Source organism: Pinus tabuliformis, chromosome X (genome assembly GCF_031772625.1).
Source record: "Pinus tabuliformis cultivar Carrire ecotype Pingquan chromosome X, CPIR1, whole genome shotgun sequence".
Taxonomy (NCBI): domain Eukaryota; kingdom Viridiplantae; phylum Streptophyta; class Pinopsida; order Pinales; family Pinaceae; genus Pinus; species Pinus tabuliformis.
In genome coordinates, this window is record NC_142308.1 from 1,419,391,823 (window position 1) to 1,419,463,911 (window position 72,089).

General features: G+C 38.8%; 1 protein-coding gene across 6 annotated transcripts; it reads left to right on the top strand.

The window, feature by feature from the left end:
- Window positions 1-7,527: 7,527 nt before the first annotated feature.
- Window positions 7,528-43,920, top strand: LOC149145359 (uncharacterized). 6 transcript variants are annotated; one of them, XM_089446909.1, is made up of 7 exons: window positions 7,529-7,681; window positions 7,791-7,872; window positions 7,989-8,015; window positions 8,210-8,272; window positions 42,905-42,983; window positions 43,235-43,280; window positions 43,485-43,920. In XM_089446909.1, the coding sequence occupies exons 2-7, from the start codon at window positions 7,831-7,833 to the stop codon at window positions 43,492-43,494; spliced, it is 267 nt and encodes an 88-aa protein (XP_089303035.1). In that variant the 5' UTR covers window positions 7,529-7,681; window positions 7,791-7,830; the 3' UTR covers window positions 43,495-43,920. The 6 variants fall into 6 exon arrangements, with proteins under 6 accessions (XP_089303037.1, XP_089303035.1, XP_089303038.1 ...); XM_089446908.1 differs by having other exon boundaries at window positions 7,541-7,681; window positions 7,781-7,872; XM_089446911.1 differs by lacking the exon at window positions 7,989-8,015 and having other exon boundaries at window positions 7,528-7,681.
- Window positions 43,921-72,089: the final 28,169 nt, after the last annotated feature.

Genomic DNA, 72,089 nt, shown 5'->3' on the forward strand with positions numbered 1-72,089 from the left:
TGATCACGCATAGGTGGGAGACCTTTGGGAGTCTCAAATACCTTGGAATGATTGTCCAAGACTTTTTGGAGATCTGGAGAAATAGATGATTCCAATGTGGAAACATCTAGCGAACATAATTGTGCAATTACACCTCTTTGCTCCTTTTTTAGAAGCTTTGTCATACCATTAGAGCTGATTATCTTTCCTGGTTTCCCTGCAATACCCCTTAATTCAACTTCCTTTCCTTCCGAAGAAAATTTGATGAAAAGTTCTTGAAAATTAAAAGCTATTGTACCCAAGGATTGTAGCCATTGGACTCCTAGTACAACATCAGCACCTCCCATTGGAATGGAAAGCATTGGGCTAGTCAATACATATTCTCCCATGGATAGCTTGATATTATGGCACTTTCCAGAGAAATTTATTGTTCCTCCATTTGCAATCATCACTTGACACTCTGGTGCTGGATATAGGAAGCAATTCAATTCTTTTGCTACCCTACAATGAATAAAATTGTGGGTGCTTCCTGAATCAATCAACACTATTACCTTTTTCTTCTTGATTTGTCCTTCTATCTTGATGGTTTGAGGAGTGGTAATTCCTGCCAATGCATTACAAGATATGGTTGGATTTATTTTTTCTTCATCTAGGCTTTGTTCCTGGAATATATCCTCTTCTTTTGACCTTTCTTGCTCCTTTTCTTCTTCCTCTTCACAATCTATGTAGAATAATTTCTTCTCAGCACACTTATGACCTTTTGTGTATTTGCTATCACAATTGTAACAAAGCCCTTTTGCTCTTTTTTCTTCCAATTGTTGTGGTGTCAACCTTGTAGGTTGTGGAAGACTATGGGCAACAACACTTCCATCTTTATAGTTGTGAATGGTATGCTTCCTAGTTGCCATAATTTTGCTTTCCATTTTTCTTGCTAACCTGAATGCCTTCTCTAATGAATCAGGTTCCCAAAGGCGCACATCATGTTGGATATTATCCTTTAAAGACCCTATGAACACATCAATCCTATGCTCCTCTGGAATATCTTTTACCCTTATGTTCAATTTTTGGAACTCCTCAATGTGCTCCATTATTGAACCCTTTTGTTTGAGACTTATCAATTGGCTAAAAAAAGTGTTGCTTTTTGTATCCTCATAATGTGCTATCAATTCTTCCGTAAAAATTGCCCAAGTGATAAATTGTTTACGAGAACAAAGCCATTGATACCATACAAACTGATTTGGTTCCAAATATAAAGTTGCCATACGTACCTTTTGTGTGTTTTGCACATTATTGAGATCGAAGAATTGCTCCATCTGTAATATCCATGTGGCGGGATCCTTGCCATCAAACTTCCTCATATCGATTTTTGGAACATGGTGAGTCTTCGATCCAACATTAGAGTCTATGGAATCATGATTAACATTTCTTTTGTTCTCATCATGAGTTTCCTTTACTACCTTTTCACCATTAGTGACCCTTTCTTGTAGCAAGTTCTTCAATTCTTCCATGTCTGTCTTCAAATCTATCTTCAAATTTACCATCGAATCCTCCATCTTAACTTCCATGCCCTTTATCTTAGATTCCACGCCATTTATCTTAGATTCCACGCCACTTATCTTAGCTTCTGTTAGCTTTTGTGAGCGTGACATTTGTTGCACTTGTTCTTGTAATTTTGATATATCATGTAGCATTTCTTCCTCTTCTTCATGAGTCATGCTAGAGCTTTCAGGTTCCTTACTAGGTGTTTGCATTTTCTTTCCTCGGGGCATCAGTTACCGATAATAATGCTTTACTATGCCCTTTGAATTCCGTTAAACCAAGCTTACATAAAAATTTAAAAAAAACTACACACCTTTTTTTTACTTTATTGAAGCCTGATATTGAATCTGATGTATCTCTGTAATTTCGGATCATCCAGTTCTGAAATTGCTACCTGTAGTAGCCTTCTATGTCCTCTTTCCAATGCCACAAGTCTGAGCCAAATTGGATTCTCCAAGTAAGAGTTATGTGAAATCTCCCACAGTGACTTGCTTTTAGACTAGTTCAGTAGAGCGAAATTGTACGACGTGCCACGAGTCACTGTTTCAACCTTTGAATCTGAAACACACACAAAAGAAACTACAGTCCGTCCTCTTTCTGTAACTTTTTACGAAATTTCAATCCGATCCTCAGAGAGAGAGTTATGACGATTTTCCCCAGGTCACCTGTTTTGAATGTAATTCAGGAGTCTGCAGAAAGACCAACTTCCTCAGATCATATCTCCGAAAATATCGCGCGAAAAGTTCTGAAATTCGGACCTAAGGTTCAGCACCAATTCTTCTCAAATGGGTTTTTTTTGCGACTTCTGAAACGTCACAGAAAAAAAGTTATAGCGAAAATGCCACGATGACCTGTTTGGAGCAGCGAAACCCTAGAATCCAAAGCTCTGATACCAAATGTTATGAAACCAGCTCACAAAAAGATAGAAAAGAGAGATCCACGCCTTAGAATTCAGCCTCTTCGAGGGGGCAACCTCCTTTACATTACATAAATGAACAATTCTTGGATGATACAAATGACAAAACCTCCTTTCTATATATAGGAGTCTAAGGAGTCACAATATAATCCAGCCGACCTAACCATAATAATATAAAGCCACACAAATAACAATAGGGGGATTCTATGGGGCACAGAAATAACAATATGGGGGGTAATAGGGGCACAACAATATAAATAAGGGGTATAACTACAATAGTAATGGGGTAATCACTAGTATTATAGGGACCCAACAGAAACACACACAAAAGCGAAAACCTCATCCAAATTCTCCGATCCGAAAAGGTAATCGCAATTGGGAAATCAGAGGAAGCGAATGCCAAGCATAATAAAACAGAGCCCCTCAATTCCTCTGATGCGATAAAGCAAATCACAATTGGCAAATCAGCGGTGTCAATGATAAACGAACATATGAAAAGGCCTACTCAAAACCCCCGATGCGATAAAGCAAATCGCAATCGGCAATTGGCAGAGTCGCATGACAAAACAATAAAGCTCAAGCCCAAGTCCCGACTGCGATCTATTAATTAGGTGCACATCTCGAAAAATACATTTAAAAGGTTTGCATGCATTATATCACCTTTCGGTAATCGAAGATTTTTACAGCAAGTGTTAAAGCCCTTCCCCTTGACACTCCCGATCGTCGATTTGTGATTTAACTCCAGTCACCAATCAATGAAATCTAAATCACGCTTGAAATAATCATTCGGCATATGAGCGACGTGATGGGAATTTATGATGTTATTTACCACGATTGACAGGTTAAACAGCTATTCAATAATGCAGTTAAGGGTAGATCTTTTAATAAGATTTTATCCGTGGTAATTTTTAACCATGTCTCATATATCACATGCCAATAGACGTAACCGTTTTCATTGTCATATTGGCTTGCAAAAGCACTTTCTCTGTATCACGGTTTGCAACTGTTTGTGTAGAATTCCTCTGAAACCAGAAATCCAGAGAAAATGGGGAAGAAATCAAAGAAGCTTGCAACAACAACTCCTGCAGTCAAAGATCTAGGACCAAGCAAAAAAGGATTAATCTCAGATACAATGTGTCTTGGTCTGGGAAACACTAGCTGGGAGAGTATTTATAATCTGATTGAAGTAGAGGAGCCCGAAGAGTTATCAGAAGAGGCCACAGCCGATTCAACTAACAAGTCTGAAGGAACTCTTAAAGAATTGGCCTATTCCTATCTTCACAGGATAGCAGCGCGAGCTAAAATCCTGCCATATACTGACGTGGTAAGATGGGTGGTAGAGAAAATTCCAGTTTTGGACAGAACCTTTTGCACAGCTGATGGGAGGATATTCGGCTCGTTTCAGCTTGAGGATCTCAGGAAAATGTATCACTTACCTGAACCTGAGAAGCGATACAACAAGGCGTTCCTAGAAGCGTTTGCAAAGGAAAACGACTCAGAGTCAGCTCCAATAAAGTAGTGGAGGCATTTCCCTGAAAAGCACAAGCACGAGTCATCAGGTAAGTACTCTGTCGACTCATTGGATTCCCCTTACTGTTATGTTGGAGCTATGATGTGTAGGATGTGGGGAATACATGATTTTGCTAAATTGATTATAGAAATGGTCCCTCTAATGGAAGCTGCAATCAATAGTTATGTAATGGATTGGGCGAATATTTTGTCCAATAAACTAGCCACAACAATTCTAGAGTACAGAACAAATGCATATCAAACTACCAAGATCATTCCCCCATTCTATTCCAGTGCATACATTATGGATACTATTTGTTTCAATTCTGAATTTCCGTTACTCGAATGGAGATGGACTCCCTAAGACCCTAAACCAATCCATATTTATCATGAGCAGTTATGGAAGGCTCATTACAAAAATCATCTATATAAAATTTGCAACGGTTTTATTTTACCTGTTTATTACTCTATTTTTAATAAGCCTACTCCTAGGATATCCCAGGAAGCAGAGACAGACTTGACAGTAGTAGGTAGTTGGTTCGGGGAGGAGAAATTTACTTATATAAGGCTTTTTGGTAGCCTTACTAAACCCCATGTCCTCCCCCTGTATGTGCCTGATAAACTGTTAGCTTGCGAATTGGCTTATCAGATAACAGTAGAAGGGACATCAAAAACCCTTAGAAATTCTAAGAAATAGGTATGGCCTATATTTCCTTTACGATGCAGCGTTTTCACTCTTCATGATTACAAGCACGCAGAGAAGGAGACAGAAAAGATACAAATGCTGAAGCTTGCCACAATTCCTAACAGGCAATATGATCCAAGAAAGGTTGCCTATAATGTTCTTGAACAAGCCAAACTTGCTAAATTTGATAATAGGCTTAGAGAACAGAGGTTGCAAACTCTGCCTTTAGACCTATTAGCAACAATCCCTACAGTTCAGCCATCCAGTCAAGCTGAAAAAACAGTCACTGATAAAACTCCTGATGTGGAAAAGATCTCCGAGAAAGAAAAAATGCCAGAACAAGAACAGGAACAGGGAAAAGGCAGTGAACTCATGGATATAGACATTCAAACTACTCAAAGAATGGCAACAACAGTTTGACTCAATCATAAGCAATACTGAAATCTTACAGGGATTTAGCACGCCTGAAGTAACAACTACTCAAAAGACAGCAACTAATACGGTTCCGACTAAAGGAACCAACAGCCCACCCATGACTCAAAGGGATATAGAGATGATTCCAGAAAACCCATCTGATACATGTAGAAGAAATACCACCTTTGGATGTCTTCTATAGCCCTAAGCATAGGGTTGTAGTAAAGAGACAAAGGAAAAAGAGAAAGCTTGATCAATCTTCTCTTTTGCCTGCATAGATGGAAATAACTAATGTGGTATGGAGAGAGGAAGTCAATCCTTCTGAAGACCTTACTAAACTCTCTCAGTATGCTGGGGCATACTCGGCAGCTACTATGGACAAGGCATCAGAAGTCAGCAATTTGCTTAAAGAAAAAGATCAGACAATTGTTTCACTGGAGGCACAGGTATCTGAAAAGTAGCAGAGGATAGAGCAGTTAGAACAGCAGTTGGCAGCACAGCAGCAGTCAAACAACCAGTTAAATGAGCAATTGCTCAAGGAGAAGTAGAGAATAGATCAAAATGCAGTTCAGAAACAAAAGGAACTATCCCAAGCATTGGCCAAGCTGAAGACAATGAATGAACAGTTGAGCAAAACAAAAGATGAACAAATCGCTCAACTGTCTCAGATGCTGCAAATTTATTTTCACCCCTTTTTCTTTTCTTTCTGTTGGGGCTTGGGGGATTATTTGATGTTCTGAGCTTGGACCCCAAGCATGACCGAGCTGGAGGAGTCAATTAAGGATTTAACCCCCCGACATAACTTGAAGTAGGTTTGTCCCAACAATTTTACCTAATGCTCAAGAAGGGTATACATGTCTTTTTGCTTCTAGGATTTCGCTAAATTTGGTAGATCTAGGAAGTCAAGTTCCATTTCATTGATAGGTTCTAGGGCCATTTCAATGATATCCAGGGGGGGGGGGGGGTTTGCAGATAAGGATTAGAGGGCTACAAGATTGACGAGTTAGTTGTCGGGGGGGAGTTGGGTCATAGAGGCATTAGGCAATTGATTCATTTCTTGCATATCAACCTTAGGTGGTGGGACGACAAGTGGGGGGTCAACAAAGGTTGGGCGGAGAGGGTTTTCAAATGGTTATAGGAGGAAGGGCCTGCTTTGTTAGCCGATGTTGTGGTTTGAGAGGGGCTCCGCTTAACATTTAAGCATTTACCGCCAACTCTAATGAATCCGTCCTTATATTGGCCATTTGTAGTTGTCGCATTTGCAATAGAATAGAGTGAGGGGCAATTTCAATATAGGTAATCGTATGCATGGCAACGTCGACGATGAAAATAAATGTTCTCATAGTCAAGTGTCAGCCTCTAGAGCTCATCTTTATAGACTTTGGTAATGGCTCTGAAATGTTCATGTATACACAAATTCTTGCATAGGAGATATATCTTGCCTGTTTCATTGACTCATAGGATTTGGCATAGTGCCCAAGAGTATTCCTGATTCCTGCCAAAGTATCTTCATCTGAAAACTCCTGTGCTAAAGAATACATATGTATCCATACCAAGGTAGCCGTGAAATCTTCTTTATTTGGTACAAACCTCTCTGTCCAAAATTAGAGGTAAAGTCTCGTTGAATTAAAAAAGTAAGGGCCATTCTCAAACACACAATTTCTATCTGTGAGATCTGCAAAAGAAATTGTGGGCTTGCACCTAGTTCAAGCTTCGTTTGTCGTTGCGGCTTCCACTTAAGTTGGATCCATTGGGTTAGGGTTCTTTCAGTTGGCCAGATGCCTAAAAACTTGCCGATGAGGGTGTGGTCTTTCATAAATTAAATATAGGCTCCAATATAATTGGACCTGACTTCAATTTTTGGATCCACGACTGCCTTTGGAAGGCAGCTGCTGGGTTTGCGCCTCCCCGAAAGAGGAAACAAATGTTGAGATTTTTCTAGTTGCCGTCAAGATTTTGCTTAACATTTGGAGGCTGAGTGTCATATGAGTGCCCTGGTTTGTTCAATCCAACAACAATTTCACTGTAGGATGAGAAACCGCTCCCTTCGCCGATATTTACCATGAATAGAATGATGAAAAAGAAACCAATGATTTAGAAACTATGATTTAAACATGACTATAATTTTATAGATAAACTATGATTTAAACATGACTATAATTTTGTAGATCCCAATGATATCTATTCATTTTTAAATATTATCATCATAGTTTTAATCATTACTATCCTAGCTACAATGCATAAGTTAGGAAAAAATACAAGATAGTTACTAAACAATAATGTTTCAAAATCTTCCACAAAATTGATTTTAATAATTTAAAAAAATATATATTTAACTCATTTAAAACATTAAAATAAATATAGAAAAATTGTAAATAAAATTTCAAATATTACCAAATCACTTATACGAAAAAAAACGATTCAAATTCAACATTTCAATTAAAAAAGGCTCAAGAATATATCTCATCAATTAATTGACAACTTAGTGCTATATTGCTTCCACGCACTATCGAGTTTTTTCCACATTTTCTTTTCCATTTCTCTGTCAGCACCTTTTAATATTATGGGTTTATTTGATAAATATTTTTCAACCTGGTTAATGTGATTACAGGAGTGAAGTTTAGAACTATTTTCTTGAGGTTCGCTATCACACCCTTCAAAATTTATGAGAATTGTCATTTGAATTCAATAGCATTATAACGTTCTGTAGGGAGTAAGCTATTATTCGTCTGTGTAAGGTAATTTCAGTGGGACTAAGAGGCCGAAAAAACACCAGAGCATAGCAACCATGGCGACCACCAGAGTACAGAGGATTATGACCCAGCCCATTGTAAGCACTCTTTCTCATATTCCCGCTCGTTATAAATAAATTTCTTGTTTTGTTGCTTTTTTTTTTCCTAGACGTCTCTCATCCTTGTTTCTTCGTTTTTTTTTTTCTGTGTACAGAATCTCATTTTCCGCTTCCTGCAAAGTGTGAGCTACCCCCACCCGCATTTCACGGTTTTTGCATGTATTTCGTCTGAAATGTCTGTTCTTTCATTCTGGTTTGGTCAGAAATGGGGGTTTCAGCAGATATATAGATGGCTTAGGGTGTTTCCGATAATGTGAACTGGGGGAATCTGAGTTTAATTATGTGTATATTTGTTGCTGTTGAATTTGATATGCAGAAAGCTCGCATTCAGATTTGGCTGTTTGAACAGAAAGATATGAGGATCGAAGGTCGCATCATTGTAAGTTGAACTGGTTTCTTCATCTTCTTGTTTTTCTGGAAATTGTTATCTTCGGGCTTAGTGTTTTAGTAGCTCTGAAAATCTATTTTACTGAATATTTCGGAGGGTTTAGGGTTTGTATATTTCCCAGGGTTTAGGGTTTAGGGGGATTCCTTTTAATCATTCCAGGAAGTTTGATTGCAAATCTTGTCTCGTGAGAGTAAAGTGCTTTGTAGTGTAATCTTGGAAGGGCCAAGGGTTATAGAAGGTTTTGATCACGTTCGTCTGAATGTAAATAATTGCCATCAGGTTTTAGGCTATACATTTTGGTTAGTTGCCTGAGTTGGCTGTGTAGCATTCTGCCAATTTTCTTTCAATTTTGGCAATGTCCACTGGAGGTATTGTTTTCTTGCCACTTGTAATTAATCGATTGTATTGTGTTTGGATGCTCCTAAAGTGTTCACATACCTGATATAGGCATCCTGACCAGGTACTTGAGGAACATACCTATTTTTAAACCAATAAAATTGTTTGACAACATATTTTTTCTGGTCGCAATTGCTTGGTAGTTTCAGTAACTCGTAATGAGGCAATACTGGTTGAATTAGGTATAAACTTATAAGGTCAAAATTCACCATCTATGCTTGTGAGGTTTTAGTTTTTACTCTAGCAATGTCGCTGAGAACTGTTTTTCTATATCTGGTTTTGGTGAATATCACTGACAGTGTTGAGTTAGGTTTCACGTTGTATGCATCATAAGGCCTTGCAATTATAAATTACTGTAAATATATTATACACTCCTTTTAGATTTAGTATGAACAATGATGTAACCATACAAATATCTGATATGGTCTCAATGGGAAAAAACTGAAGAAAACCAGGTGGAAACTGTTAACACCCAGGTTGTTCCCTATGACTCCCAAGGGAATACGGCCGGGGTAACCACTAACCAATCTTTGGATTACAATGCCTAGCCACACTGTAATCAGAGAGGGCTCTCTCTTTATAATTTGTCTCTGTTCTGTGGAGATTTTAGGCTAGATATGAAATGAGGGTGCTTAGTTTTATGCTTTGGTTGAGGGATATCTTTCTGTACTTGAAGTGTGCAATCTGCAGATGAGTTTATTTCATTGGGCAATGGAGTCTGTGGCTACAAATGTTTAGAAACCTTGAAATGATTTACTGAAATTACAGGGCCATTTAAATACTTCATATAACAAAGTTAGATTATGATGGTGACATGTGAACAACCAGTGAAAAGCATTCAAGAATTTTCCACTGAGCTGGGGTGTGGGAAAGAGATAGATGCCTCAGGAGCAAACTTGAATTCCTGAAAATATTTATCACAGTGAAAGATATAGCTAGAAAGTGTAGCAATTAAGAATTACACCTCATTTACTCTATTTGAAGAAAACATTTATAACAGCTTAGATTGAGTTCAGGGTAATCTATGATCAAATCCTGGAACTATTCTTTTACTTCGCCATTAAGTGTAAAACTCATAAACATGAAAGAAGATGAAAGACTAGAAAACATATAACACAGAGTTTTAAAGAAGACTTATTGTGCTATGAAACATGCAGGAATCCTGTAACATTCAGCCAGCCACCACAGTGCATCAAGGAGCACAGAGCTTTGGAAATTCCATCCACCTTTTGTATTATTTCTCTGAGAGTTGTACAGCAACGGAAATATAGAAATGAAATCAACAACAACCCTTGCAAAAACATGCAAAGGGGACTTTATAGAAATGTTTATACAAAAATATCTCAGGCATTGAGTCATCTGAGAGAGAAATATCTTCATTACTTCGTACCGAAAAGTAGAAAAGAAGTTATTACAGCTTTGAATGCAACATAACTGCTCTTTAAGTCTGTCAGAGGATATTTTGACCTTTGGAGGTCACTGAGTCGGTTGGAACGCTTTGCTTTAATGCTGGAAAATGTGCCTTTACGTTTGCTGCGCTGTATCTTCTCGACCTTGCCACCTGTGACTGTGCTTGCTACTGTGGTGACCGAATAGCCCTGCTGAGTTGGCTCAGCCTTTCATCTTTCCTTTGTATGCTGATCTACCAAAATTTTCCCTGTGTATGATCACTTTTAAATTTGCAAAACTTGACATTACAGGTTCTGGCTTGATAATATTAGCTGTGTCAATTTGTTCCAGACTTCCTGTGTGGGCAATTGGTGCTTCACAATTGCCTCTATGGTTTCATCTGCTTCTGTATATTTATAGAAATTTGGAGGCACATCGAACAGATGATTGATCTCGTTCATGATAAAAAACAGGTTTTCCACCCTATTGTAGAGAGTCTGCCCTGATGCTGGCCCTGATTCTGCTGAAGTGCTGGGCTGTCCTGCAATTTGACTTGCAGCAAAGGCATTGACCCTTTTAGCATAATTTTCATGGGTAAGCGGTCTTCCCACACTGCTTAGTATGCTGGGGAGGCCTCTGTTTTGTAACACCTGAAACCTGTCCATGAACCTGTTGATTTCGGTCTGCATATCTTGGGTTCTCCTTTCTAATGTTCCAACCAGGTTTCTTAATGTCAGGACCCTTTTAACCATTGAGATTGTCTCAGTCCTGTGAGCAATTCCCATGGTGGTCAGTTGAGAGCTTGTCCTGTTATTCAATATGTTGATCATCCTATTGGCAGCATCAGGCATGTTGCCAAGGCTTGCTCTTGCTCTGTGTATCTCCCTATTTGCCTTTGTAATGAGTGCTGACTGTTCATCTATGGTCTCAATGAACTGCCACTGATCAGTAATGGACTGGCCAATATTGGCCCATAGGACTGTTTTGAGCTCTGCTGTCACCTTATCTAGTGTGAGCTCTTTCTCAAGCTCAGTTATTCTCTTTTTGAGAGCTTTTGTATCTCTTTCCTTCTCAGCCACATTCTGTTTGCTTTTATCATACCTTTCATTTACTTTAGCCAAAGATTCCTTGGCTTGATTAAGCTCTAACATTTGAGCTTCCAGGACTTGAATCTCATTCTGAAGCTTCTGCATATCCAGACTATGAGTCTGCTCTGTTGTTGGTGCAGCTGTCGATGTAGTTGGTGCTGTAGGTTCTGTTTGCTGAGGAGGAGGAGCAGTAGTTGGAGCAGCTTCCTCAAGGTTGATTACTTCAGGAGGAGGCTGGGAGGTTTGACCTTCTTCTCTTTGTTTCAAGGCTGCCTGTAATGCTGCCTTTGCAGCCTCCGATTCTCCTAGCTTTTCTTGAGTTTGGATTAGCTGCTTGTACAGAGATACCAACAAGGTTGTGGCCTCTTGATCATGTCTTTGCTGGGCAACATCATCTGTTTGAGGGTGAATTGTGGCTGGGAGTTTGATCTTTCTCCTCAAAGCTGCCCTGTCCGCATCCCTCAATTTTAATATCTCTTGTATGCCCTTGATATCTTTGGGATCATGCCCAATCTCTATGATGATGTCTTCTAAGGACCTAATTCTGTTGTCCTTTGCTTGAGAGGATGCTTTCTCCAACTCAAGCTGAGCAGCTGTGTTGTTAAGGCTATTTTGTAGCCTGTAGTTATCCAATGTTTGGTCTGCCAGGGAAGCATAGACCATCTCACCCGTTTGCTTATGCAGTTCTATTTTGTCCATTGGGTGGATATCCTTGGCAAGGACCTCCAGGTTAGTCCTCAAGTAGTCAGAGGCAGATTGGGGCTGCACTGCTGTTGGCATAAAATGACTCATGATCATTTTGCCTTCCTGCACATCATATGCAGACATGAGTCTTTGTTGATTGGTGGGAGCCATGTTTAACAGATGGTTATACAGCTGTATCTTGATGGGCTCATTTCTCCTCTTAATGTCGATGAACTGCTGTTTAATGCTGAGTCCACCTTCCCTTTGCTGATTTGAGGAACTCACTTCTCCTCCCATTGCTCTATCCTGTTCCTGTTGAAAGGAACTTGCTGATGCTTCCCTGTTGGGTGGGACCATACTAAAAGACTGTCCCATTGGCATTTCTTCCTCTGAGAAGGGATTGATTCTCTGTCTTTTCTCCCCATGAGTTGCTGATGTTGTAAGGGGAGTCTCTCTGTCCCTTTTCCTGCTTGTATCCTCCTTTTGTGGAGTTTGGAGGATTGATGCCTCAGCTGAAGTTTCTTGCCTTGGAGGCACAGTTTGTTCAGTGGATTTAGGGGCTTCCACTGTTTGCTCTTGCTGGACAGGCTGCTCCTGTCTTTGTTCTTCTTGCTGTTGGTGTTGTGTTTGTTGCTGCACTTCCTGCTGCATCATTTCTTCTTGTTGTTGGACTAGTGTTTCCACTTGCTTTTCAGTCATAGGAGGTGGCTGTTCCATCTGCTTTTCTTTGCCTTTGTTGGATGTCTGTGGAGTATTCATGGCAGCTTGCTGATGTGTTGTTGAGGATGAGGCAGCTGCTCCAAGTTGTCTTTGATATGAGAGGGGGACCTGTCCACAAGTTTCCAAGTCAGCTTCTTTTTGAATATTTCTAGCCTCTCTTTCTAGCAGCTCTTCACTAGTAATTTCCTCTTCTAGGGTGCCCTTTTTCCAGCTCAATGCATTGGCATACTGCTCAATCTCAGGCAGCCTCATATGTGAATAGGTACCCAATTTGTATTTTATCCTCCTGAGGGAAACAAAATGATTGGGGTCATAGGGTATCCACTCAAAACTAGTTTGCAGTTTGAGGGCCTCTAGGATACTATTTGCCTCTTTCCATCCCTCCTCTCTTTTGTTATATAGGAAAGGGCCCAGCTGGCTCCTTACCTTCAACTGTGCCTTCTTGTTCTTGCTTTGGAAGTGGAGGTAGTCGACATTCCCAAATTGCCTGAAGTATTCTAGGGCAAAAAGTCTCATAGGGACATACCTTGGCAGCCTATAAGGCTTCAACTCACAGCCATATATTCTGATCACTGTGTGGTGTTGGTAAAAGTACCAATTACCAATGCTGTAGGTTTTGGAGAGATGGAGAACTCTCCTCATGTCATCAGTTAACCTTGGAGGAGAAACACCATACAATAATGTCATAGCTGGATGAATGAACAAGTCTATGAACTCACAGTATGTGTATGGTGATACAGAGGTGCAATGAAAAACTGAGGTCCAAAACACAACTGATCTTGGATTCCCCTGGGCATTAACTCGCTTCAGGGGAATGAGGAAGCTGTCTGGTTGATAAAACAAGAATAGATGGTAAATGTATGAAGTGTATCTGAACAGTCTCTCCCTTTGCAGATTCATCAGCTGATCATGGATCCTATTTGCGATATATGTGGCATAGTCATAATGTACAGCTGGAGGCTTTCCAGGAGAGAATATAGACAGCATTGCCATTATACTATCATCCACATCCTCCACTCCCCTGAACCCTAGGACATAGCTGATCAAATCCACTAGCATTTTGCCCAATTCATTTAAGTATGCATATCCAATAGGAGGAGTTCTGATGGCTTCAGAGCTTGTTTGTATGAACAACTGATTGATTTTGATGATCTGGTCATTTGACAACTTAGTCCCCTTCTTTATCAAGTTCTGCATGTAGAGGGGGGTCAATGGTTTTGCAGCATCTCATTTAGGCTCTCTGGGGTGATATGGAACAGAATTGAGCCTGTGGGGCTGAGAACAGCTCTTTGGCATGGATCATAGCACTCCTGGCATCTGTGGATCAATTCTGGCATAGGATTTACCTGGGGGAGGTTGTAGATGGGCAAGTTTGAGTCCCAAATGCCTAGGATATCAGCTCCACTAAGGTGCTGGGCTTTCAACTCATTTAGCATCTGAATATTATATTTAGAGCCTAATGGAAAATAGTCTAACATCTGATAATCCACATCTCCCAGAGCTTTCCATTCTAACTCCCTGTGAGGGGTATTGAGAGGCTTGATGTTCAGTGCAATTGGAGTTTCCATGGTCTATTAAGCTTCTGACTTGCAGGTGAACTGGTTGAAATAAGCAGAACAACACAGAGGTGATTCCTTACGATGAAAGTGTGAATTTTAAGGACCAGAGGGTGAATTGAGCACACAACAATTGAAATACTGTTTAACGGATTGATAAAAATAAATAGCAGGGCTGACCAGAACTTTTCTAAGGTGAATTTAGCCAGCAGAGGTTTCTAGCTCACGATTGCGCGAGCTACCTGTGAATTCAGGTTGTTTCAGTCAAATGCAGGTTTCGTAAACTGTTTGTTGCCTTGCCAGAGGGAAATAGGTACAGGTTACTGGATACTAGACGGTGAATTCAGTGTTTTAACACTCCCTTAACAGTTTGTTTGTAGAAATTTGGATAAAAACCAGGTGCAGAGAATAATTTCGAGAAATACCTTGCGGATTGCCACTGACAGTTGCAAATGCAGGTACGACGGAGGCGCCCGCGGTTTCAGAGTCGAACGGTGCAGGTTGGCGCTGGTATGGTCGTCAAACACATGCAGGAACAACAACAGTCTCTTTCGGCAAAAGTAGAAAAAACACGAAATTTTGGCCTAAAAATAGATTTTTGTCATATTGGCGCCTTTTTGGGATGACGTCAGCATGACGTCATCGGGTGGGGTCGGAGTCGGATGACGTCATCGGGTGATGTGGCAGGTCCTGGTTGGTCCATGGATATGCTGAAGTGGCGGACATGTCAGCGAAGGGACGGACGAATGAGGTGATGCGACGGCGGGGTGGCGGCGACGTGGCTCTGACGTGGGCATGACATGGGACCAGCAAAACCGGGCGGTAAGTGAAACAGTGGTAACGGTTTTCTCGGACCGCTTACCATACGGCCCCAGTTTTGTCAGAGGCCGCTCCGAGAGACTGAGAAGGTGACGCGTGGCCGAGGACTGACGTAACCCTTCGTTAGTTTCTCGGGCGCTAACTGTCGGGCGTGGGGACCAACCCGATATGCATAAGGGCCGTCCGATCAGAGGTGCTCGATCGGATGGCTGACGGGTTGATGAAGTGATCGAGCGATACGGAAGGGGGCGGGATTTAAAAAATGTATTTTTTGGGATGCGCGCTTAACGGAAGATCATTGGGGTATGAAGAATTTCGATGGTTTTTTAATATATTTTCAATAAAACCAATATAGCGCCCGAACCATTGGAATCATAAAAATGGGTTTTTTATGAATAGTTTTGTCAAAATGCGCCCGGTGCTTAGACTTTGGATAAAGGAGAAAAGTGGGTTTTTAGAGTATTTTTGCCAATGAAGCGAGTTAAAAGGACAAAAGGGGTTTTTTAGCAAGGTTTTTGGGGATTTTTTGGGTTTTTCTAAGCAAAGGGAAGGTGAGGGCTTAGGGGAAAGGTTGTTGCTCATAACCAGAGGTTAGAGCAGCCCCAGGACAGGGTTGACCATAGTCCCAGGTGGACTAAAGTCTCCCTTTAGACAGACATATTTAGCTATAATGCTAAAAGGAGGATATTTATAGAATGTTTGGGGATTTATACACCATGGTGTTAATAATACTAGGGAAAGGGTAACATAGGGGAATTACATACTAGAGTTAGAGTTAATATGGGGGAATATGTGAATGAGGGGGAAAATCACTAAGTTTACTTGAAACTTACTTAGTTTAGGGAGTAGATCAAAATGAAAAGAATTTTTAGACAAGAAATGTGGCTTTTCAATGAATAAAACCACCATCAAACCTCAAGTCTTCTAAGCAATTCAATTGATGAGGGGATGTTAGTAATGAGTGGGAAAAGGGATAATTGGGAAGTTAGACATGCTTCTTTGTTTTTCTTTTCTCATCTTGACCATCAAGGTTAAATCTGAAATGAATACCACTTCTGCAACCCCATTTACTTACCCAGCTATTTTGCCTAGCATTTTTTGTTTCTTCTTGAAGGGTGCATTTAGGCTTGCAGACCCTTACTTGCCTTTTCTTTTCTTTCGCTTTTTCTTTTGTTTTTCTATCTACTTCTACCCTTATTTCTTCCAAGGTCCCAGATTAAGCTGTTGGGAGCCTTTTCTTCTCTACCTGAACTACTTGTCTGCCAAGATTAAACAGTTTGGACAGACTCCTTTCTCTATTCTACAACTGAAAATTTAAAGCATGACATGATCCAGTTTAGACTGTTGGATCATCCATCAAAATTTGAGTCCCCATCAAGCTATAAGCACAGATTGTATTCTTATGGAAATATGTGATCTTTGCATCATCAAAGCAGAGCATATTTGGACCTTTTCATTGCCAATCATGAAATATGAAACCTATTGGTATAGGTAGCTAACAGTGGCTCCACATGGGGGTGGTGTTTCATTTGAAAGACCAAGAACAGCAGGTCAGATTGCCTTGCTCCTTGACTGCTCTTGCCAATCCTGAAGTTTGCTGCTTTGAAATGCCAAAATTGTGTGCTTCTCTTCTTGGTAGACCTCTGATTCTATTCACCTTTCGCTGGCAGTTTAAGAAAACTTTGAGAAATTGCATTTTTACATGTTGACAGAAAATAATATATACATCTGGATATGTACAAGGAAAAACTCAGGCTGCACTTATGGGTGATATTCAAAATAGTGCTTCAGCATCCTGCCATTCACAGGACCTTCATCCAAATCAGTTTCATTGAGACTCTTAAGGAAATAAGTGTTGTTTCCTTGTACTGCTTGGACAGCAAATGGTCCTCTCCAAAGGGAATCAAATTTTCCATGTTTTCCCTTATCCTCTCTTCTTGAATCCCACTTGAGGACTTTGTCACCAATATTGAAATCTTCTGCCTTAGTTCTTCTATCAAAGGCCTTCTTTAATTTTTCTTGTAGAACTTGAACTCTGCTGAAAACTTGGTCTCTAGTTTGCTGTAAACATATGATCTGATTGATTCTTCTTTGCATATCATTTGGTTCGGCTTGGCTTTCTTGAAGAAGTTTCATAACAGGCACTCCTAGTGATGAAGGAAATTTGGCCTCTAATCCATAAACCAACTCATATGGGCTGGTCCCAATTGATCTTTTGGTTGTTAGTCTATCTGCCCATAGGGCATTCACAAGCTTCTTATGCCAATTCTTTTTGTTCTCTTATAGTACTTTCTTTATGATGTTTACCAGACTTTTATTTGATGACTCAGCAAGGCCATTTCCTTGGGGATAGTATGCAGTAGAATGGCCCAAAGTGATGTGAAATTTATGGCAGAAGTTCACCATTTTCTTGGATCTGAAAGCAGCAGCATTGTCTGTTATTATTTTGTCAGGACAGCCAAATCTAGCCAATATGTTGTTTTCCAAGAACTGAATGATAGTGGAATCATTTGCTTGTCTGCATGGAACAGCTTCAATCCACTTGGTGAAGTAGTCTGTGGCTGTTAAGATCCATCTATGTTGGCCTGAAGATGAGGGATGAATTTCCCCAATGAAATCCAAGCCCCATTGTTGAAAAGGTCTCTCTGTTGCAATAGGCCTTAAGGGAAGTGGCAGCAACTGTCTCTTTCCCTCAAACACTTGACGTTTATGACATGAGGTGGTGAATTTCTTGACATCAGAGAACATGGTGGGCCAGTAGTACCCAGCCCTTAGTATTTTATCCACAGTGGACTTCCAGTACAAGTGTCCACCACAGTCACCTGCATGAAATTCCTTTATGATATTGTCAGTTTCATTCTCAATTAGGCAGTTTAGCAATATTCCTTCATGGTTTTTCCACAATAAATTTCCATCCATAACACAGAATTTAGAAGCTTTCATTTTTAGGAACCTACATTTAGTTCTGGACAATCCTGGGGGAGCACACAGGTTTTGCAATACATAACATATATCAGAGTACCAAGGGGATTGTTCAAAGGCTACATTGATCTTTGGAGTCGCCAGCTCCGGTTCACTGTCCAGCTGGTTAATGTCTAAGGCTTGGAAATTTGCTTCTGTCATTAATTTAGCCAAGCCTTGCCCTTTTATTAGTTTTGTAGGTTTTATCTCAATATCAAATTCTAAGATGTTGGCAATCCACTTTCCTCTTCTGCCCTCTAAATTTTCTTGGGTGAGAATGTCTTTGACAATAGGACTTGGCACATATGCTATAACATGGGAATAAAGGATATAAATCCTAAAGTCTTTAATGGCTTTGACTAAAGCATAAGCTTGCTTTTCCATGATTTGATACTTTAAAGGTGCATCTCTAAGAGCTTTGCTAAAGAACGCAATTGGCTTCTCATTTCCTTGGTCATCTTTTTGCAATAAAACAGCAGCAATAGTATGCTGGGAGGCAAAAGAGAAAATGATAAATTCTCTGTCAAACTGAGGATTGGTCAACACTGGGGTTTGGGTAAGGGCCAGTTTTATACCTTCAAAGGCTTGATTGGCTTCAACAGTCCATTTGACTTTTGAATCTCTCTTTAGCATGTTATTTAACAATCTGATTAGTTCTGCTAAGTTTGGGATAAACCTTCTCAAGAAATTGATTTTTCCCAAGAATCCTTGCAACTCTTTGACATTTCTTGGGTGGGGCATTTGTAGGATAGCCTGTATCCTATCTGGGTCAATTCTAATGCCATCTTTAGAAATGATGTGGCCCAATAGCTTACCTTCCTCTAAACCAAACAGAGATTTCTTGGGATTCAAGGAAATTCCATATTTTCTGCATTTTAGGAAGATCTGTCTCAAATGTTTTATATGTTCTTGGTCTGATTTTGAGAAAGGTGTAAGGTCATCTAGGTAAATGACAAGGAAGTCATGAATCTCTTTGGAAAAAGCAATATCCATTGCTCTTTGAAAAGTTGCCCCTGCATTTTTCAGTCCAAAAGGCATCTTTACATATTTGAAAGTTCCCCATGGGGTAGTGAATGCTGTTTTGTCTTGATCATCAGGGTGCACCAGGATTTGATTGAAGCCTGAAAATCCATCCAGTAATGAGATCCTTGAGGCCCCTACCACTCTTTGGAGAATGTGATCCATCTTGGGTAAGGGATAGTTGTCTTTGAGGGATACTTGGTTCAGATTCCTTAAGTCCACACACAACCTTATTTCACCAGTCTTCTTTCTTGTAGGGACTAAGTTGGAGATCCATTCAGAGAATCTGATTGGTGCTATGATGCCTGCATTGAACATTTTCTGTACTTCTTGTTCCATTGCTGGGAGAAGCATAGGATTGATTCTCCTCAATTTTTGTTTAAAGGGCTTTTGATCAGGTTTGAGAGGGATTGTATGCTGGATAACAGAGGTGTCATAGGACTTTAGGTCCTCATAACTCCATGCAAAGACATCCTGGAACTCTTTAAAGAGGTCAATGTATTTAGGCTTTTGATCAGGAGGTAAAGATGCAGACAATTTAATTATTTTGGGTTTGTCAATTGTACCTATGTTGCATTCTTCAATGGCTGCATTTAAGGGCTGCATTTTTGGTTTTCTGGGGATATCATTTGAGTCAAAGATGTCCTCTAGTGGAGTTAGGCCTGTTGGTAGAAAATTGTCTTTCAGCTCTATGATGTCAGTTTCGGCATTGGCCACTTCCTCACAATTGATTGATTGAATTTGCTGAATGTTGTCCTTATTGAAAATAGTTGGATTTAGCATTTGTTTTGCTGTTCTAGGTGATATTGGGTGAGTAGTTTTCTGAAACTGTATTTGTGATGGACTTGCTCTTTCAAGTATTTGTGATTGACTTGCTGTATCAAGTATTTGTGATTGACTTGCTGTATCAGTGTCAATATTTAATCCTGCAAATTCTTGTTGCAGAGTTAAAAAATGGTTTATTTGCTTGTCATCCTCAAATACTTGCCAATCATTAACATTGTTTGGAATGGAGGGTCTGTGTTTTACCTCAGCTGTAAAGCAATGATGGGACTCAAAAGGCAGCTTGCAGGTACTTGCAAAGGTGGCTAAACTATGAGCATGCAGATTGTGGGTTCTAGGAATTTTAGTGATTTGGAATTCAGAGAAAAAGTTTAGTACCTCAGCAACAGCAGACCTATAAGTCCTTAGTCTTTTGTCATTGGTGACAAAGTTTCCCTTCACTTGTTGAATAACTAAATCTGAATCACCCATGATTGAAACCCTGGCAGCTTGTAAGAACTTTACTAACTTGAGGCCTAGTAAAAGAGCTTCATATTCTGCCATATTATTAGTACATCTGAAGTTTAATCTATAGGCTCTGCCTTCTGCATGACTATTTTCTTTATTGTGTACCCAAACTCCAGCTCCTGCCCCTAACTTGTTGACTGAGCCATCAAATTCAAGGAACCATAGAATATCCTGTTGGGAAGGAGATTTAATGATCTGTTCATGGGCTGGCAATGTGAGTAGAAGTTGTGGTTTTTCCTTTAGCTTGTCTTCTAGGACAGTTTCATCATTTGATTGGGTATGCTTGGTATTTAGAACAGCAGCAGTATCTAGTGTTTGATTGACTGTTGTTTCATTGGAGTCTTCCTCTTGTATGAGTACCTTGGTTTCAACCTCACCTTTTGAGGGAGTTGTGCTGTTATTGAAGAGAATATATGAGTCTATGTCTGAATGGACAGCATATATGGGAAAGTTTTGAGGCTTTTCTTCACTGCTGACCATGTATTTCATGAGTGTTTCTCTGTACAGTCTTTTTGGTTGCCCAAAAACAAAGATGGTGGCATATGACATGTCTAATTGTAGGGAACCTTGGAGTTTAGCTCCCTAAGATCTTGATAACAGCATCCCATACTTAGGTGGAATATCAGCAACTACCACATCCATTAGGATTGTCTTGTTTGGGTATTGAACCAGAGACACACATAAATCTTTTATGAGACCCAGACACTTGACTTGGCTGGAGTCAAAGGAAAATAGGTCCTTGTATGGTCTTGTTATGTCTAGATTCAATCTCTCCATGACTGCTTTTGGCATAAGATTGTGAGAGGCACCTGAGTCAAACATTGCATTATGTAGTATTTTATCATGAATTTGTAAGCTGACATAAAAAAGTAATACCCCTGTGGCTACCGTTTTTCCATCCACTTCCGGGCCAAACAGTAATTCTGGGGTGTCATCCAGCACATTGACATCATCTTTGTTGCCAGTGAGTTGAAGGGACTTTTTGATCTGTAGTTTATAGATGTCATGCTTGGCTAGTTCTGAGAGAGGAATTGCTATCTTTAGTTTGCCAATTTCAGTTTCTAAGTCAAAGGGTTTTTCAGATTGGGTCTTGGGGTTATGGATAACAGTCCTTTCCTTGTTTATTAAATCTTCTTCTTGATTTTTATCTTGACTTTGGGACTTGCCTCTTTTACTCATCTCTTGGGGAGAATCATTTAAATTAGGTTGAGAAGGTGAAGTGGCCACAGGCTGCTGTTTTAAGGACAGTGGTTCAGTGATCTCTTCAATAATCACTTCTTCTGCAGGTGAATTTGTTTTGTCACTAGGTTCTGTGACTATGACTCTTTCAGGCTGCTGATTATCCTTTATCTTTTCAGGCTGGTTTACATTCACAGTTCTGCTCCTCAGCTTGTATTGTTTATGGACTTCATAAACAACAGTGTCATAGCCTTGTTTAAAGTCAAAGGATTCACCTGATTTAGTTTGGAACAGTTTGATTTCATCATCCTCATGATCTTCTTGTGTTAAGAAAACTTGACTTTCACCATCTAGACCCATTAAATTAATCTCAGGATCTTCATTGGGTTCTGTTGATGTGGAAGTTTCTGCATAATTTTCTTGGAAAGGGGGTCTTATGTCTTGGTCAGCACTGGCCTTGCCAACATTTGGGTTTTGAGTTCTCCTGAAATTTGGATTCCTAGGAGGGTTGTTTTGTGGTGCTTCCCATGATGATTTTCTTTCAACCGATTCCACTCTGTCACCTAATCTTTTCATTCCATTAAGTATTGCATCCAGCTTCTGATCAAAGGCAGAGGGTTCCTCTTTGAAAACAGTCCTCTTTTCCAACCTTGCCCTGTTTCTTTTGGCAATTAGGTTGGCTTCCACTGTAACAGCAACCCTTTGGGCCTCTGCAAGGGATTGAGGATCTCTTTCCTTCAACTGATAGGCCATGTCAGGGTCAAAACCATCAGGGAATTTGTACAAAGCTAAATCAGGAGGAGGTCTTAAATTTTGTGGGATCGCGTTATATACATTGTTAAATCTTGCACAATACTCCAAAACAGTCTCTTGGGGACCTCTTTTGATAGTGTCATATTCCCCAAGTATGTGCAGAGGATCCTTCTTCTTCTCCCATCTGCTGGTAAAGGCTTGATACAGTTCATCAGGAGTTGTGATGGAATTTGCATTCAGGGATCTAAACCAAGTTCTTACATCCCCAGTTAGGCTTTGAACAAACATCCTCATTCTGACACTGTCATCATCTATTTCATAGGTCTCAAAATGGTCTTGCATCCTTTTGGCATGCTGGACAGCTGTCAGAGGGCCATTGGAGTCAAAATATGAGATTTTGGTTTGGTAATCTTGGGGTAGAGCTGCAGCATTAGCTGGTATCTGCAAGGGTGCATATCTGTTAGCCATATTTACAGGGTTTAGAGGATTAACAGGGGCAGCTGGGATAATAGGAACAATGGGTACCACAGGGGTGACAAGTAAGGGTGAACCTAGAGTGTTGGTCAAGGGGATATGTGCAGTGGATGAAGATGTGAGAGGAGGACTTTGAGATGTGGATGGTGAACTAGGGGAATTAGGGGTAGACTGGAAAAGGACCTTGCATGGGGTAGAGATAAGGCTGGGATGATCTGAATCTGAGGTTAGATCAGCAGGCTGCTCCTGCCTTTGCTGCCTCCTAATGTTTCTAGGGATGGTATTTGGATTATCAACAATGATGGGTGGATTAGGGTCAGGATTTGCCCTAGTATGCCTCGGATTTTTCTTGGGAGCCAGCTTCTAACTGTTTTTGGATTTTAGAGGAAGTTTTTATATCTGCAAGGACTGGATAAAGATTTTGGAATGGCTATATATATTTCAAAGCTGAGATGAAGACTCACTGAAAAAACTCTTCCCTAAAACTGTCAATGTGACACAGAAACAGTTTTGAAGGCCTCCTGACTTGTTTCAGGCTCGATTTCCGGCTTTGAGAGATGTATAGAAATTGGAAAATCCTAAGAAGTCCCCAGCGGAGTCGCCAATTATGTTAACACCCAGGTTGTTCCCTATGACTCCCAAGGGAATACGGCCGGGGTAACCACTAACCAATCTTTGGATTACAGTGCCTAGCCACACTGTAATCAGAGAGGGCTCTCTCTTTATAATTTGTCTCTGTTCTGTGGAGATTTTAGGCTAGATATGAAATGAGGGTGCTTAGTTTTATGCTTTGGTTGAGGGATATCTTTCTGTACTTGAAGTGTGCAATCTGCAGATGAGTTTATTTCATTGGGCAATGGAGTCTGTGGCTACAAATGTTTAGAAACCTTGAGATGATTTACTGAAATTACAGGGCCATTTAAATACTTCATATAACAAAGTTAGATTATGATGGTGACATGTGAACAACCAGTGAAAAGCATTCAAGAATTTTCCACTGAGCTGGGGTGTGGGAAAGAGATAGATGCCTCAGGAGCAAACTTGAATTCCTGAAAATATTTATCACAGTGAAAGATATAGCTTGAAAGTGTAGCAATTAAGAATTACACCTCATTTACTCTATCTGAAGAAAACATTTATAACAGCTTAGATTGAGTTCAGGGTAATCTATGATCAAATCCTGGAACTATTCTTTTACTTTGCCATTAAGTGTAAAACTCATAAACATGAAAGAAGATGAAAGACTAGAAAACATATAACACAGAGTTTTAAAGAAGACTTATTGTGCTATGAAACATGCAGGAATCCTGTAACATTCAGCCAGCCACCACAGTGCATCAAGGAACACAGAGCTTTGGAAATTCCATCCACCTTTTGTATTATTTCTCTGAGAGTTGTACAGCAACGGAAATATAGAAATGAAATCAACAACAACCCTTGCAAACTCATGCAAAGGGGACTTTATAGAAATGTTTATACAAAAATATCTCAGGCATTGAGTCATCTGAGAGAGAAATATCTTCATTACTTCGTACAGAAAAGTAGAAAAGAAGTTATTACAGCTTTGAATGCAACATAACTGCTCTTTAAGTCTGTCAGAGGATATTTTGACCTTTGGAGGTCACTGAGTCGGTTGGAACGCTTTGCTTTAATGCTGGAAAATGTGCCTTTACGTTTGCTGCGCTGTATCTTCTCGGCCTTGCCACCTGTGACTGTGCTTGCTGCTGTGGTGACCGAATAGCCCTGCTGAGTTGGCTCAGCCTTTCATCTTTCCTTTGTATGCTGATCTACCAAAATTTTCCCTGTGTATGATCACTTATAAATTTGCAAAACTTGACATTACAGGTTCTGGCTTGATAATATTAGCTGTGTCAATCTGTTCCAGACTTCCTGTGTGGGCAATTGGTGCTTCACAATTGCCTCTATGGTTTCATCTGCTTCTGTATATTTATAGAAATTTGGAGGCACATCGAACAGATGATTGATCTCGTTCATGATAAAAAACAGGTTTTCCACCCTATTGTAGAGAGTCTGCCCTGATGCTGGCCCTGATTCTGCTGAAGTGCTGGGCTGTCCTGCAATTTGACTTGCAGCAAAGGCATTGACCCTTTTAGCATAATTTTCATGGGTAAGCAGTCTTCCCACACTGCTTAGTATGCTGGGGAGGCCTCTGTTTTGTAACACCTGAAACCTGTCCATGAACCTGTTGATTTCGGTCTGCATATCTTGGGTTCTCCTTTCTAATGTTCCAACCAGGTTTCTTAATGTCAGGACCCTTTTAACCATTGAGATTGTCTCAGTCCTGTGAGCAATTCCCATGGTGGTCAGTTGAGAGCTTGTCCTGTTATTCAATATGTTGATCATCCTATTGGCAGCATCAGGCATGTTGCCAAGGCTTGCTCTTGCTCTGTGTATCTCCCTATTTGCCTTTGTAATGAGTGCTGACTGTTCATCTATGGTCTCAATGAACTGCCACTGATCAGTAATGGACTGGCCAATATTGGCCCATAGGACTGTTTTGAGCTCTGCTGTCACCTTATCTAGTGTGAGCTCTTTCTCAAGCTCAGTTATTCTCTTTTTGAGAGCTTTTATATCTCTTTCCTTCTCAGCCACATTCTGTTTGCTTTTATCATACCTTTCATTTACTTTAGCCAAAGATTCCTTGGCTTGATTAAGCTCTAACATTTGAGCTTCCAGGACTTGAATCTCATTCTGAAGCTTCTGCATATCCAGACTATGAGTCTGCTCTGTTGTTGGTGCAGCTGTCGATGTAGTTGGTGCTGTAGGTTCTGTTTGCTGAGGAGGAGGAGCAGTAGTTGGAGCAGCTTCCTCAAGGTTGATTACTTCAGGAGGAGGCTGGGAGGTTTGACCTTCTTCTCTTTGTTTCAAGGCTGCCTGTAATGCTGCCTTTGCAGCCTCCGATTCTCCCAGCTTTTCTTGAGTTTGGATTAGCTGCTTGTACAGAGATACCAACAAGGTTGTGGCCTCTTGATCATGTCTTTGCTGGGCAACATCATCTGTTTGAGGGTGAATTGTGGCTGGGAGTTTGATCTTTCTCCTCAAAGCTGCCATGTCTGCATCCCTCAATTTTAATATCTCTTGTATGCCCTTGATATCTTTGGGATCATGCCCAATCTCTATGATGATGTCTTCTAAGGACCTAATTCTGTTGTCCTTTGCTTGAGAGGATGCTTTCTCCAACTCAAGCTGAGCAGCTGTGTTGTTAAGGCTATTTTGTAGCCTGTAGTTATCCAATGTTTGGTCTGCCAGGGAAGCATAGACCATCTCACCCGTTTGCTTATGCAGTTCTATTTTGTCCATTGGGTGGATATCCTTGGCAAGGACCTCCAGGTTAGTCCTCAAGTAGTCAGAGGCAGATTGGGGCTGCACTGCTGTTGGCATAAAATGACTCATGATCATTTTGCCTTCCTGCACATCATATGCAGACATGAGTCTTTGTTGATTGGTGGGAGCCATGTTTAACAGATGGTTATACAGCTGTATCTTGATGGGCTCATTTCTCCTCTTAATGTCGATGAACTGCTGTTTAATGCTGAGTCCACCTTCCCTTTGCTGATTTGAGGAACTCACTTCTCCTCCCATTGCTCTATCCTGTTCCTGTTGAAAGGAACTTGCTGATGCTTCCTTGCTGGGTGGGACCATACCAAAAGACTGTCCCATTGGCATTTCTTCCTCTGAGAAGGGATTGATTCTCTGTCTTTTCTCCCCATGAGTTGCTGATGTTGTAAGGGGAGTCTCTCTGTCCCTTTTCCTGCTTGTATCCTCCTTTTGTGGAGTTTGGAGGATTGATGCCTCAACTGAAGTTTCTTGCCTTGGAGGCACAGTTTGTTCAGTGGATTTAGGGGCTTCCACTGTTTGCTCTTGCTGGACACGCTGCTCCTGTCTTTGTTCTTCTTGCTGTTGGTGTTGTGTTTGTTGCTGCACTTCCTGCTGCATCATTTCTTCTTGTTGTTGGACTAGTGTTTCCACTTGCTTTTCAGTCATAGGAGGTGGCTGTTCCATCTGCTTTTCTTTGCCTTTGTTGGATGTCTGTGGAGTATTCATGGCAGCTTGCTGATGTGTTGTTGAGGATGAGGCAGCTGCTCCAAGTTGTCTTTGATATGAGAGGGGGACCTGTCCACAAGTTTCCAAGTCAGCTTCTTTTTGAATATTTCTAGCCTCTCTTTCTAGCAGCTCTTCACTAGTAATTTCCTCTTCTAGGGTACCCTTTTTCCAGCTCAATGCATTGGCATACTGCTCAATCTCAGGCAGCCTCATATGTGAATAGGTACCCAATTTGTATTTTATCCTCCTGAGGGAAACAAAATGATTGGGGTCATAGGGTATCCACTCAAAACTAGTTTGCAGTTTGAGGGCCTCTAGGATACTATTTGCCTCTTTCCATCCCTCCTCTCATTTGTTATATAGGAAAGGGCCCAGCTGGCTCCTTACCTTCAACTGTGCCTTCTTGTTCTTGCTTTGGAAGTGGAGGTAGTCGGCATTCCCAAATTGCCTGAAGTATTCTAGGGCAAAAAGTCTCATAGGGACATACCTTGGCAGCCTATAAGGCTTCAACTCACAGCCATATATTCTGATCACTGTGTGGTGTTGGTAAAAGTACCAATTACCAATGCTGTAGGTTTTGGAGAGATGGAGAACTCTCCTCATGTCATCAGTTAACCTTGGAGGAGAAACACCATACAATAATGTCATAGCTGGATGAATGAACAAGTCTATGAACTCACAGTATGTGTATGGTGATACAGAGGTGCAATGAAAAACTGAGGTCCAAAACACAACTGATCTTGGATTCCCCTGGGCATTAACTCGCTTCAGGGGAATGAGGAAGCTGTCTGGTTGATAAAACAAGAATAGATGGTAAATGTATGAAGTGTATCTGAACAGTCTCTCCCTTTGCAGATTCATCAGCTGATCATGGATCCTATCTACGATATATGTGGCATAGTCATAATGTACAGCTGGAGGCTTTCCAGGAGAGAATATAGACAGCATTGCCATTATACTATCATCCACATCCTCCACTCCCCTGAACCCTAGGATATAGCTGATCAAATCCACTAGCATTCTGCCCAATTCATTTAAGTATGCATATCCAATAGGAGGAGTTCTGATGGCTTCAGAGCTTGTTTGTATGAACAACTGATTGATTTTGATGATCTGGTCATTTGACAACTTAGTCCCCTTCTTTATCAAGTTCTGCATGTAGAGGGGGGTCAATGGTTTTGCAGCATCTCATTTAGGCTCTCTGGGGTGATATGGAACAGAATTGAGCCTGTGGGGCTGAGAACAGCTCTTTGGCATGGATCATAGCACTCCTGGCATCTGTGGATCAATTCTGGCATAGGATTTACCTGGGGGAGGTTGTAGATGGGCAAGTTTGAGTCCCAAATGCCTAGGATATCAGCTCCACTAAGGTGCTGGGCTTTCAACTCATTTAGCATCTGAATATTATATTTAGAGCCTAATGGAAAATAGTCTAACATCTGATAATCCACATCTCCCAGAGCTTTCCATTCTAACTCCCTGTGAGGGGTATTGAGAGGCTTGATGTTCAGTGCAATTGGAGTTTCCATGGTCTATTAAGCTTCTGACTTGCAGGTGAACTGGTTGAAATAAGCAGAACAACACAGAGGTGATTCCTTACGATGAAAGTGTGAATTTTAAGGACCAGAGGGTGAACTGTTTAACGGATTGATAAAAATAAATAGCAGGGCTGACCAGAACTTTTCTAAGGTGAATTTAGCCAGCAGAGGTTTCTAGCTCACGATTGCGCGAGCTACCTGTGAATTCAGGTTGTTTCAGTCAAATGCAGGTTTCGTAATCTGTTTGTTGCCTTGCCAGAGGGAAATAGGTACAGGTTACTGGATACTAGACGGTGAATTCAGTGTTTTAACACTCCCTTAACAGTTTGTTTGTAGAAATTTGGATAAAAACCAGGTGCAGAGAATAATTTCAAGAAATACCTTGCGGATTGCCACTGACAGTTGCAAATGCAGGTACGACGGAGGCGCCCGCGGTTTCAGAGTCAAACGGTGCAGGTTGGCGCTGGTATGGTCGTCAAACACATGCAGGAACAACAGTCTCTTTCGGCAAAAGTAGAAAAAACACGAAATTTTGGCCTAAAAATAGATTTTTGTCATATTGGCGCCTTTTTGGGATGACGTCAGCATGACGTCATCGGGTGGGGTCGGAGTCGGATGACGTCAGCATGACGTCACCGGGTGATGTGGCAGGTCCTGGTTGGTCCATGGATATGCTGAAGTGGCGGACATGTCAGCGAAGGGACAGACGAATGAGGTGATGCGACGGCGGGGTGGCGGCGACGTGGCTCTGACGTGAGCATGACATGGGACCAGCAAAACCAGGCGGTAAGTGAAACAGTGGTAACGGTTTTCTCGGACCGCTTACCATACGGCCCCGGTTTTGTCAGAGGCCGCTCCGAGAGACTGAGAAGGTGACGCGTGGCCGAGGACTGACGTAACCCTTCGTCAGTTTCTCGGGCGCTAACTGTCGGGCGTGGGGACCAACCCGATATGCATAAGGGCCGTCCGATCAGAGGCGCTCGATCGGACGGCTGACGGGTTGATGAAGTGATCGAGCGATACGGAAGGGGGCGGGATTTAAAAAATGTATTTTTTGGGATGCGCGCTTAGCGGAAGATCATTGGGGTATGAAGAATTTCGATGGTTTTTTAATATATTTTCAATAAAACCAATATAGCGCCCGAACCATTGGAATCATAAAAATGGGTTTTTTATGAATAGTTTTGTCAAAATGCGCCCGGTGCTTAGACTTTGGATAAAGGAGAAAAGTGGGTTTTTAGAGTATTTTTGCCAATGAAGCGAGTTAAAGGGACAAAAGGGGTTTTTTAGCAAGGTTTTTGGGGATTTTTTGGGTTTTTCTGAGCAAAGGGAATGTGAGGGCTTAGGCGAAAGGTTGTTGCTCATAACCAGAGGTTAGAGCAGCCCCCAGGACAGGGTTGACCATAGTCCCAGGTGGACTAAAGTCTCCCTTTAGACAGACATATTTAGCTATAATGCTAAAAGGAGGATATTTATAGAATGTTTGGGGATTTATACACCATGGTGTTAATAATACTAGGGAAAGGGTAACATAGGGGAATTACATACTAGAGTTAGAGTTAATATGGGGGAATATGTGAATGAGGGGGAAAATCACTAAGTTTACTTGAAACTTACTTAGTTTAGGGAGTAGATCAAAATGAAAAGAATTTTTAGACAAGAAATGTGGCTTTTCAATGAATAAAACCACCATCAAACCTCAAGTCTTCTAAGCAATTCAATTGATGAGGGGATGTTAGTAATGAGTGGGAAAAGGGATAATTGGGAAGTTAGACATGCTTCTTTGTTTTTCTTTTCTCATCTTGACCATCAAGGTTAAATCTGAAATGAATACCACTTCTGCAACCCCATCTACTTACCCAGCCATTTTGCCTAGCATTTTTTGTTTCTTCTTGAAGGGTGCATTTAGGCTTGCAGACCCTTACTTGCCTTTTCTTTTCTTTGGCTTTTTATTTTGTTTTTCTATCTACTTCTACCCTTATTTCTTCCAAGGTCCCAGATTAAGCTGTTGGGAGCCTTTTCTTCTCTACCTGAACTACTTGTCTGCCAAGATTAAACAGTTTGGACAGACTCCTTTCTCTATTCTACAACTGAAAATTTAAAGCATGACATGATCCAGTTTAGACTGTTGGATCATCCATCAAAATTTGAGTCCCCATCAAGCTATAAGCACAGATTGTATTCTTATGGAAATATGTGATCTTTGCATCATCAAAGCAGAGCATATTTGGACCTTTTCATTGCCAATCATGAAATATGAAACCTATTGGTATAGGTAGCTAACAGAAACCATCATGAATTGAGAGCACAACCAAAGCAACTACATGCATGGTTGCCTTGCAGGAATGTTATAGGTTTTGTTGTAGACAAATTACTAAATTACCTGTCCAATTGGACATTGTTATATATGTGCAAGACATTGACATGGCTAGCCAGCATATTCATTTGCTACTGTTAATCTTATGGTTAGAATTGTAACTCTTGTTCTCATCTTGATCCAACCATTTGAAATTGAAATTTGAAGAGCGGTAGTGCAATAGGTCAGCATTGGACCAAGAAACAATCTTAATACATATCATCTTAACAGATTACCAAAGTGTTAAGGTCGCACAAATAAGTGTTTTTTATAAATTTCTGTGAGCGCAAGTGGGTAGAGTTCTAAGTTGCACGAAATGCAGAAACTTTTCTGAGTTTCCGAAATTAGAAACGTCACCTCCCAAAAATGGAAAAGTCAGCCGAAATGCCGACTGAAACATCATATATATAAGTTATAAATAAGTGAATAACACATTATCTTGCAAGTAAAAAGGGAATAAGTCCCATAGATGACAATTTAGAAGGAAAATCAAGTCTATATTAACTCTCATAGATGATTACATGATGGTCGAGTTTCGGCCGAGTTTTGGAGTTTTAGGTATGGGTATGGCCCAAAACGCTGGGTTCCTAGAAGTTTCGTGCAGCATAGGTAGGATGTAAGGTCTGTTCCTAACCCACTGTCTGCATGAGAAAAATTCATGGCTCGTAAGAAACAGTCTTAGTGTCAGGTCTTAGAACTTGTGGGGATTCTGTAGTGGTATTTCTATGTCAACCAATACTGTCTATCAAAGATAAGAAGTATTTCCATATCATTTTTGGTCACATTTGTTTCTGCTGCATGGTCTAATGCAAGATGCTTGTCAAATTTCTTGATGAAATTTATTGCATTGTTGCTTGAGAAAAAGAACATTCCTCTTGTTAACTGTTGATAAAACTAGGCGAATATTTTATTCTTTTCCAAATGCATTTCTTTATTTGCTTTTCTGAATTTTCCATCTTTAGAATTTTCTTTGATGATTCCTACCCATGTACTATGAATTTGATGAAATGACTTGGTGAACAAACCTCTCTAAAATTTCTGAAGGGGGTATCTTAATATTTATCTGTCATTCTTCTTTGTACACCAATATAACTAGAGGAACATAGGGGCAATTCATGTGAGCAATACTTAAATGTGTTGGCATCTTATGTTAGTTGTATGGGTGACAACATCTAATGTTAGTCACAAGTGTTTCATTGACATTAAGCGTTAGCCATAATGTTGAATATTCCATTTTGATTTCTAGACAACTTGTTGGTACCTATATGGAAATTGAACAATTAAGTGTTTATAAATATTCATCTCTCTTCTTAGTAGAACTACATATGGATATGTTCATTGTTTGCTGAATAATAACGAGTTTGAAAGATAATTGTGTTAGTTGTGTATGGGAGCCTAGTCATGATTTAGTAAATACTTATTGTTTGTGTGAATGTTTTTTTAGAATGGCCAAATGTATACTCCTGCAAAACAGTGCATATGCTCTCCATTAAATGATGCCATCTTGCTTGAAGGTGCTTTGCATATGTTGGGTTTTAATTTTCTTTCCATGCTCGCTGAAATGGTTTTGGGAGTTTGTTGAAATGGTCAACAGGATGCCAAGCATCTTTGCTTGATAGTCAACAAACTTTGCCAATCTTGAAATCCTGATAACTGTTAAGTCTGCTGAATTCTTAATGGGATATGAAATTTTGCTTTCTCCATATGAAGTCTAATGAGGTTGGAAGTTGGAACTACTCTCAAACATCCTGAAACAATTAATGGTAATCTTAAAAATTCAAGTAAAACTATTATCTATCCTTTTACATAAAAAAATAATATTACCATTAACTCTCAAACATCCTGAAACAATTAATGGTAATCTTAAAAATTTAAGTAAAACTATTATCTATCCTTTTACATAAAAAAATACTATTACCATTCATCACCAAGGTTCTAGACTCTTCAAAGTTCCATCCCTTAAATTTTTCTATCTTCATGGGTTGTTAGGCAAAAAATTTGGGTGCAGTGCCAAGCATCCCCCTTCTAGGTGAGGGGGGCACTCAGATGTCCCCCTTTTGGGGAAATACATCCCCCACACTATGGAAAGTTGCCCCATGTGTTTCCCTGAGTTTCTCCCAAAGGGGACTTGGGGAAATGTCTCCCCAGGCATCTCCCATCCCGCGAGCGTGGAAAATGTGGGGGGTATGCCCCCAACTTGGGAGACGTGTCCCTGTGGAACACAGGTATATAGGATCCAGGAAGATTTCTTGGGATCTGTTATCACTCAGAAGTCTTCCCTAGAAGTTATAAAAGAAGGAATAATCTGAGGTAACCACAAACCTAATCTTTTAGGCTCAGGTTCTAGCCAACTTAAGTCCAGAGAGGACTCTCTCTTTATAATTTAACTTTGTTTTGGGTAGGATTTCAGGCTAGTTCTTAGTGCTCATAATGTTTTGGTTTGATTGGGTGGTGGACTTAAGAAAACAGATGGGTAGAACAAGTATTCAGGCCATTGGGCTATGGAGTCAATCAAAGAGTGGCTTAACTGGATTAGATCAATTACTAAAGTAAGAGTTCACAGGGTAGGCTAGCACAACAAAAAGCAAATCTGCAGGTTCAAATGGATGAGGTAGTCCTAACCAGGGCAAAGGGCAATGAAGAATCCTTAAACCGGGATTAAGATGAAGAAAAGAAGGATGATCAGTAGCAAAGGGAAACTAAGAATCCTTTACTATGGACCAAAGGGGGGGAACTACGGAAGTAAGGGAGCAATTAAGAATTCCCAGACCAAGATAGTTTAGCAGAAAACAATGAGAAAGTAAACAGTTAAAACAGAGAGCATTTAAGCTAATTCTGAGATATCATTCCTTGTTTACTATTCAGATTTCATAGAGATAACATGTGAATATTTATAACATGACGAGAAAACAATAATTAAACATGAAGAGATAATACTTATTTGGTTCCAACTATGCACAAGAATCCAATGAAATGTCTTTAGCTTTATTTCATGACCCAGCAAAACCAGTCCAGTCTTGAATACAATAGCTCCTTAGCTCGATATAAAATGTCTACAAAAATGTATTTTAATCCACCCTAATTACTTCAATTTGTGAAGTATTTATACAAAAAATGTTACAAAATATCTCATAACAATATGAGAATTATTCTAGGAAACCGAAAATATCTTCAAGCATGAAGATAGAGACAGATGGAGAACTGTCTTCTTGCTGTCCCTTTTATTATGACTGTGCTGGCTGTTGTAATTCGGATTTGTTTCTTTCAGTTGCTTGATACTTATGTGCTGGAATTACTTTATGTCTTCTACCTACTGATACTCTTTACCTGCTACACTTTGACTCTGTTTTACCTGGCTACCATATAGATTTACTGCAGTAACTTTATAGTAAATCTGTTAGTTTCATCCACCATTCACTTTCAGGTAATTTCATCCTTATCATCTTTCTATATATCTCGTCAGCTTCAGTATACTTGGCAAAATTTGGCCTGTTGACGAACAAGTGCTTTACCTCATGCTCTAGGAAAAACAGATTTTCCAAATTATCATATAATACCTTTCCAGTGGGCAGAGCTTTTACCCTTGAAGTACTAGCTTGGCTGCTGGCCAACTTGTTTAGTCTTTCAACATAATCATCTTGGGTCATCAGCTTGTCATGTATTACCATAGGACTGGGAAGTCCTTTTTCTCTTAAAATACCAAACTTTGTCATAAATCTATCAATGTCAGCTTGGATGCTTTGGCATTTTTTCTCAAGACTGAGCATAAGGTTCCTCTTGGTAAGAATCTTCTTGATTTCTATGATGGTTCCTGTTCTATATTCTATGCCCAGTTCATCCAGCTGATACCTGTTTCTGTTGTTCAAAAATGCTATCAATTGGTTGGCCTCTTCAGGTTTATCTCCCAATTCTTCCATTGTCTTGTGAATTGCTTCTGTAGCCACTTTTACCAGTTCAATTTGCTAAAAAATTACTTGAATAGATGGCCAAACATCATTGATAGAGTCAATGATGTTGGCCCAAAGTATTTCCTTTATATCTCCTAGTGGCTGTTGCAATGTCAAGTCCTTTTCAAGGACTTTTATCATTTCTCCCATTCTTTGATTCTTTTGAGCTTCTTCCTTCTGTTGTATTTGTGCAAGTTTGCAATCAGTTTCCAAACTTGACACTTTTTCTCTAAGATTTTTGAGCTCAGTAGCCTGGATGGTCATTTCCTCCATGGCTTTTACCAATTCAGCTGTCTTTTCTGTGGATGTCCCTGCGCTTGTAGATGTACCTGTAACTGGCAGAGCTGTAGCTGGTGGAACTGTTGGTGCTAAGGAAGCAGCCAATGTGGAGGGCATTGCTGTAGAGACTGTAGGAATTATAGTCTGAGGAGTGGTGGCCAACTCACTTTGTCTAGACTGTATCAAGTTATCCAGCTCTTTCTCTGTTTCTTTCAGTTGATCATTCAGCTTAAGGACTAAGTCCATAAGCTCTTCCTCCTTCCGAGTTTCCAATACTTCAGCTGTTTGTGGATGATGTAGAGGAGGAATTTTGAGAGGAGGAATTTTGAGTTGCTTTTTCAATGTAGCTATGTCATCGTTTTTCTTTTTAATCAGCTTTTCTGCAGCCTTTACATCCTTGGGATCATGCCCCAACTCTATGATTAAGTCCTCTAAGGACTTTATTTTGGTATCCTTGGCCTGTGAAGAGGCCTTCTCTAGTTGGAATTGCGCTGATATATTATTCAGCGAATTTTGGAGTTGGTGTGCTGCAATGGCCTTGTTGGTCAAGGTGGAATAGACCATTTCCCCAGTCTGCTTGTATAATTCTATTTGGTCGATAGGATGGATATCCTTTGCCAATACTTCAAAGTCTGTTTTCAAGTAATTTGCTATTGACCTGGGTTGCTGTGTGGTAGGCTTCATGAAAGTCATCTGCGTTTTATCTTCTTTCACATTATAGGCTGACATTAGCCTCGTTTGATTAGTAGGAGCCATTTTAAGGTAATGTGCATAGCTTTGGGCCTTCAATCTTTCATTCCCGGTCTTTATTTCTTTGTATTTTTCTCTAAGGTCTTGGTTCTGGCCAGTTGGAGCTCTGAATGAGGATACTTCCACGCTCTGTTGTCTCTCTAGCATTTGAGCCTGTGAAGTGGAAGGTTTTTGTGTACCTCCAGAGGGAGTGGTCTGCCTGCTTTCTACTCTTTCTGTACCTGCAGTTTCAGCTGTTTTCTCTGTGAACTCTTGTTCTGAAAATGGATTTGACCTTTGCCTCTTGACACAAGTCTGTGCAACAGGTTTGCTAGAAGGAGTGGCCTCCTCTCTATCTCTTTTGGGATTCTTCTCCTCATTTAGAGGAGTTTGTAAAATAGGAGGATTACTCATGATGTGTTCTGGATGAGCCAACTCTTCTGATATGTCTGGCTGCATTGATTCCTCTTGCTCTTGAGGTCCTTCTTCTGTTGTTTTCTCACTGTGTTCTTGTGATTCCCTTTGAGATTGGGATTCTCCTGGCACCTGTACAAAGGAATCTTCATCAAGTCTTCTTTCTAAATCAATCAACACATTATTGACAACAACTTCTGTGTTATCTCAGTCTACTAAGGTGTTCTCCACCCATTCTAGTTGATTTGCATACTGTTCTATTTCAGGAATTCTGTGGTGGACATAAGGAGATAATTTGTTCTTTTGTTTTTTATTGCAGATGAACTCTAAAGGGTCCTATCTCCATATAAAACTTTGTTTCAGTTTTAGCCTTTGAAGGATTTCTTCAGCTTCCTTTCCTGCTTCCCTATTGTTGCATATGAAGGGGCCAAGCTGATCTTTTATTCTGAGTTGAGCCTTTTTCTTGGCCTTCACAAAATGCACCTTATCTGAATTAATCATTTGCCTGTAGTACTCCAGAGCAAACAATCTCATGGGGAGGTATCTTGGCAGTTTGTAGGGTGCTAACTCACAACCATATATTTTGATTTCAGTGTGATTTTGGTACAAGTACCAATCTCCCACTCTATATTGTTTGGACAACTATAGGACCCTCCTGATATCTGCACTGATTCTGGGGGGAGGACTTCCTAACAGCATAGTTGCCACTGGGTGCACAAAAAGATCTATGAAATCTGTGTAAGTATATGGAGAGTCATATAGGTGGATTAATGAAGTCCAGAAGACTACTGATCTAGGGTTGCCTCTGGTATCAAGCTTTTGGAGTGTGAATGGGAATTTATCAGCTTGATAGTATAGGAAAAGATGATATAAAACTGATGAATATTTGAACACTCTTTCATTGTCCATCCTCATGAATTGATCATGCATCTTATTTGCAATGAACTTAGCATAATCAAACATGATGGCAGGGGGCTGTCCAGGAGTGTAAATGGACATAAAGGCTATAATAATCTCATCAACAAATTCACTTGTAGTTTGGCCTAACACACTGGATATCATTTCTATGATGTCTTGGCCAAGATCAGAGAATATGGTCGACATGTATGGGGGAGGGTCCTTTGGAATGTATTGCTCTTCCCTAATGAAGGTCTGGAATAACTGAGCAAGTTTGATGGAGGTGAGTGTAGGGAATCTATTAAGCAAGTCTCCAACAGAAAGGGGGGTCAGGTTTTGGTTTGGTTGCAACTACAACATTTCATTTATGGATTCAGCAGTGATGGTAAATAATACAGAATGGTCAGGGGTCATCACTGCTCTTTGGCTGGGACTATAGTTCATATGGCAATAATGGATAATCTCTGGGAAGATATGAACTCTGGGGAATTGGTACTTGGGCAAACCTGATTCCCAAAGACCTATTTTGTCTGCATGGTTCAGGTACTGGTCTCTGTACCTGCAGTATAATTTCAATGGGGATTCTTGGACAGAGGTATCTTTAATTTGAAAGTCTTTATCTGCCAAAGGGAGGTGGTCTAAGTCCCTGTGGGGAGTAGAAATTGGTAGGACATTCAATGCAATTGGAGCAACCATCCTTGGTTCTTGTGGTTTCAAGGACAGGGGCGAAGGGTTTTCAGTAAAATTGGGGAAAATTGGTCCAATTCAGAGTATTTGGAGTTACTGGTCAATTGTTTCACTGAATTACTTTGTAGCTTAAAGCAATTGAGTAAAGGTTTGGGAATAAAACAGGGTTTCTCAGTGAATTTGGGTAAATACCTGGTTTCGGCTCTGAACGGATTGATGGGCGACTGTGCACGGTTTGCAGGAAGCGCACGTGACTGAAAGGTGGTCTGGAGTTTCAGCAGCTTCAACAGGTTGGCAGTTGGACGTGGGTTGACGGTTGCACGTACTCTGGTGCTTGCATGGAGGTCTGAGCGGTCTTTTTCACGATAAAACTAAAAACAATGAGTTTTTTAGTTTTATTTGCAAAGTCAACTGTTTTGGTGGGTACATGGAGAAAGGTACAATTGGCGTTAAGCGGGGGATGAGATGTTTTTTCATCTAGTGGGAGGCGGTAAGCGGGTTCATTTCGCACTGCTTTTGGGCTGGAGTGGTTTTGGGGGGAGGCCGCCCGATGCCATTCATCGGGCGCCACGTAGCAGCGGGGTGAATAGTGAAACCACCCATATTGGGCAGGTAAAGGTCAGCCTTCAGAGGCCGCCCGATATGATCATCGACCGTTGGATCAAAAGGGACCTGATCGTACGGTGATTGGGGCGGGGATTTGACATGAAGTTTAATGGAGGGGCTCGACGGGGTTTTAAATGTGGCGGGATTTAATTAATGATGGATTATGGAGGTTTAATGGCATTGGGGGTGATTTCATTGGCGGAGATAGATTATTAATTAACCACAGATTGATTAATTAATCTCTTTTATTTAGACGGAGGGTTTTGGTTATTAATTTGCCGATGATCGACTAATTAACCCTTTTAATCATTCACGATAACCATATAGTTTATATTTCAAACTTTGGGGCGGGATATTAATATAGGGGTTTTTATTTATAATATATGGGAAGGGTTATATTTCTTTTTCGGGATTTAATATATAAAGTTAAAGTTAATATGAAGTGAAAGCGGAAAATAACTTAGCGCCAAGTCAAATGTGTATTTATAATTTATTTACTTTTATAAACACATTATAACCTAGGCTTAATGTTATTTTTGTGGGGTTTTTCGGAAAGGGGTTTACTTGGGAGTAATTGCTTTCCCTTAGGAAAATAGAGTTTAAACCTTAGGAAGAGGGGTTTTATGAGGGGAATGAGGGGGAGTGAAGAGGGGTAAATGTTTATTAGGGGATTTTTTGTACTTAAGGTCTATAAGTCATTAGGCCAAGGGTCCGGTCCCTCCAGAAGTCAGAGAAATGCTCTGAGCCCCTTTGACTTAAGATTTTAGGTTCTTTAAGACTTTCCTTGGAAATTAGTTAAGTGAAAATTGTAATGAATGAGGGAGGTTAATCAATTGATTTTGTGTACTTTGGTAAATGCTCAATTTTCATCCATACTTTAGAAACTTGATGATGAAGGTAAATGATATGATCTTATCTAATCAATTATCACAATTCAACAACCATTCAACTACTTACCCATCTATTCATCCTACCATTTTTTCTTTTCTTTATTAGGGTGCACTTAAGCTGGCAAATTCTTATCAAAACCTTTTATTTTCTTTTACAAAAGTAATCTATCTAAGTCTAACCTTATTACATTCAAGGGCTCAAATTAAACAGTTGAGCTCTTTTTATTAACTCTACCTATCTACTTATTTGCCAAGATTAAACAGTTTGGTCAGATTTTATTCTCTATCTATAAACATGAAATTTAAACCATGAAGTAGCCAAATTCAAACATTTTGACTATCCATGGATTGTGGCAAAAGTAACAAGTTGCACACAATCTTTTTATTCTACATCAAAAGTAAATGGTAGTGGCATTTTGATTAGCACACTTTCATGGTCTTTTTTCTTTCTTGGGGTTCATTTTTTCAGCTTTTTGACCTTTTTTATTCTTTTTGTCCTTTGATTTTTTTTTAGGACATACTCTCTTTACATTTTTTAATTTTTTTGATTTTTTGCATATGGAAAACATTTGCAGGAAGCAAAGGTATGTACATATTACCGATTTGACCTCAGCTATTAAAAAATTATCACTCCTATTGGTATAGGAACATAACAGGATCCACCAGGATAAGAAACTCAGTCTTCTTCTATTATTGTCTCCAAATGTCAGCGTTATCTGGATCTGCAACATCAACCAGTGTCTGAAGTCCTTGATCTTGCAAAAAGTCTATTGCCCCCAGAGGCAGAGAGTGCTGGCCTTTACATTCCACGCAGGGATCATTGCTAATTTAATATTCCTGCCATCTCTAATTCTCCATGCCAACCTGTTTCCTACCACGGGGAATGACAAAATTAGTGTTTTCCAGACAAGAGAAACATTTGAGATAAATTTTTTGCTGGTAACATAATCTGTTCCTCAAATGAAAGTGGATCCAATCATGTCTGCTGGAGAACATTTTGCCACGAACCTTCTACAGAGATTAAACTCCACAAATTCTTGGCAGCAAGGCTTTGCCAAAATGATAAATGTTTTTCAACCCCCACCCACCAGTAGCTGTGGGCTTAGATAACCTTTTCCATTTGGCTAGTGCAATGCGTTCTTTCTCCTTTTTCCTGTCCCTTATCTCTGAAATATGATTGTATTTTGGGTGATCCATAGCACCCAAGCAACAACACATGGGAGGGTTTTCTGAGCAACAACAGCAGGATCATTCATCAGTTGTCTAAGCATTCAACCAAATAATTACCATTCTGTTGCTCAGCTCCTCCAGATAAACATAATACCTCCTGCCAAACTTCTTTTGTGAAGGGACAGTCCAAAAGGATATGTTGGATGGTCTTCTCATTCATTCTGTATAAATAACAGAATCCTTGTCCATGCAAGGTTCTCTTTTGAAAATTATCCCGAGTTAAAGCTTTATTACTCAAAGCTAACCTGAGAAATTCCTAGACTTTGATGGAACCTTTAACTTCCAAAGTGGTTTGCACCACCAACTTTCATTCGGGACCCAATCAAGAAACTTAGTTTTGTATCCCATACTGTCAGAGTACTCATAGTTGGTTTTGAAGATTATCCCAGTGATTCATCTTCTTCTCTAAATTGAACGTAATTTTCCACCAGATTTTCCCATCAATGAGTTCCATTGGATGGTCTCCTCTCACTCCAGACGTAAATCCCTAGCTGACTTTGAACCTTGCTGCCACAAAGTACCTCTGCCCAAATCTGTAGCATTGGCAAAGAAGGTAATGTCCTGCTGACTTGGCTTCTTTCAGAGACCTTCAGAAAGAACATTGATACCTTCAGAAAGAACACTTGTTGATGATTACTTGTTTATTGATAGCTTCTTACTGAATCCTTCTTTAGAAACTTGATACAGTTTCAGAATGGTCGAATCATCAACATAAGGTATCGTGAATGTGCTTGAAATGCCTTCAGATCTCATGTTCCTCATCTTTTTATTGACATACAAGTCACAAACAATTCTCTTGGAGTTTACCACTCCATGAAGCTTCTCAACAACACAAGTATGCACTATGAATCACACCATTGCTTGCTGTTCTTGATCTCCAACAAACCTCTAGATGGAGAAACACATCTCTTAGTTCGGATTGGGCATTTTTCTTAAGTTGGGAGGACATCCAGTTGCATACCATTTTGAGACTGGTCTCAGGTCAAATTGAACTATGGCACCTCCAATACAGGATTTTTGCATTTGTCCAAGGCTTGAACTTTGGCAACCTTTCTTACTTAGCAGAGAGACTATTACTCAAACTTCACCCAGAGAATCCATAGTTTTTCTAAGGGCTCTTGAATGATTAATGAAAATTCATTTCATTCATTTATCCTTGACTCACTTATTATTCCATTCATATAGTCCTATGAATCTTGTGCTGGATTGGATGCCAAGAAAACTCTACATTTTCATTACATTCATACCTTCAAGGCCATGCAAATCAGAGAGTTTCTAACTTGTTAGTTATATGAATTACTTAAATGTTGAATGTTCTTGTTGGAATTTCTTAATCCATTTGAAATTCCACTCTTCTAAGAGCTTTGCTTGCATTAAGATAGGAATAGTGTATTATCATTATATTCCTATGTAATACCTATTATATCATTATTGCAGTGTGTAGTGATGGAAGAAAGTATACCAATGTCATAACTTTCACTTTCATTCCTAGAGAACAACAAAGTTTGACACTAATGATTTTTGGAATGCTTGAGTTATCATAGTCTAATGTGTCCCTATTGTTAGGGTTATTGGGTGTTTCCATTATGTAATAATATGATGCGAGATGTAATAAGGCCACATGTGAAACTAATGCACTACAGCTTTAATTTGATGATGATTAAACCATTCCTATACAAAGTGTACAATGCCTTTTTACGTGTATTAAACCAAGAGACGAAGAAAGGGTTTCTGGGAATGACAGATATATCATTGACCAATGCATCTTATTCTGCTTCACCATTGCACTTTAGAGATGTTGTTGGAATTTAATTTGTTTTATCCTGGACTGGAAAACAAGAAATTACAAGTTGATAAAATAGGTTAGCTGGATTATGGATTAAGTGATACCTGAGGATTCTGATGTCTCTGATTTATACTGACCTTTAGCATTCTTCTGGTTGTGATATGTTTGAATTTGTTGCCTAGAAGTAAAGGTATTTTGTTGCCCTCTGACTGAAAAAGAATAAAAAACAAACCTGTAGTTTATGAAAGACAAACCTTTGTTTCATTGCAACAAGTACAACTATTATTATCATACTAACTATATTGGTTATTTCATCTGATGTATGTTATGCTGTCTGCAAATAATGCCAAGTTAATTGTATATGGATGAGATTTGGAGAACATGGCATCTCAGATGCAAAATGCAAAATAAAATCTGCAAGGAACGAGGGAATATGATTTGGCATTTGGCTGACTCAACAGATCAAAGTCATTATAAAGACAGTTGGCTATGATCTAAAGTTTTGGTAGAACAATTGCATGGGGAGATCTCATTTGTGTAATGTAAAGATGCAATTTGTAGGCACCTGCAATGATGCTATTAACATGTAACTTTTGGTAAAATCATTAACTTATATGTGTGAACTTTAAGTTGGCAATAGAACCTCCCAAAAATGAAAGTGTTTATATTGCGGTAAGAGAGCATTTATTAAGGGTTTTCTCTTTGTCTCTTACCTTTGCTCATGCAGGGGCAGTCTGTTTAGGTCTGACCAATGGGCCCTTTGCCTTAGCTGTCCCTTATCATCTTGTCCAGCTTGTTTTTTATAGTATCCAGTGAAAATTTTGTAGCCATTGCTTCTTTTCTCATGAACTCTGTTTCACTGTTGGGCAGGGATTTGATGAGTACATGAACCTTGTACTGGAAGATGCAGAAGAAATTTCTGTCAAGAGAAAGACGTGTAAACCATTAGGTAATTTATCTAATTGTTTGCACATATCAACAAATAGAAATGAAAAACGGAAAAACATACAATCATCATTTGAGGCATCTCTTTTTCTCATATTTTCTTGCAGTAGTCATTCTACAGTTTTTGTCATTTGTAGAGCATATTTTGAAGGGATTGTTACAGAGATATAAGTTAGATCTTTTTGCACACTTCTGACGTGCATAACTTTTTTATGGAGAGTGTTAAAGATCTAATTATTTTAATCTGCCTTTTAGGACGGATTCTTTTGAAAGGAGATAACATCACTTTAATGATGAACACGTGAGTAGTACGGTTATTTCAGCGTTTTTTGTTTGTGTTTTTTGGTCAAAACTGTTTATGCTTCTTCTGTTATTTAAACTCTCTATTCCTTTTACATTGAAGAATTTCTGTTCTGACAGTGTATTTGTTTGTGCACTGGATGAGAAATAGTTTATGTTATTACAAGCTTACAAGCCTCGATGTTTTGTTCCTCTTATTTTGCAGTGGGAAATAAATTGCATGCATGAAATTGTCAAGAAGATCTGAGCGTATTCTAAAATAGTCTCTACATTGCAACTGCTAGATGGTCATACTAGGTATTGCCAATGTTCTTGATGCGTTCTAATTTTGTAGAAGTGCTTTAGCTAAAGCTCTAGTTGGGAAGTTTTCAGAGTCTTTTTTTGGTAGCCAAAGCAATGCTTTGGTCTAATTTTCCACTTGTATTTGTGAGGGAGTCATCTCGATGTCATTTTTCAATGGACGTCTAGGCACAGTTCCCATCGAAAATATTAGTTAATCAGTTAATTGGACTTCCAACTTGTATTTGGAGTTTTGCAACTGTTTCTTCTCAGGACATTTTTTTAATACTTTTCATGACAGTACCTGTTAAAATTATTAATTCCTTCTTGTTTTATGGAAAGTTGTGTGATACTTATGATTACATGAGTGGGTTATGGTTTGTTATTTGTTTGTCATTGTTTTGTAGAGTGTCTCTACTTGAATAATCTTATTGTGTGTTTTAAGAGGTTGTTAGATTTAGTTGGACATGAAAGATTTTCTCTAACTAGTTTAGCTCCTAAGGTACTGTGTGGTCAAGATATTCCGCAACTAGTTAGCGTGTTGAGATAGTGTGCCTATCTTGAGACAAACCTTCATGTATTTATATTGTTGAATATATCAATCAGATATAGTTTTGGTTTGTGGAAATCATGTCGAATCTCCTATTTGTTAACATAGTGTTAGAGCTAATATGACCTTGACTCTCTCATGAGAGGGGTCTGTACTCGTGGCATATTTTCAACATTAATAATTGAATATAGATATAGGACTAGTGTAGGTGTAGTAGCTGTGAATATTTGGCGTGTGCCTCATGGTTGGTTTATCTCAAGCTCATGTGGGTCGACAAAATCAATGCCATTCTATTTTCAAATGGATGAGCTCTTTAACCTTAGTGTAATATAATCATAGAGCAGTCAATTGATCTGCTGTCCAATATAGTTGTGGGAGGTTTGCGATACAGGGCGCCACCACTACCAAGATTGTATAACTGAGTCATTAGTGGTATTGATTGCATCTTGTTGTTGCCTAGGAGTGTGGAGATTGGCTTTTTCCCTTGGAGTGACAAAATTGAGGAGTGGCACATCAACTGTCCATGTTGATGAAGCTGATTGGTTGAGCTACTCATGGTTGTGCTTACCTCATTCATGAGAAGAAACACTCATGTTGATGGCGATTGGACAGATCTCGATCTATGTATGCAAGTATGTTGATGCTCAAGTGCTTGTGTACTTATTATGAATGGTGTAGTTCACAATCAATGTGCCTAGTGTCGAGTAGAAGGATTATTGACCAATTAAGTAGTTTACAAAGTATAGAAAGTTAGAATTGGTCATCCATTCTGTAATTTGATCGTATTTGTTTCCTTCAAATCAAGAGGAGTGTGTGATGCCTACAAGCTTTGACTATCAAATCAAACTTTGGGTTGTAAGTGGCCATCCTTTTCCACATGCTTAAGTGTTGTCCCAACATTGGTTATGGCTTTAAGCATTTCATAACGTCAGTGTGAGTACTAATAAGCTTCTACATCTAACATGGTTGGGTAGTAGATTTTCAAGTGTGAAAGGTACTCAAACTACTTAATAGTGAGATGTTATTATTGATATGATCATGGACCAAAGAGCCTAGGGTTCTTCGGGTGCACAAGAGGAGTTTGTTGTAGAGCTTAATTGTAGGAGTGTGTCATTGACTTCATGTACCCTTTGAAGCATGGTCAAATAGCATCAAAATGATGCCTATGAAGCACACATGAAAGTATACTCTCCTTCTAGATCAACTGCAAGATTACATTGAACTTGTTATTTATTGCAAGCTCTCGAAGTGAACATAGATATGTGCAAGTGTGAACTTGTAAAGCATGCATTGAACTTGTTATTGATTGCAAACTCTCGAGGTAAACATAGATATGCTCAAGTGTGAACTTGTAAAGCATGAGGAACTACTCCACTGTTGGTTACACTATTTGAACATGCTTGATAAAGTTGTGACTTGCTCATTTATGCTTTGTAGCTTTAGATTTATTGACTTGTACAAGTAGTTTCTGACTGTGATCATTTAAGTGCGAGATTTCATTGCCCTTTTCTGTTGATTCTCTGTAAAACATATCCTCGAGCTCTTTATATTTTGTTGTGGTACCTTATCGCTTTGTTGAAGCTTTGTGGGTTTGTATTCTAATTTTTTTGTTTGTATTTGTGTATTATCTTGATATTCTTCTATAATGAATAATTTACCACATATTGGACAACATTGTTTGCAATTTTTAGGGATCGACCAATACTCAAGTATTGTTTCACAAAAAATGCATTAGTCGAAAATGTTGACTTATATATAGAACTCATAATTCAAAATTTACTTTTATTTATTTATTTAATATTTTATAACAATACTTTTTTATACCTAGCACACACTCTCTATATACTTAATAGATATGACCTTTTTGGTTTATAAAAATATGAGTAGCCTTTTTTTTAGCAGTACCTTTTTATACTTAACACACACTCTATATACAATCACTTAATAGATATGACCTTTTTGTCTTTATAAAAATGAGTCACCGTCTTGGGGCTATTTCAATTTTTTAAATCATAACTTAATACCTTCTTGGGTTATTACACAAAATGTAATGTAATCCTTTGATCCAGGTGGATATTGGTGGCCCCCCGACTATTCCACCTAGACATCCAGTCAGTTTCATCCATTTCCTTGTTTATTGCAGAATTTATTTTTTTTTAGCAATTTTTCGGGTCTTGAACTTTCGGAGCAGTTTTGACCCTGTAAACAACATTTTTTTGAGGTCTGCAGCAGGCCAGTTCCAACGGCTACGGGTCTATCGCAAATCCTATAATACTCAGAGAGATCTTTCCAACAAGTTATTGCACACGCCAAACAGAGATAATATGACCAAGTTACGACCCTGGGAAGTTGGCTGCGCAACTAACCCCAACGAGGCCCACAAACTCTTGGCGTTCTATCTCTTGGGGTTAGGGTTTTGGTTGTTTAGGGTTTTCCCTTGTTGTTCAATATTGAATAGGCCCTTCAGCTTCATTATAACACAGTTCAGAGGCATGTGGCCGCCACATCTCTTCTCAGAGATAAGCTACAATTGCTTGAGCTAATTTATTTCCATTCTTTTTGTAAGCATATTTCAGTATTTGATATTAATGAAATGAAGTGTTATTTCTATTACATCTTTGTATTTATGGTTATATCTGTAGCTTGTTGCATTCCTGTTTAAGTTCAGTTCAGTGGTATCAGAGTGGTCTGCTCTTTTTATCTTTTATTTGCATGTCCCCAACAAGGTCGGGATATAAGGAGTTAATGCTTGAACTGGTCGAACCTTTGCAAGACTAGCCTCACAAATCTTGATGACCTCCCATGGTGGAAGAGAAGAAAGATGAGGGGCAGGATATTCTTTCAAAATCTTGCTTGAAGAAGCTCTCAAGCGACAGAGGAACGCGATGATGGACAACTTTGCATAGATCCTTCAGCGACTACCCAAATTCGACACATCTTCTTCCAACAGCCACTTTGGAAGCGCCACACCCTTTAGGGTACAAGTTAACTTTGACATCCCCATATTTGAAGGTCATAGATGTGGATGTTGTAGATAAATGGTTAAATATGCTAGAAGGATATTTTTCTGTTCATGATTTTCCCAGCGGAGAAAAGATTACTTTTGTATTTCTCAAAGCCACCCCCATGTTAAGGACTGATGTGAAACCTACTGCGAGAAGGACGAAAGTACACCTTCACTATTTTCAGCCGCACCCACTTGGAATTCGTTTCGAGACGCCATCAAGGAGCAGTACTACCCTATTGGGAGCTATGAGGATAAAAACATAAAGTGGACCATGCTGTGGCAGGGAAGGGACCAAGACGTGGTAGAGTTTACCAATCTTTTTCATACCCTTTCGCATGAAGTTGGGTATCAAGGATTCTGAGCGACATCTAGCACTCAAGTACTGCATCTGTCTACACAGGTACATCCAGGGCGAGATGGAGTTCCTGGACATCTCCTTGCTCGACACGATGCACCAATACGCTGTAAAGATTGAGCAGAAGTTTAAACAGAAAAAGCGATACTTTGGATCTGTGAATTTGAAGTAAGGGAAAGGCGCCCCCAAACTACAGAGCAAAGGACAAAGTCAAGGCGGGGCGACCCAGGACAACCCGTCGAAGCTGCAAGCAAAGAACAACACCACGAAGGCAAAGAAGGACATGAGAAAATGGTGTGAGTTCCATAAGAGCTCCACTCACAACACAAGTGAGTGTCAGGCCAAGCAGTCACTGTTAGCTGAGTTGAAGCCTTTTGAATCAGACACATGTTCCAACTCTGAGTCAGAACTCAATAAGGGGAATGACAAAGGGAAGCAGATCTACGTTGCAGTGATTGTCGATAGCGGGAGCCAAAAGAACCTCATTTTAGCAGAGGTCATGAAGCGACTGGGTCTACTGACTACAATGCATCCACAACCGTACACGATCAAGGGGCTTCACCAAGGACGAGATCTCCACGTCAGTTAGCAGTGCTGCCTTCCCTACAACATCAAGCCCTTCACGGATGAGGTACTGTGTGATGTTGCTTCTCTTGAAGATTGTGATGTATTATTAGTACAACCATACTTGTGGAAGCGACATGCTGTATATGAGTCTAGACATCACTCTGTGATGATTACTTTAGGTAATAAGTTGTACAGGATACTGGAGGTAGCCCCGCCTACTGCCATTTCTTTAATCTCTACAAAGCAATGCAATAAGATCATTTCACAGACTATGAAATTTGTTTTTCTTATGATTCGTCCTTAGGGCAAGAAGAAGATTGTGGCCATGAGCTTCTAGACAGGGCTCCTCCGCACAACTACAACAGATTGACAAGGTTGTGGAGGAGTACAGGGACATTTTCGCCTCACCTACGAGGGTACCTCTGCACTGTCAAGTCAAGCACTCCATCGATCTGACCTCAGGCGCGTCAGTACCCAATGGATCGATCTATTGACACTGTTTTGGAGAACGATGAGATCAAGAGGTAGATTCGAGAGCCGTTACAAAAAGGGCACATCAGGCCATGCTCATCATCCTGTGGAAGGTCGATTGTATTGGTATAGAAGAAGGACAAGACCCGAAGACTCTGTATTGACTATCGGGTGTTGAACAAGATCATTGTCCGGAATAGGTACACAATCCCACATATTGATGACCTTTTGGATCAACTCAAGGGGGCCAAATATTTTAGCAAGATCGACTTGAAGTCCGGTTATCGCCAGGTGCTTATCGAACCTTTTTATGTGTGGAACACTGCCTTCAAATCCAAGGAGGGCCTTTTCGAATGGTTGGTCATGCCTTTTGGGTTAACGAATTCCCCCACAACTTTCATGAGATTGATGGACGACATCTTGCGACCCTTCACCAATGCATTTGTGGTGGTGTATTTAGATGACGTCTTGATTTTCAGCCAGAGTTGGGAAGAACACCTCCACCATATTCGACAGGTCCTCCAAACCTCGTGACAACACAATCTGTGTGCCAAAATGGAGAAATGCACTTTTGGCATTACCCAAGTTCAATATATATGTGGGGTACATCATTGATGAACAGGGTGTGCATGTGGACCCAACCAAGATACAAGTCATTCGGGATTGGCCAGCCCCAATCACTCTAACAGAGATCCACAACTTTCTGGGTCTTGCCAATTTCTACCGTAGGTTTGTGTTGGGGTTCTCTCATATCACTTGGCCTTCAAGTCAAGTCACCAAGGGCAGAGAAAAAACAAAGTTCTTTTGGTCTGAAACCTAACAGAAGGCATTTTCCGAGTTGAAGCATTGCCTCTGCTCTGCACTAGTGCTCACATTATCAGACCTGCAACAACCATTTGAGATTGAGACAAATGTCTCTGACTATGCTATTGGTGAAGTTCTTACCCAGCAGGGGCAGTGAATGGCTTACCACAGTGAGACACTTTCAAACACAATCCAAAAGTATCCCACCTATGACAAAGAAATGTATTCCATTGTGCAGGCCTGTCGTCAATGGAAGCATTACATTCAGGGGAAGGAAATGATTATTCACACAGACCATTGACCCCTGCAGTTCATACAGACACAAGGGAAGTTGTAGAATGATCGCCATCAGAAATGGTCCACATACATGCAACAGTTCGATTTGAACATTAAGTACAAGAAGGGCAACACCAATAATGTTGTAGACTGCCTCAGTCGACCACCAGTCATGGCGTTGATCATTGTGCTCAACTCTTGTGGGCACGAGACTTCGGGGTGGCCGCATCTTTACAAGAGCGATCCAAAATTTGGCAGCACATACCAGATACTCCTGGAAGGTAAGCAAGTTCCAAATTTTCACTTCCAAGATGCACTGTTATGCCACCTGGGACACATTTGTGTTCTTTCAAGCGAGTGTGCCAAGATGATTTGGGAGGGGCACTACAGTCGAGTCATTCGACATTTTGGAGTAGAGAAAACCGTGGCAGTATTGCATAAGTATTTTTATTGGCCGAGCCTTCGTTAGGATGTTGGGAAATACATTAGATCCTGCACTGCCTACGCCATTGCCAAACCAACCATCAATAAGCAAGACCTATATACTCCTCTGCCTACCCCTGGTCGACCTTGGAAATCTGTCTCCATGGATTACATGTCGGGCCTTCCTTCTACTAAGCACGACAACGACTGTGTTTTCGTGGTCGTTGATAGATTATCTAAGATGGTCATTATGGTGGCCTGCAAGAAGAGTATCACAATAGAGGCCACTGCTAAGCTCTTCTTTGGGAGAGTCTAGGTACACTTTGGGATCCCACAATCCATTGTCTCAGATTGGGACAACAAATTTCGAAGTGCATTTTGGTCAAGTCTCTGGTCAACGCTGGATACCAAACTTACCACGCCCACTACTTTCCACCCCCAAATTCATGGCCAAACATAGGTCATCAACAAGATGATTGTACACATTTTATGCATGTACAACTCGAAGTATCCACACAAATGAGATGAAAACCTCCCCTATGTCCAACATAGCAACAACAAAGCTCTCCATAGCTCAATGAGCCACAACCCTTTTTAGGTAGGGTTGAGATTTAAGCCATTATGTCCCATTGATGTGGCCATACCATTTGTAGTGACTAAGGCAGATTCGGCTCACGTCGAGTCTGAATTTGACAAGGCTAACAACTTCATTGAGTGCATCCAACACATTTGCCAGCAGGTCCACGATATATTGGACAGAGCCAATGTTAAGTACAAGCAACACCATGATCAACATCGGGTGTCACACAAGTTCCAGGTGGGCGACAAAGGTTGGCTACATTTACAGAAGGAGCGCCTCGCTAGACCTCACTGCTAGCTTTGCCTGCTCCTATATGGGCCATACACCATCACCAAGGTTGTAGGGGACAATGCCTTTGAGCTCAACATTCGATTGTTCCTTGGTTTGCACCCAGTGTTCAATGTAGACCACCTTCGGCCATACTTTCCACCATTGCTGGACACATCCGACATTGCAAAACAACTCACACCAACAGAGTTAAACCCAGACTGCATGGAACTAGCCACAAATGATCAAATCATGGACATGAAGATCAAGAACACTTGCCAACAGAAGATCCAACTATATTGAGTTGTCAAAGCAGATCAACTCCTTCGTCAGGGCAAGTGGTTCACTAGGGACCCGGTTCAACAAAAAATTCCTCACCTCATGGAGACTCTGCACGCTATGGGGACCATTGCTTCCTAAGGAGGGAAGAATGGTCCAAGTGGATATTGGTGGCCACCCACCTATTCCAGCTAGACCTCCAGTCGGTTTCATCCGTTTCCTGTATATTGCAGCGTTTACTTTTTTTAACAGTTTTTCGGGTCCTGAACTTTCAGAGCAGTGTTGACCCCCTAAATGATGTTTTTTGAGGTCTGCAACAAGTTCGTAGCCATAAGCATCGGCGCCTGCTGCAAATCCTGTAGTACTCGGAGAGATCTTTCCAACAAGGTATCGTACGCACCAAACAAAAATAATATGACCAAGTTACGACCTTGGGAAGTTGGCCGCCAAACTAACCCCAATGAGCCCCACAAACTCTTGGCGTTCCATCTCTTGGGGTTAGGGTTTTGGTTGTTTAGGGTTTTCCATTGTTGTTCAATAATAAATAGGCCCTTGAGCCTCATTGTAACACAATTCAAAGGCATGTAGTTGCCACATCTCTTCTCAGAGATAAGCTACCATCGCTCGAGCTAGTTTATTTCCATTCTGTTTGTAAGCATATTTCAGTGTTTGATATTAATATAGTGAAGTGTTATTTCTGTTGCATCTCTGTTTTTATTGTTTTTATGGTTATCTTTGTAATTTGTTGCGTTCGTGTTTAAGTTCGGATCACCCCTTACGTGTGTCTTTTTTTTTAATATATATTTGATGTTTTATAATAAGAACCTTTATAAAAATATTCAAAGCCTTTTAACTCTTAATATTTATATTCAAATCAAAGTGTGTACATTTGTCAACACATAACAATGCTCCTCTTAATTTATGGTTGATACCCCTTGGAACTTTATAAGATCGTGTAGATATTTTTCCACGATATATTTAATGCCCCTTTCAAATATTTTTCAATGAGTCGCCAAGCTTGTGGAGAGTCATGTCATGTGGTGTATAAACTTTAATAGGCTCATGATCCACGTAATAGAGAATCAATAACTATCATTTTCCAAAACCATGATTTCCTTGGGCTATATATCCATGCAACCCGAGAATTAATGTTCTTGGGCTATATATCCATACAACTTGAGAATTAATTTTCTCTGGTTAGTGGGATTAATTTATTATTATTCTATTTCCAAGCAATTAGGTGATATGTCTGTGATTCTTTAGAATGGCTAAAAATATTTTTGAATGTTATGGATTAATCCTACAGAATAGTCACAACCTAGTGATATATTGATTAAGCCCAATCAATGGCAGTGATTCTAGTTGTTTTCAACATGGTTTGCCTTCCCCTAATAAATGGCAGTGATTCCAGTTGTTTTCAACATGGTCTGCCTTCCCCTAATGACACAACGCGATCCTAATGACACAACATACATCACGTGGTATGTGGCTATGTGTAGTATGGCTACTAACTTGAGTAGGAAGCAATTGTTCCCAACATGGTCTGCCTTCCCCTAATGACACAACATACATCACGTGGTATGTGGCTGTGTGCAGTATGGCTACTAACTTGAGCAGGAAGCAATTGTTCCCAACATGGTCTGCCTTCCCCTAATGACACAACATACATCACGTGGTATGTGGCTATGTGTAGTATGGCTACTAACTTGAGCAGGAAGCAATTATTCCCAACACAACATAGTAAATCACTGCTGTAAAATCATATGACTTATTAATAGAATGATGGTTCTCTTTCTCTTCACCCAACAGTGAATTTATTTGTCCTTGAAAATTCCTTGTTGGTTTTCTTTATAATCACTTTCTTTTGATAGGTTTTTATTCTTGTAGAAACTTCACAATGATTCTTTATATATATATATATTGTTTCCTTGAACATTAATTTTTGCTTTTAAATGTTTAATGGTGGATTGATATTCCAATTTTCCTTATTTTCATTGTTGTAGAGTAATTTTTTCTTCAATAGAAACTCTCTATTTTGAATGGCCAAAAGCTTGAAAGTGGTCAAAAGCTCCAAAATGGAAACTCATAGAATTTATATGGCCAAAAGTCAAAGTGGAATGGCTTGACTAGAGTGTGGCCAAAGGTTGGATAAGTTATAGGGTCTGATACCAAGTGATACGAATAAAGTTCATTATCACACAAATATTTAAAATATTTGGAATGTGAGAATATTCATCATAGGATAAATAATATGTATATGTAAATGTTTAACTAAAAAAGTGAGATGATTGAATACAAATGATGACCCTATATACATATCTAGCTGGGAGTGTCCTTTCATAGAGTCATGTCTTTTTGTAAAAATAAATATTAATTATTAATTATATTATTTATGTTATTTATGTGCATAATAGACCCCAAGGATGTGTTTGAAACTGTGCATTGTAATTATTGAAATGGTGTGTAGAGTTGTAGCCCATACCTTGCTAATAGGGTCTTGGTGTTGTTGGTCACTTCTAGTTGGTGAAACATACTAATTCCGTGCTTCCTTTAGTTCTTTGGTGTACAACCTTCAAACTTAGCAAATAAGGGCATTTGTTAGTAGGATGTTGTTCCTCACAAAGTGCACATATCTCTACATTTTAAGTGGACACTTATTCTAAGGGTATCTTTTAGTGCATTTTGGACATAATATAACCAATGCCCTTTCCACCTCTTATTGCTTCTTTTGGCGTGCAATGTACTCATTTGCAAGGACAATGAGTGAAATATCTGTCTTCATATCTTCTAACATTCTTTTGATTTCATGTTTGGTAAATAGAGAGGATGAAGAAGGATTTGCCAGTTGGTCTCTTCTAGTTGATGAAGCACACTGATTCCATGCTTCCTTTAGTTCTTTGGTACACAACTTTCAAACCTAGCAAATAAGGAGATTTGTTAGTACGATGTTGTTCCTCACAAAGTGCACATATCTCTACATTTTTAAGTGGACACTTATTCTGAGGGTATCTTTTAGTGCATTTTGGACATAATATAGCTAATGCCCTTTCTGTCTCTTATTGCTTCTTTTTGACATGCAATGTGCCCATTTGCAAGGACAATGAGTGAAATATATTTGTCTTTATATTTTCTAACATTCTTCCTATTTTTTCGTAGGTAGAGAGGATGAAGAAGAAAGATTTACCATACACCTAGATCTACCCTATTTTTTTTTTTGGCTGTGGAATGGTTTTTGAATATTTGCTTAATGGTTGCATGCCAACTGGTAGATGTCCCCATTATCCAAGAGGTTAAATGTCTCTATCAAATCATCCCTTACTCCTCTTAACAAGACAAGTTTCAGAGAGTCTTCATCTAGGGTACAATTATGTGCCCTCTTGTAACTCAATTGGAATCTCTCTTCAAAATCCTCCAAGAATTGATTGTCTCCTTAGGTCATCCTAAAGATATCATCCTGTGTATCTCAAGCCCTACGATAGTCTTTGTACCTGCTACTAAAGGTTTTTTCGTCTTACTCTCAACTAGTAATGGTGTTCCCTTCGAGACTCATGAACCATATTAGGGTTTCATCTTTCAAAGTGGAAGGGAAAAGTTTCAATATTTGTTCACTTTGTGGTATAGTCACAAGTCCTACATACTATAACAAAGTTGAACAAAAACGTGTCAAGATCTTTTGTGATTATTCCATAAAAGTGAGGGAGTACAGATGGATTCATATTCTTCATCCTAGCTTGTCCAATGGTTTCATAGATAGGAAATTTAAAGTTCCCAAGTTGATCTTCATCTTCAAACATTGTATAATGAGACGGAGAACTACCTCCTTTTGAGAGGGCCTTAAATTTTATAGCTTTCTCTTATCGATAGTCCTAAAAATTCTTGCTATTAAAGAAAGTGTTTCACAATCAACAGACTGCTAGTGATTGCTACTTATAAGCTTAGTAATGGGGGGTTTTGGTGGAAATTTCCCTAGCTTATCTCTAAGTCTAAGAAGCATGCATGCTGATTTTGAAAAATGTGGAACTTTTTTGCTTTTTCTTTTTGAAATTAAAACAAATGTATAAGAAAGAAAAATTATAGGATTCTAACACCTCCCCATCAATAATGCCAAAAAGTGATGGCCCTTCAGTTTTCCAACAACAATGTTGTATCCTTGACGGTCACAACTTTAATATGTCAATCATACAAATGTGAAAGGTGTATCTCACTATATATGCAAGCCATATTTATTCTTACATTTTAATGCATATATTAACGTATATGATGAAAAAAGATGTATCCATGATTAGGTGCAAGGAAGAATCATTTGGTGAATCAATTACTTAGTAATAGAACTAATCACAAAAGTAAATGCTATACTAGTTTACAAGAAAAGAAAGCTAACTTATGACTGTAGAGGAAAAAATATTTCAAGGGAAATCCTATTCCACTCTTGCGTAAATGTGAACCTAATCGTACTTTAACAAAACATGAATCAACAAAAGTGAAAAATAAATCCATAGTGCAGTAACCATAAATGCATTTTTAGATGAAATGTTTATTAATCATGAAAGGGAGTGCTAAACATAAGCTATTGAGAGTGTTCCTACAAGAAGTTCTAAAATGCTACAAGAAAATCATCCAGTCCTACAAGAACTTCTAGATTTGACTTTAATGCAACAACTTAATGGTGGGAAGCCTAAAACTCAAAGAAATTTTTTTGTAGCATATATATTTCATGAGAAAAACTCAACAAATCAGAAAGGACAAGCTTCTATGCTTCTCTAGGAACAGACAAAATGCATTACTCACTAAACTACCCCTAGCATAAAATGAAAGACATGAATTGTGTGGAAATAAGCATGAAAATGAGAAAGAGAAAAGTATATAGGGATTTATAGAGCTCTTGTGTGTGGGCTCTCCCCAAGGTGTTCAAGGACCTAACAAGTATCTGACAATCGTTGTTTGGAAAGAAAGATTGTCCTTCCATGAACTTAAATGCACAATACATAAGTTTGAATAAAGGATGTTGCATAATTACAATATAATAAAATTTTTTTCTCTCTCCTCCTCAAGCCTAACGTTGACGTTTTTTTTATACAACGATATAGGGAATAGCCTCGTCAATATGAGGGTTGATTTTCCCCTAGAAATCTCTAAATCATATTTAGTTTTTTTTACCTTGGGATCTGTTGCATAGCTACATCAATCTTTCATTGCTATAATGGCTTGTACTCGAGAAGTTGTGGAGTTCCATATCAACCACTGAGGGAACAAGGTCCCTATTTGCATGGTTGGTTGCTAGTGGAATGATGGAAGAAGGCTCCTCCAAAAACCGATCAAATCAACATTCTTGTGCTACCAAAGGTCTTGAAAACCATAAGTAGGATTAAATTACCTAGACTTTCACCTAACACAAGGTAGAACACATAAATAATCAAAATGTATAATGAAAAGGGTAATAGATGATTGTTTTTGAAGTGCTTAGAGATTTTACTTGTGCCTTTTCACATCCATTGATGGGGCCCATTAAGGACAACACTTGTTTGAAGGGGAGGGGTATGCTAAGCCCTATCCATGTTAACCCTAAAACCCCTTATTAATCCCTAGATATTGAGTTATTACTTTTCTATTGTTGTATTGTTATGTCCACTGTAACCTTTGGTTGTACCATTTCATTATAATTGTACCCTTTGTCTTACATATATATACACTAAGGCGATCTAGTCTTGGAATCACCAAATCTTGTCTTATATATTGTATTCATTGTAAAAGGAGGATTTCCCCTTGAAGTGGATTGTAATTATTGGCTTTTTTTATCATTTTTAAGGCACAAGGTTCATAATAGATTTACAAAGGTGACACAATAGGAGAAGGAATGACGCGTTAGAGCCTATACCCCCTAAATGACAACTTAAACTCCCAATATATATTGAATTTTAGAAAACCTTGTTTTTGTGAAAATTTTTGCCACTTAATCATTTGTAGGGAAAAAGAGCACTTCAATAAATCGATCATAAATGAGCTTTATGATGAAGTGAATTTGTAGCTCAATGTGTTTGCTATGCTAATGTTGGACTAGATCTTTGGTGAGCTTGGTGGCACTTTGATTATTGCATGGAAGGGTGGTCAAATGCTACTATTGGAATACAAACTCTTTAAGGATCTATTGAAGCCAGAAGACTTCTTGACTTGCATTAATTGCTGCTCTGTACTATGTTTCTACTAAACATTAGGGGAATTTTGAAGTCTAAAATGGACCTCCTAAGGAAATTATAAAATAATAACGGAAATAATAAAATAATATTAGGTTACATCATCAAATTTTAGAGGGAAGAAAAAAACCTTTTTCAACTCGTATTTTCAACTTATCTCCCTATTAGTTTACTCAAATTTCAAGTGGGGACACTTGTTGGATGCATAATTTGATTTCTCATCCAAGAAGTACTCATGTTGGATACTTTTGATGGACCATGCTACACGAAAAATGAGAAATACATTAAAAAACGTGATTAATTTTCGTGTAGCAGGGTCCATCGATAACATTTAACATGGGTACTCTTTGGATGAAGAATTAAATTTTGCATCCAACGAGTACTCTCGCTCGAAATTTGAGTAAAACTTTAAGGAGATAAGTTGAAAATACAAATTGAAAAAATAGCGTTATTGTTTTATTATTTTTACTTTTTTACCTCCAAAATGGTGAATCATCCCCCATGGTTGACATAATCATCTTAAATCCTATTGGTTCTTATAAAGTTTATTTTGGTTGTATATTTTTCTTAGGAGGCCCATTTTAGACCTCAAAATTCCCCTAATGGAAAGCGCAATACCCTACTACTTTTTACAAAGTCCAAGTGATAGGTCTAGAACCAAGATTGAAAACATAATCTGCAATAGACTTTCGATCATCAGGGTTGTCATTCCTGTCTGAAATAGTCAAAACAACCAACAATGAGTCTCCATTGAATTGTAATATATTCTAAACTAAACTATACCCTAGATATGCCAAACTATCCTTTTCGCTACTTTCTAATGACTTTCATGGGGTATTTGAATATACCAGGCAACAAGACCAACAACAAATGATTCAAATATAAGAGGTTACCAACTATCCGACAATACAAAGTGGCATCAACTTTGGGTATAGTGCAATTGGCGATAGGTTTGACTCCAGACTAAAGGGAAGAAGGGGATGGTTTACAATCTTCCATGTGAAAATGATGAAGAAGGTCACATGCATACTTAGATTTGGAAATAAAAATTCCTTCTTTGGTTTGCAATACTTGGAGACTAAGAAAATAATGCAAATAACCTAAGTCTCTTTCTTCAAACTTCTTAGTAAGGTTTGATTTCACATGGGTTAAAAGTTTAGGGTCACTACTAGTGAGGGTAAGGTCATCAACATAAAGAACAAGGATTATGAGATGGATTTCTATTTTCTTGGTGTAGACATTTGGGTCATAATGACATCTAGAAAAGTTGGTATCAATAATAAACCTATACATTTTTGGATACTGTTGTAGCTCTTTTATTTTTGATAAGTTAGCCATTAGTTGAAAAAATCAAAATGCCATAGAAAAATGATAAGTTAGGATATGGACCAAAAACAAAATTGAAAATAAAAATGTTAGGATTTATTATTATTTCAGGTCCATATCATAAAAAATGATAGGGTAGTTTCTCTAAAAAAGGAAGGCAAATGATAAAATGTTAGATAAGAAATAAAAGAAAATATTTGCTTTAGAAAATAAAAATTAAGGTTGCCAGTTCAAATGCGCCTTTGAAATTTGTTGCTTATTTTAAAAATAGTGCTTAAATTCCTTAATCAGGGTTTAATTATTGTTTAATACTTGATCGCTTTGCAAATAGTCATAACATATGATTTTGTCGTATGGGCACAAGCGACAAAACGTCAAATCAACACCAAATAACTGCCGGGCACTTTTCAACGGATACGATTCACCCCACCCGGATCAACGGTGGAGGAAGCTTTTCGGCCCCCCTTCGGTCGCTTCTCGTTAATGCGGGGGGGGGGGGGGGGGGGGGTGGTGGGGTGGTGGGGGGTGTTCCAAAAAGTAGTTTTAATGGCCGCCCTCTTTTTCTACGTGGCACTCCCGTAGCGTTTCGGCCCCCAAAGCGCAAAATCGTAAACCACCTCACCCTCCTAAATTCCGCCAACGGTTTCCTCTTTTCTAACCGTTGACCTTGTTCTCGCTCCATATCATCCACCCGTTATCTCTCACCCATTCACAACCTGCCACATCATTAATCTATTATCTCCCACCCATTCACAAATCGCCATGTCACAAAGCCATTGCGCCATATGCTCATATGCCATTGCTAACCTGAATTAACCGTTCATCCTCCTGTTAGACATTAATCCTGCTCCTCTGCAATAAATTGCCTACGGTTAGATGTAAATGGAAAATTAAGCCCCACTTCGCTTATAAATATCCCATGGCTATACTCTTTACCACCTTCTCTGCTTCCATTTAATCACCAAAAGTTTTATTTGCTCTGTGTATATCTTCCCCCGTCATCAGTCTTTCAGTGAAAACAATTTTCGAATTCCCCCCCTTGTAGCAAGATGGCTCCCACATAGAAAACTGTCAAAGAAGGGAATCCATCTACAACCTTGCTTGACTTGGATCACCTCCCCCTTGTGGACTCCCTGTTCAAAGTCACTGACTGTGAATGCGAATTTGATTTCCACGAATTTCATTTATGGTTAAAACAGAAATATGCAGATAAAGAAGATCCCATTCATTTCTGGGAAACACTTTTGCCCTTGTACTCCTTTCCCAAGACTCATCACTTCCCTGATTTGATCACTTGGTGTCAAGCCAGGTATGATCCTGTGCAAAGAACAATGATGACTCAAGATGGAAAAATCTTGATCACCATTACTGCTCAGAGTATAAACCAAATGCTAATGATACCTTCATCTGACTCCCTCAACCATTTCTCACCAGCAGCTCTCATGGACCTTTATAATAAACTCACCTTCCCATAGAGAGCCCTTATTTTTGAACTTTTTCTGCCAGAAGATGCTAAATTACCCAAGAAAAACCCACCTTATTCATCTTCTATGTTCCTTGAAGCCACTAGACATATCATCTCACTGCTATCATATCTCTTAGGCAATGAAAATGATTAACTTGTTGATGAATCCATCCTTGGATTCTTTTCCATTTTTAGTAAAGAATATCAACCTGCTTTCATGTATAATTATAGCCAATATTTCGCTGATAATATACATGAACAATTTATGAATTTTACCACACAAGGAGTGTTCAGATATAGCTCAGTCATAATACATTTGATTTTGTTTCAGCAGGGAGATTCATTGCACATTCAGCTTAACATGCAAGATGAACATGGAGTGAATCAATCAGTGATTCACTAGATAGAGTTAGTGAAAGCAGCATCATCAAAGTTTACATTCTCTCAGTTCATAGATTCTTTTGTACATCCAGTTCTTCAATTACTCAATAGCTAGGTAGAGCCCAAAATTGGAGAAGAGATTAAGAAGACATTGCACTTATCAGAACATACCAAGACTGGTGACTGGTATCTGTACCAGAACTACATTGAAATTAGAATATATGGTAGTGAGTTAGCTCCATACAAACTGCCTAAGTATGTGCCAATGAGGATATTCTAACTGGAATACATCAGACAGATGATAAATATGGATGAAGTCCATTTTGTCTCAAGTAAGAAAAAGTCACAGTTCAAACTCAAGGCCAAGGTAGGAACATTTATCTATAATACTAGGTCTGCAGGTACAGAGGTAGACAAATTATTAAAGAGCATGAATCTCCAGCCAAGCTTCACCTAGTCCTATGATCCTTTTGGGATCATTTCAGCCCTTAGAGTTCAGTTGAAGGCAACACCTTACAACCATACTCCCAGGCTAGAATTGGAGAAGTTTATGAACTAGGAGCAATGGTATGAAAGGACTCTCTTAGAAGCAGATGAACAGGTTATAACCACTCCACAGGTAAATACTCCAGTCACTCAGGGTACTCAATACAAAAGATCCAGAGAGGAAACTCAGTCAGCTATAGAATCAGTTAAAGAGTACTATATACTACAAAAGAAATTGAACACTGGATTGTCAATGTCATCAGGGAGCAAGCCACCACAAATAATTGATCTTGGAGATTTAGAAGATGTTTCATCAACTCCTCCTTCAACTGAACCTATGGAGATTATTCGATCAACTAAGACTAGTTCAACAAAAGATACTAACATCTTCTCAACAATTTTGGAAATCAAACAAAAAAATGAAAGTCTTAAATCACAAGTATACAGTGAGTTTTGGAAATAGACATCCACTTCTCAGCACATAATTCTCTCTGCCTTTGACAATGAAAGAGGAAGGATGCAAATGGCTTTTTTGCAAGCTTAAATTCCATTACCCAAATGCACAGTGGATTACAAGAAGACCATATTTTCATTTGATGTAAACCAGGTACATCCTATTGATCAAATGGATTTGCATAGGCAATCAGGTGAAATGTTATTTTCAACTATGAATACAACTGCCATGTCTCTTTCCAAGCTCAAAACTGCCTTGTCAAATGTGCAGTCACAACTTAAGATTGAAAAACTGTCATCTTTAGCTAAAGATAACAAATTAAAGTCTTTAGAAGATATTATTGTCAAAATTGGATATGATCCCCAAGACTGTAAAGCAATTGAAGAAATACTCCAGAAGAAGAATATAGAGATAACAACTTTGAAGAAACAGTTGAAACTGCCTTCAACTGAGGATCCACAAACCAAAGAGATGGCAGAAAATGAACAACACAAGGAGGAGATGTTAAAGCTCATTATTGAGCAAAACATACGGATCAAGAAAATGGAAGAGCAAATAAAACAAATGCTTAAGGAAAAAGAGGCATCACAACTTGCTTTGACCTTAGTGACAACAATTCCCATAGCAATTGCTTCATCTTTAGCAATAGTTGAAACAACAAGGATATCACAGGAGTTACAGGCACAAAAACAACAGAATGAAAAGTTACTCCAGAAGTTCCAAGCCCTGGAGTCACAGAAGGTAAAGAATGATACCTTGTATGTAGAGGAAATGCAAAAATCACACAAGTTAGAACTCAAGGTCAAACAATTAGAGAGTAAGACTCTAATGGCAGACACTTTGGCCCAGGCCAAAGAGGACATCTGGTTAGATATCAGCCACTCCATAACAGAAGTATGGCCATCTATTCAAATTATTTTTGAGCAGCAAGAATTGATTGCTAGATGCAGGACAAAGATAGATAATCAGAGGGCAGCATTGGGCACAAAACCCAAAGAAGCAGCAGGGATGATCAAAGTACTAAACTCTAAGACTAGGAAACAATTACAAGAGATAAATATTCCAGATAGGACAACTACTATTTTGGAGATTAAGAAAGTCCTAATGAAGAAGAATCTACTGACTTAGCTGAAAGCAAAGTGTGAAGCTTTGAACATTGCAGTCAAAAGGTTTCATTCTAAATTCAATATTTTGAAAAAGAAAGGTTTACCAGAGTTAGTGACATCAGATGATCAACTAGTAAAATTGGATGATTACTGCGAGAGTTTATATACTATTGCAGAATACAACAATCAATTTGCAGGGATAAAAAGACAAATTACTGGCAAAGAGTTTTTGGAAGCTTTGAGCCTTGACCTCACAATCAAATATGAAGTTGGACATCTTTTTCTCACTAAACCCAATTTTGAAAGATATACCGAAGTTGATGAGATATTTAGAAGAATGGTAAATCTGGAGATACCAAGTGAGCAGAGGTGGGATTAATTGTGTGAAACAATTGATTAAATTTCCATCCTAACAAGAAGACAACACAACAATTTTTGAAGGAACAATCATCAACAACTTCCTACCTAATAGGGACATATCATTCAACAGTTTTCTTTTCCTATTTTCTTTCAGGCTATTTTTGTAATCAGTTTAGGATTATTTGTTCACTATCCAAACTAGTATAAATAACTCTCTTCTATGAGTTATTAAAGGTGGTACCTTTCCATAAGAAATTTTGTAAAGCATTGATGTACAAGCTCTTTCTAGATCACTGATAATAAAGCAAAGGATTTTGAATTTGATATCATACAGTCTCGTTTTCTTCTGTAAGTCTTTCATGTGTTCCATTCATTTTGTTAATTTTGCATATGTTTAATTTTTACAACGATATCAGGTGAGAATAAATGTGTTACAGTTATTTTTAAAATTCCTTCTAAAGTTATTATTATAAAGAGATTGAGATATTGGACTTTTTGTCTGAAAGACTCCCTCTAAATCATAAAATTGTCAGTATCTTATGTAATTTTAAGCATATTTTTTTAACCTCTGAACATTGGTCAGAGGTTTTCCCACTTATGATGATTTATCTTTCTATCTAAAATTTAAAGTAATCATATCTCCTTACTATTCTTTATGCAAATCTTATCAACTTAAATGACTGTGTGAAGTTAAATAACAACCCTTTGGTTATCTATTAGTACTATCTAAAAGGGTTAAATACATCATTCTTATAATTTGTTTTATGTAATGGTCCTCCATAAAAGCCAAAAGCCAAAACCCCAAAACAAATATCTTAGATGCTCTGGCATGATCAATTGACCATTATCATCTCAGAGGTACAACATATACCAAGCTCAAGGATCTTGTTGAAGACCATAGATAAATTTCTTAAGGCGGTAAACAAAGTTAGAGTAAATCTAAACATAGATAAGAGGTTGTTCCATGTAGATTTCCTCTTGTAGTTCCACATGCAAGAAGGTGCATTCGATGGACCTCCCATCCATGTGAGGTAGCAAGGGTCAGAACAAGGCAAATGTTATTCATTTTTATAATTGGGGCAACCTTTTCATTATAGTCAATGCCTTAAACTTGAGAGAATTCTTTAACAACTAACCGAGCCTCATGCCCTTTAACACTTCCATTTGATCCATACTTAGTTCTATACATCGATTTACGTCTACCAAGTTTTCTTCCTTTTGGAAGAGGGACAAGTTCCCAAGTATCGTTCACCACCAATGAATGATATTATATATGCATTATTATTTTCCAATCTAGATGGCATGAAATTTCTACAAATGATTTTAGATCACGAGTCTCTAAAACTTGAGCCAAAAGAGAGGAGGATCACTAGAACTATGAATGTGTATGATGTTGATATGTAGGCTCATTGGTAAGATCACGAACTGCTTCACGTGTTGAATCAGTCCATCTGGGAATCTGTGGTGCTAGTGTAGGTTCATGTTCCATGTACTCATCTTGAGGAAGGTGAGTACACAGTGGTGGATTTTCATCCTCATTGCCATCATTTGAAGATAGGATTATAGGATAACGCAAACACTGAAGATGGATCACAAGTCAGAGGGAATAACCACTGAATTAAGCTCATAGGCCAATAGATTTTCATCAAATTTAACATCTTTTTTAATGATTATTTCAATGTAGTGAGGGTGAAAAAGTCTATAACCATTTGCATATTTAGAATATTCAACATAAATACACTTCTCACTTTTAGGCTGAAAAGCTTTCATTTTTTTCATCGAGCCCATGCTACACTAACAAAGATATGAAGTGTCTTACATCTGGCTTAATGATAGTTCGTGCTTATTTTGGTGTTATATTTTTAAAAACTTTGTGGGAGTGCAATTTACTATGTAAATTTCAGAGTTGATTTCTTCTGCTCTTAACCCCTTAGATTGAATCATACAATTATCCATTTTATTTAATGTGTGATTCTTTCTTTCATCAACACCATTTTACTGTGGTGTATTCGGGACAATATGTTGCATTTGAATGCTGTGTGCAATGTAGTAAGTTGTGAATTTGTGGTTGACATATTGAACTCCATTATCTATTCTTAATCTTCGTAGTTGATGTTCAAATTGTTTTTCTACAAGGGCCTTGTAGGCCAAGAGCAAGTCAAAAACTTTACTCTCAAGTCTTAAGAAGTAAACCCAAGTGCGTATGGAGAAGTAATCAATAAAATTGAATGATCAGTACACTATCATGGACATTACACCAGACAATTCGTCACAATAGATTTGTGAAAATAAAAAGGAATCTATACTATGAAGGGTTAATTCTTTTTAGATTATGGATTTGTTATTAGTGTTCTATGTTTATGCATGCAATAGATAACATGTGGAAAATAGAGAACAATGAAATAAAAAAAATGTGCCAATCATAATGAACAACAAGATATGTTATGGGAAACCCTTTTGGAAGAAAACCTAGTTGGGAGGTACTGTCATCCTCTCTTATCTCTAGAATAGCAATGATGCAAATACAAAGCATACGACACTCTCTAGGGAGTTACTTGCGACCTACTACTCATGGGCTGCTATAGAATAGAAAGCCCCTCTGTTATGCTCTATCTTTATCCACACTTAGCTACTATGCTCTAGTATGGAACAAAAATGCATACAAATAGAATGGAATCACTTTTACAGCTAGTGGCTTGGTTAAAACATAGACTGATAGCCAATTAGGGGTTAAGTTTGACTCCTTCAAATCTCAATTAGAGTTACAAATTGACCCTTCTAGAGTCTTCTTCATAGTATCCACGTGGTTATCCAATTTTCCATGAACAAAAGGCTAATGTGGCATAATATTGAATCATAGTGGACAAAACATGAAGGTCAACTTTTTGGTGACATAACTTTTGCATACAGTCTCCGTTTGACATATTTCTTGCACCATTAACAAGGTATCTATTGTAGAATAACATTAGGGGGTTTGGTGCAATTGAGGGTTTTTGGACCTAAAAAAACTTCATTTCATGCCTAAAACTACCATGCAAGGTTTCAAACCCTAATTCTCCAAACTGGGGCCTATTGGTAAAAATGATCCTACATGTTGATTGCTTCAATTTTTTCTACTTTGAAAACATCTAGATGGATGAAAAATAATATAATGATTCGATTTGGATCAATTAAGAAGTATTTGAATAGAAAGAAAGAAGGAGAAGAAAGTTGACCACACAAATCATTGTGAATAAGCTACAAAGGGGTTGAGGCATACCGAGAGGCATGTTTGTCCAAATTGTTCCAATGATGTTTGCATAAAACACAACTAGCACAAACAACATCTTTGAAAGAATGAGAGGAATACCAGTCACAATACTTTGATTACTAAATTTTGGTAATGAGTGATAATTTAGTTGACCAAATCGCGCATGCAAAGTTTACTCAAGTTATCATTATGAGCAATAAAAAATGAGGTAAAAGGTGATGACCTAAGTTTTCAAACTTGTACAACCTAGTAATATCATCGACTATTCATGTGGCAAGGAAATTCTTAGGATATTTTAAATCATTAATTAAAACTCGGCGAGATGAAAATTCTATTGTTTTAACTTCACATAAATGAGTGATTTGATAAACATATAGAAGGTTGTATGAAAAGACTTGGAACACATAATACATAATTGAAATGACCATTATCTACTTGGATTGATCTAGAATTTACAACACTAATAGATCTATCATCACCAACAAATATTTGTTTGCTATTGCAATTATTAAGAGAAAAAGAATGGCTTTATCCGTAGCTATATGATAATATGGTCTAGAATCAATAAGCCACTCATAAGAAAAATAAGTAGAAGTTGCATTAAAGGAGAGACTAGAAGTAAAAAGTGTGTGTTCATGAGAATAAGTGTTTGAAGAAGAATGAATAAGTGTTTGAAGAAGAATCAGGATTGATGTTATGCTTCTTCATTGCTGCTTTCAAGATCTCCATCTTTTTAAAACGTATATACTTTAGTTGATTGTCTTTCCCACAATATTGCGATGTTTGACAATCCTTTTAGCCTTTGATTTTGGTCCTTTGTCATCATTGGGAGTAGAACTCGTTTGAGAGGGTTTGGGACCCTTGTTTTGCTTGTTGTTGTGAGGATGTTGCCTCTTTGGATGCTTGGTTTTGTCTTTTTCTTGGGTCATTAGGGCTTTTTTAGATGTACCTATAGTGATGATCACTCTAATATGCAAGAGCGTGTCTTTATATTTAATCAAAGATTCACAAAATGGTTCAAGAAAAGGTTATTTATATGCACCCCCTAGAGCTTCTCTAGCGGCATAAAATGTAGATACAAAAAAAAAGTAGAACCAAGCTTAGAAAGAATAATATATATGTAGAATTCATCATTTATATTGACTTGACAATCTTTAAGTAAATGTTTAAGTGTTTTGAACGTGGATAAATAATATTCAATGGAAGAGAAATCATTAGGACCTGAAGCCATGATTTGATTTTCAAGCTAATGAGATCTAATAATATTAGGCTTATAAAAAATTGTTTTCAACTTTTCCCAAAATTCATCTAGGTCATCAATTACGTGAATGTAAAATCACAAATAAGGAGAAATGGACATTCCAGTTAATCCACATGCTTTGTCATTCCTCTTATCCTATTTGGCTCTCTTCTCTGCATTAGTGGGGGCTTCTTCTTTTCCCAAGGTAATTTGATAGAATCCTTTACTTTTTAGTAGATCCTCCATGTTGGATTTCCATGAGAAGTAGTTGGTATTGATAAACAACAATTTACTTGGAGTGACCATATTAAAATATGCATATAGTATTGTTTTAAAAGTTGAAATTGACTACCCGGATGCGGGTGAAATTCAAGGTTATTAATGGCGTTTCAGAGGAACGACGGCGCTCGGCCCAGCCAGCTGCAGGCCAGCGCTAATCTCCATGCCCAGTTATGGCACCTGCAGACTCACCTAAGGCGAGAGCAGGTCCGCCTGCAGGACATCTTAAATGAACGCCCCGGTCGAGATAAGGATGTGGTTAGTTTAAACATGGCGCATATGCCCATCAACCCCATTGTCTGTCCTCCCTCCTTCAGCATATGCCCGCTCCAAGCAGGAAACCCCTGCAGCAGAACTGTTACAGGCAATCGATGTTCGCTTCTTTGCTGTCTTGACTTTGGAAATGGGTTTCATTATTCCCATTCCCAGCTCTGCCCTCTGAACCCTATTCAGGAACCCTCTGCGCACTCTCTGCTTCCCATCCAAGCACCCAATTCTCCTGCGCTTCTCCTCCGCTGCATTACCATGGTTCGTCACCGCATGAGGAGCCGCCATGGAGGTAGCCGAGGGGGCCGCGCTCGCTCTCAGGCAGCGCAAAGCATGGAGCAGCCACCACCACCTGCCTCTCCGCCTTCATCTCAGGCTAATTCTCCCCCTCCTAGCCCGCCTCGCAGAATCTATCCGCACAATGCCTTCCAGTCGACTCACTTCAGATTCCAGAGCAACCTGAACCGGCCCATTATCACTGCTAATATAACCATCATCTTCTCTGAAGAAGAAGAACAACACAGGGCTCCGGAGCGTAACCCGACAGAGCAACCTCAGGACAACCACAGAATTGTTGGTAGTCATGGCTCAGAGCAGCTCTCGGCGGATGAAGGCAGAGCAGCAAGGCGTGGCGGATAGCATGAGGAAGGTGATACTGCAGGCGACACTCGGCAACCAGGTGGCAGCTCTCATGGCGCCACAATTTCGATGGCCATTGCTGGCAGCTCGAGCGACACCCTTCAGGCGACGGAACCTCCAGGTGGCGGGGCGGAGGGCGGCGTGGCGGAGGGTGGCGTGGCAGAGGGTGGCGTGGCGGAGTGCGGCGTGGCGGAGGGTGGCGGGGCGGAGGGCGGCGTGGCGAAGGAAGGCGAGATATGGTATGGGAACGCTTGCCCCGTCATCGAGGAGTCACCGGACCAGGACTTCCCTATGTGATGCCACATGGACTCCCACGTGCCATCTAAGAATTTTGTTGATGACTGGTTAGGTTCTGTTGCTAGTGGTTTTTGTGGTATTGTTTGCAGTTTTGTGGTTCTGGCGTTTGTGGTTTTGTTGCTGACATGTGTAGCAATTCTGTCAAATGATGTGGTCTCAAATGCTTCAAATGGTGTTGTCTCAAGTTCTCATTCTGGTTTTGCTGTTGTATTCCTGATCTTCTGCGTGGTTTTTGCAAAGTGTAACTGGTTTTCCCAAATATGGGACAATTTTGATAACCAGAAGAAACTCAGGTGTTCTTGGCTGAGGTTACAGCCTCATTGTAACTATATTTTTCTTTCCTTTTAATAGAATTAGTTTTTACAGAGAAAAAAAGAAAAAGTTGAAATTGACAATTTGGATGGACATTTTTCGAAAAAATAGGTTGTTTAAAAAAAGGGAAGCAAAAATGGACTTCCGATGTGAAACTTATGCTTTTTAAGAAAAAAAGGCATTAGCGGTAACAAAGAGCCACGTGGTAGGTAGAACTTGGCACATGTGGTGATGGATGTTATGAAAAATAAAAAAAATTATTTTCTCTCACTAGGTTTGTCTATAAGTTCACTTTTATAAATGAGAGTTGCATGCAAAAAAATAACTAAAAAAATTATTAAAGTCATTTTATAGTGATTCATTTTTATAATACAAGTGAAATGCACTTTACAATAAAGTTATGAAATAAATTAAGCTTGCATGATTTTTTACAAAAAACAACTTAAAAAATGTTATTTGGACTCAAGACCTCTTACTAAATAAAGTAACTTTTAACTAGATGAGTTAGTGCTAAACATATAAAAATAATTGTGAAGGTGGATGAGGATGGTGTTGTGTTGTTGTTGAAACTCCATCTTGAAGTGTGTGTTTACCACAAAAGGTGCTTATCCAAAAGCAAGGAACCGTTTGAAAAAATAAATAAAAACTCAACAATAATGGGGTTATATCTCTGTTAGCTTACCCAAAAAATGCAAGTTCTCTCTATTTTTGATTTGATGAGATCACATAGAGCATATTGCAAAACACTTATATAGCCAAGAAAACACTTTCCACTCTGTTTTTAATTTTCTGAGATTAGATAGAGAGTAAAAAAAACATACATAGATTGGAAAGAGTAACAAATCTAAAATATAAAAAGAAAAACGAATTATAAACTCTATAATTGAAAAAGAAGAATATGATCTATTTAGACTATATACATCCAAACTTGACGAAAAAACCATAATTTGGGCAAATAAACATCTTTTTGAATGAAAGAAAAGGCATTCTTAACTGAAAACAATGCTCTAGATTTAATGGAATAGTTTTCTCAGGCTATAAATGTATGAAATAACATATCTTGGAAGTGTGGCAACGTGGGCTCAAGATCTCGTCCAACAATGGGAGAAACACTTGAAATAGACTTTGAAACCTTGTTCAAGAAAACAAAGTATTCCATATAGGAGGAACACCTTCAACAACCACTCATACAACAAGATCAAAGATCATAATTCCAATATTTTTACATGGTTAAAACCCTCTGAGATGGAAATAGTCCACAACTACAATCAACGTGGCCACTTGAGGTAATTTTATTAATGCAATTTTTTTTTACGTAAGTGTTCTCACAATTGATCATCAATTATGACCCTCCATGCTCTTTAAATAGGGATCATGGACCAATTAGTTGTTAAGCCATGGATCAATAGCTGTTTGTATTGAGGAGAATATGGGTTGTCGAATCTCTCTATGTTTAAATCATATTGTGACTGTCAGATTACAATGCAACTAACACGTAATACATAAACACACTTTTACTTAACAAACCCATTAGACCAAGTTGCACTTAACTCCTAAGTGTTTAAGTATCCTAAGAAACACTTGATCCTTAACCAAGAATTGACCTATGATCCCTAAAAAATGAACACTATATCTTTAAAAAAAACTGATCTTCGATATTTAGAAAAAGAGCCCATATTCCTTGGAAAAAATGAATATCCTTGATTCTTTGAAAATGAACACTATCCTTGGTCAAAATATTAATCTTTGAAATTTCTTGGAAAATAAGCACTTATCCTAGAAAAAGTTAATTCTTGACTTCCATTGATAATTGTTATTCTTATTAATGATCACTATCAAGAGAGAATGAGTTCACTTTATGATATTCCATTGCTTTCACTTACAAATTGCCACCTTGAAATTTATGTTAAAACAAGTGGGTCAATGGATTAAGAAGGTGGAAATAACAAATATTTCTTTGCTTGAAAAAATGTACCCATGAAAAGTTAAGTCATAAGGGTATTGAAGTCAAAAAATTAAATCATAATGGTTCACCTCAATGGATAGTTCATCCAAATATGTCATAGAGGAATATACATACATGTGTAAAAATGGTTCACCTCAATGGATAGTTCATCCAAATATGTCATAGAGGAATATACATACATGTGTAATATTGATTGCGCAACAAGATGATATAGTGTAACACCTAATCATCCATGATATAATATTGTTTTCTTAGACATGATTGGCATTAAGTATAATGCCTTCTTAAAGGGTGGATGCAACCCCAATTTGAATAATATTGGGATAACTTCGTTGTTTCTAACATGTTTGAATCTATTTGGAATAATATTGTTTAAGTCATTAAATAAGAGTGATGCCTCATGTTGCATTACACTGCATGGCACAATAGGGTAATGGTTATCATAATAATATTGAATCACTTATTGTTTTGTTAATGTTTTCATTCTTGTCTTATTGATGATGCTTGATCCTTCATGGCCTACATTAATACTAGACACTAGGAAAAACTTAGACCATGTTGTACAATTATTCAAGGTTGAGCTCCAAAATGCAAAGATCTTTGTAACAATCTTATAAAGTGTTAAAGAGTGGTTATCCATGTTGTTATGGTTTTTATCCTTTTCCTGAAGTGTTTTATCTTCTTTCTATTTCAAACATTAGCAAGAGAAACATTTAAGCTTAAGTTGAGTTTGTGGATCTTACAATTACTTGTTTTGAGCCTATGGCCCTATGCCATGGACTGATGTCGATTAAACTGTGAATTAATTATATTTTCCTTGGTTATTATGCATACATAAGAATGGAGGGACATGGAAATAATAATAAAATTTATGAATGTTGACATGCCTAATTTTTGAAAGTAAGGCACTACTATTACCCCCACCTTGTTTGA

Excerpts from the sequence above, each read along its gene's own strand:
- LOC149145359 (XM_089446909.1), top strand. The coding sequence starts at position 7,831 with ATGGCGACCACCAGAGTACAGAGGATTATGACCCAGCCCATT. Across the intron at positions 7,873-7,988 it reads GGATTATGACCCAGCCCATT|AATCTCATTTTCCGCTTCCT; the intron begins GTAAGCACTCTT and ends TTCTGTGTACAG. Across the intron at positions 42,984-43,234 it reads AAAGACGTGTAAACCATTAG|GACGGATTCTTTTGAAAGGA; the intron begins GTAATTTATCTA and ends TCTGCCTTTTAG.